The sequence below is a fragment of the Ammospiza caudacuta genome, chromosome 2, assembly GCF_027887145.1.
Source record: "Ammospiza caudacuta isolate bAmmCau1 chromosome 2, bAmmCau1.pri, whole genome shotgun sequence".
In the NCBI taxonomy this organism is placed as follows: domain Eukaryota; kingdom Metazoa; phylum Chordata; class Aves; order Passeriformes; family Passerellidae; genus Ammospiza; species Ammospiza caudacuta.
The window spans coordinates 454,114-515,411 of NC_080594.1; the positions used below are offsets into that span (position 1 = coordinate 454,114).

At 45.4% G+C, this 61,298-nt stretch overlaps 2 protein-coding genes across 3 annotated transcripts; both read left to right on the top strand.

The window, feature by feature from the left end:
• The first annotated feature begins 324 nt into the window (after positions 1 to 324).
• Positions 325 to 49,761, top strand: SYNJ1 (synaptojanin 1). Its single transcript, XM_058800586.1, has 32 exons — positions 325 to 370; positions 1,722 to 1,865; positions 8,995 to 9,081; positions 9,426 to 9,693; positions 11,976 to 12,201; positions 13,429 to 13,512; positions 14,010 to 14,071; positions 14,354 to 14,450; positions 14,757 to 14,926; positions 16,717 to 16,798; positions 17,985 to 18,137; positions 21,272 to 21,437; positions 22,641 to 22,664; positions 25,651 to 25,842; positions 26,364 to 26,448; positions 27,423 to 27,563; positions 27,875 to 28,067; positions 29,267 to 29,425; positions 31,576 to 31,732; positions 32,067 to 32,184; positions 32,292 to 32,507; positions 32,862 to 32,940; positions 33,929 to 34,091; positions 34,714 to 34,920; positions 35,545 to 35,676; positions 36,396 to 36,434; positions 39,498 to 39,545; positions 41,081 to 41,119; positions 41,212 to 41,252; positions 43,359 to 43,467; positions 44,350 to 44,540; positions 47,644 to 49,761. Exons 2-32 carry the CDS (start codon positions 1,742 to 1,744, stop codon positions 48,484 to 48,486), a joined length of 4,695 nt encoding a protein of 1,564 aa, XP_058656569.1. The 5' UTR covers positions 325 to 370; positions 1,722 to 1,741; the 3' UTR covers positions 48,487 to 49,761.
• Positions 49,762 to 51,227: 1,466 nt separating this feature from the next.
• Positions 51,228 to 58,608, top strand: CFAP298 (cilia and flagella associated protein 298). 2 transcript variants are annotated; one of them, XR_009274392.1, is made up of 8 exons: positions 51,228 to 51,564; positions 52,526 to 52,693; positions 53,835 to 53,902; positions 55,575 to 55,733; positions 56,062 to 56,193; positions 57,421 to 57,516; positions 57,602 to 57,967; positions 58,328 to 58,608. XR_009274392.1 is itself a non-coding variant. In XM_058799896.1 (7 exons), exons 1-7 carry the CDS (start codon positions 51,426 to 51,428, stop codon positions 57,710 to 57,712), a joined length of 873 nt encoding a protein of 290 aa, XP_058655879.1. In that variant the 5' UTR covers positions 51,228 to 51,425; the 3' UTR covers positions 57,713 to 58,242. The 2 variants fall into 2 exon arrangements, 1 of the variants encoding a protein (XP_058655879.1); XM_058799896.1 differs by lacking the exon at positions 58,328 to 58,608 and having other exon boundaries at positions 57,602 to 58,242.
• The last annotated feature ends 2,690 nt before the right edge of the window (positions 58,609 to 61,298 follow it).

A 61,298-nucleotide genomic window follows, 5' to 3' on the forward strand; every position in this document is an offset into this window, starting at 1 on the left:
GCTGTGAATATTACAGCGCGGTGAGTACGGCAGCCCTGTGCCCGGCGCTGTGAGTAGGGCGGCGCTGTGAGTACGGCAGCCTTTGCCCGGCACTGTGACTCGAAGGCGGCTCTGTCCGCACGGCTGTTCCCGAGCCCTTCCCTCGGGTTCCGCTCCTCGCGGTGCTCCCGCAGCGCGGCTCGGCGCTGGCTGTGCTCGGTTAGCTCAATCCAGAGCTCCGTCCCGGCTCGGGCCAGTGCCCGCCCCCGGCTCCTCCCCTCCGGGGCGGGCGGCGCAGTGCGGAAGGAAGGAAGGAAGGAAGGACGCGGGCCGGGAGGAAGCGGATCCCGCCGGTCCGCGGCACCGGGCGGGGCGGCCGGGCGGGCGCACGGTGAGCGGGGCGGCGCCGCGGGCCGGCCGGGGCTCGGGGGACTCCTGCGGGCTCGGGGCGCTCCTGCGGGATGGGCCAGGCCGGTCCCTGCGACGGCCCCGCGGGGTCGGGCAGAGGCCGGGGCGGGCGGTGCGCGCTGCTCCGAGGGCACGGAGCTGCCGGCAAGGGAGGGCAGGCCCCGCAACGAGAGACCCTCGCTGTGCCCGTTCTGCCGATGCTTAGCACGGCGATGGGGCTGCTCTCGCGTTTCTTTATGGTTTGCTGCGCTGAGAGAGTTCCGGAGCGGTTTTCAGGATCGCGCTCGCGTGTGGCTGGCAGGCAGCGTCACCAGCACGGCACTGCGATGCTTCGGCCGCCGCAGGGCAGGGTTTGCATCCAAATCAAACGCTGCTTTCGTGAAGGAAGGCGGGGGGAAAGCCAAAAATAGGTTGACGTGTTTGTTCAGTCCTTTAAAATGTCTTGACGGCTTCAGTGTTTAAAATATCCTGTTCTTTTGTACAAGGGCAGAATTGGTGAAATAGATCTAAAAATTGAAGGCTCTCCCTCTGCTTTTGGCGCTAGTATACCATTAAGGTGGCTGTTGCTCTTCCATATTGCTGGTAGCTGGAAAACCTTTTTTTTGTTTCATTTTCATGAGAAGAAATCCTGTTTATCAAGTTTTGGGAAAGAAATTTAAGCTAAAATGGAGTAGGGTTAGATTTAGGTGTGTTCCCTGAGAAGGTGTTGAGGCCCTGGGACAAGGTGCCCAGAGAAGCTGTGGCTGCCCGATCCCTGGAATTATCCAAGGCCAGGTTGGACAGGAATTGGATTAACCTGGGATACTGAAATGTGTCCCTGCCCATGGCACGGGGGTGGCACCGGATGAGCTTCAAGGTCCCTTCCAACACAAACCAATGTGGGATTCTGTAAAATTGTCGTTGTCTTAAGCAAGCTATCAAATAAATCCAGATGTTGAAGGGTGTTTCTCTGGCTAGTTTTGTTTTTGAAACACTCTTATGCCACCTTTAGGTAATCCCTGTATTTTTTTGGACTTAGAGAAACCAAATCTCATGAGGTAGGACGGGGGAGCAGGGGATTTGTTGCTAGTTTTTGTTGAACACGTGAAATCCCTGGGAAAGGATTCAAACGAGCTTTGCAGGGGGGTTTCACTAACACCGTTCTGTTGCCAGGGCTGCCCTGCCGAGGCACCATGGCGTTCAGCAAGGGATACCCAGTCTGTCACAGGCTGGATCACTAACACCATCCATCCTGTGTTGCCAGGGCTGCCCTGCCGAGGCACCATGGCTTTCAGCAAGGGATACCCAGTCTGTCACAGGCTGGATCACTAACACCATCCATCCTGTGTTGCCAGGGCTGCCCTGCCGAGGCACCATGGCTTTCAGCAAGGGGTTCCGAGTGTATCACAAGCTGGACCCGCCTCCCTTCAGCGTGATGGTGGAGACCAGGAGCAGGGAGGAGTGCCTCATGTTCGAGTCCGGAGCCGTGGCTGTCCTCTGTGAGTCCGTCGGGGTTTGTGTGGGAGGGGTGGCACACCTGGCACTGTGTGAGCCGTTGCATTTGGGGGAGGGAGAGAAGCAACTCTGCTGCTTTTCTGTCTGCTGATGAAGAGGCTTCTGGTTTAAATGAGAAAAGAGACAGTTTCTTATCTTCATGTGTAGAGGGAGAGTGTTGCACGTTTCATTACGTTTCTTTATACATCTATATTTTCGTGTCCACTAAACTTTTTTACGATTGCCTCCAACATCGCCTTGTTTCTTGGGTTCTGAACAACCCTATTTTGAACATGTGATAACTCGCTGACCAGCTAATTCTGATGTTGCATTTCATAGCAATAAATTCTGTGTTCTTGAATGTTATATCATAATTTGGTTTTATCTCATTTTGTGTGATATTTGATAGCTTTTTGGTTTTTAGCTTTATTTTGTCACTATCTTTTTCATCTCCCTCTAGACTGAGTATTGCTCTCTCTTGTAATAAAATGAGTAATATTTTGAAGCAGGATGTCTTGCATTGCAAAGTTATTTTTACATGTCTTAAGTGAAAAACGCGTGAGATAGTTCCTTAAGTTTTTGCCCCCTCCTTTTTTGTTTTGCTGGAGAATACTAGAACGAGAAGTGCAGAAGAGAACCTTAAGGCCTCTACATAGACTTTTAAAATAGGTAATATTATAAAATGTGTTTGTGTTCTTTAGGAAGTCAAAGCACCCGGTTGCACAGCTTTCCTGAGCTGGGTTTTGGCTCCTCTGCAGAAAGCTTTCTTTCCATGGCAGCAGTTTTCTCCTTAGCCAGCACCTGTTAGAGGCCAGGCAGTGACTGACGTGGCTGCTGCAGCTGTGTGATGGCCCAGGTGAACAGTGGGTGCTTTGCTCCTGTTTTTAAAGTTCTGTTTCTTTTCCTGGTACAGTTTCTGCTTGCCATGTATTTAAGTAATCTCCTTGGCTTTGGCAGCAGTATCCGTAAGGCACTGTGGTGTGGATTTCGGCTAAGTGTCCGGTCATAAAGGCAGCAAACAGGTTTAGTGCAAGCTGTGAAATATTTTGAAGATTTGTGGAACAGGTTGTTTTATCCTTTTTGGTAATTAGCGAACGTGTTTGAGCTGCTTAAGGGCTAACAGATGAGAAATGGTTTATTCCTGAAGGTTATGCTGGAAAAGGGCAGTGAGTCGCTTCTCTTGGCAGGGTACACTGCAGGCACCTGGATAAATGGCCTTTCCTAAGAATTAAATCCCATGTCACAGTCCTTCCCCACCTTGTTGTTACCGAGCAGAGGAAGGCAGCCCTGAAGGAGCTTGGAAGCCTCGCTCCCCTTGTGTTCTGTGCTTAGGGGGAGCTCATCATTAATGTGCACAGCAGTGTCCTTGGGGTTCTGACTGGTGGGTTGGGTCGCAGTGCATGCTCGTTCTCAGCTGCAAGTAGTTACTGAGCATTGTTTGCAGTGAGCTTAACCAGGAGACGGGTTATTCTTTCTCTCTCTGGTGCATGGGCATAGTTTTCCAGTGAATATTTACAGTGGCATTTTGCTTTAATTCCCTCTGTTTTATTTCCACCTAATTCCCTAAATTCTTTAGGTGCTGATATTTTTCTTAATGGTTGAAGATCACAGTCTTAAACTGACAGCAGAAAAGACCCAGGAGTCCCCTGGCTCAGGTTTCTTTCTTCTCTTTCTCTGCTTGCTGTTCCCGTCTGGTGTCTGTTCTTTTTAGCACATATTTAAAGGAGCACAGTTATTGCTACTTGGGAAGATTTGTGAAGCGCTGCTTTATCTCACTGGTTGTGTCACAGAATCCAGCCAGAAGATTGCAAGCTGTAGCTGTACAAACTTACAGGTGTTTGCACAAAATATAGACCAAGTTAATGCTATACTGCTGTGCCTTGGGCGAGATTTCCCATGTTTGTAAAATCGCTGTGAATAGACAGAAAAATGGTCCGACCAAGTATATATCAATGTAAATCCAGAACAGCATCACTTTAAACTGCCAAAATCTTCTGTGTTTTGATGATGGTGCTGCCGCTTTTTAGAGTACAAAAATTGACAATGCTGACCTCAAGAGTGTTAGACATTTTCCCAAATACTTTAGTAAATACTGGAGATGAATTAACACGTTTGGCCTTACAGCTGATCATAGTTCTTAGCTGTGTGTGGAGGGGATAATACATGCACAGCAGAGTAGATAATACCTGCACAGCCCAGTGAAATACATTTTAGCATTAAAACTGATTCATGTGGCTCAGTTCTGAGAGCCTTAGTGAACTGCAGCTCCTGGAATATCCAGGTACAGAAATTTGGTGTTGAAATGGGCTATGAGAACGGAGTGGAAGCTTACTGATCCTGCAGACACCACCTTAAAGGAAGCACATGTGTCACTGTGCTGAGGGAAGGATAAAGCTGCTTGAACCTTCCTCCCCGTGCCCTCGGTGTGGCTCTGCAGGATGATTCAGAGGATTCAGCCCGGCCTGGGTAGGAAATGCTGCACGGCTCAGGTGGTGCAGCACCTGGCGTTCAGAGTGTGTGCCATGTGCTGTTCCCGTCAGCCAGGTCCGAGGGAAGCAGGGAGCAGGGTGGAAGGGATGGTTCAGAGGTGGTGGTTGTGTAACCCCCAGTCTGAACGTGGGAGCAGCCCAGGCCGTGCTTCTCCTGGAGGTGCTCTGTGTGGATTATCTCATGTTGCTGTGGCTCATCACCTGAGCCATGCTTTGCTTTCCTGTGTGCATTTAACACCTCTTTGGTTGCTATTGGGTTACTGGAGTGTGGGGATCCTTCTCAAACCTGCTGAGAGCACCTGGGTTTAAATGCCAGCAGCTTCACTGCTGAATTGTTTGGAATTTAGTGGGAGGGTGTCATAGATGTGTTTTTGTTGCATGGGCAGTGTATTTTTCCTTTGAAATAGGGCTTTCTGAGATGTCTGAACTGGATAGGTTTCCCTGGCTGGGCAGGAGTGTGTTCTCTCCCTCTCCTGCTGGTGACTCATCCCACATGAGTGCTAAGCTGTCTGTGCTCCTGTCCCTGCCATGGAGAACATTGTGTCTGATAAACACGGAGCCGTGAGCGTCACGGCATCCCTGGGACCTCAGTGCCACTGCAGGGCTGAGCAGGGCAGGCACACCTGGGCTCAGTGCCACTGCAGGTGGGAGCAGGGCAGGCACACCTGGGCTCAGTGCCACTGCAGGTGGGAGCAGGGCAGGCACACCTGGGCTCAGTGCCACTGCAGGTGGGAGCAGGGGGAGCACACCTGGGCTCAGTGCCACTGCAGGGCTGAGCAGGGGAGGCACACCTGGGCTCAGTGTCACTGCAGGTGGGAGCAGGGCAGGCACACCTGGGCTCAGTGCCACTGCAGGTGGGAGCAGGGGGAGCACACCTGGGCTCAGTGCCACTGCAGGGCTGAGCAGGGGAGGCACACCTGGGCTCAGTGCCACTGCAGGTGGGAGCAGGGGGAGCACACCTGGGCTCAGTGCCACTGCAGGTGGGAGCAGGACAGGCACACCTGGGCTCAGTGCCACTGCAGGTGGGAGCAGGGCAGGCACACCTGGGCTCAGTGCCACTGCAGGTGGGAGCAGGGCAGGCACACCTGGGCTCAGTGCCACTGCAGGTGGGAGCAGGGGGAGCACACCTGGGCTCAGTGCCACTGCAGGGCTGAGCAGGGGAGGCACACCTGGGCTCAGTGTCACTGCAGGTGGGAGCAGGGGGAGCACCCCTGGGCTCAGTGCCACTGCAGGGCTGAGCAGGGGAGGCACACCTGGGCTGCCTGTGTGCACCCTGGTAGCTGTTCACTGCCATGGGGAGCAGTGGTACTCAGACCACTCCTTAGTGAGGAGATCCTTCCTTGCAGATCAGCCAAGGTGGTCTCAGCAGGCCTTGAAAAGCAGTGTGGCAGGGTTTTCTCATCCCCAGCATTGTGAGCTGAGCCAAAAAGTGTCAAAAGAAGAGGTGTCAAAAGTAATAAAATAGGTATTTGGTTGGTTAATTTAATAGGTGAAAGTGGTGACTCTGTTCTGATTGTGGTAATGTTTAGGTTTTAGCTTTAATTTAAATACTAAAAATCTGACAGTCGTAATTTGACAAAACCCTTGAGAACCTTAGTCTTAAAACATCAATACCAAATGGTGTTCCTAAATTTCTCACAATTTTTTCAGATTTTTTAGGTTCTAAACATTTTAAAATGGTAGTTGTGTGGGCTTTGTCTCGTCTAGTGTAAGTTAGAAGTCCTGGGTCTGAAGGAAAAGCATTCTGAGAGTCCCATGTTCTACCTGGGAACTGTAGGCACTGACTGAAATGTGCTGTCTCATGGTCCCTGTGAGCGCACCAAGAACAGAGAAAGCCTACCTGGTGACTTTCACTGTGATCCGACCCTTTCAGGTGTTAAAACTGGGAAACTGATCTCTGCATCTGGAATGAAGGGGAATACACGTTGAAGCAGATTATCCCGAAAACAGTATTGTTGATGGGGTTCCATTTCTGTAGAACTGGGAAGGCTGATGTATTCCCTTCAAAATCGTGGAATTGTTCACCTTTGGGGTTCCATTTCTGTAAAACTGGGAGGGCTGATGTACTCCCTTCAAAATAATTAATTGTTCACCTTTGTTGTGAGAGTCGGTGATTGAGCAGGTGTGCTTTTTACAGATGGTGTTTTAAAATGCTCTTGGCTGTTAATCATTAATAAATAGTGACTAGAAATTTTGTTTTTCTCTTGACACTGCAGATTGGGTTTTCTCCAGAGTACATTACAAATGAATTTGAAAATCACTTTGCAAGTGTTGTGATCTTGTGCAGTTTTTTGTTAGTTTGGTTTGGGTTCCTTGGTAGTGCCTAACAGTGACCCTGCAAGGATAAAACCTTTCTGTTTTTGGAGCGCTGCAGATGGGGTCAGTGGGACTGGTGCCTTGGGCTCTCAGAGAGCAGATTTGGCCTGTTCAGGAGGCTGGGTAGGAGTCCTTGGGAGGAGAAAGGGAAGGAGTGTGGTGGAGCTGTATCTGCCTGAGTCCATCATGGTTTGCAGAAGCTGCAGTGCTTTTCCTGGATGTTGTAACACTGCTGACCGCAGCAACTTCCTCACCGGGCACTGCCTGGAAAGCAGAAGCCTGGTGGGCATGGACCAGGGCTGGATGGAGGAAATGATGCCAAATTTGACATTTTCTCATGTGAACTTTGGCCTTGAAAAACAAGTTGAGGTGGGAAAAGTGCCGGCAGTGTAAGAGAGAAACGCTGAGGTGGTCACTGTGGAAAAGCTTTGAGGTCACACTGAATTGGGGCCAATGGAAATGAAAAGCACGGCATGAAACGCTTTTGGTTGGATCTTGGGCACTTTAAGCAAACAGCAATTGACCAGCCACAGTAAGGTGCTCTGGTTTTATTTGATTAGTTGGTTTTGCAACCCTTTGCTGCTCTATTGGCCTTTGTGGGCCTTTTTAATTGGTCTGAATTTGCAAAGCCCACGTTACTTAATTTACTTTTTGAGGCTTAGCAAGGATATCCAGCATTCTCTGCACTGGAAAAAGAGAATAAATCCATGTGGGACAGAAAAGGCGTTGTTCTGACATGTCACTAAATCCCAGCAGGCGCCTCTAAGGAAAACCCTGCAAGAAGTTTGAAAGGAAACCTGATCTTTCCATAATCATTTCAGTTGTGGAGGGAGGACACGGCAGCTTTCTGGGAACTGAGTTTAGAAGACTGTGTTGGTATCGTGAAACCCGTTCTCAAAAACAGACTGAAGGAACCAGGATCTGAGGTTTAGGAGTTCTTCCCAGCGCAGTGGTTTTCTGGTTAAGACAAACGCAGTTTGCTGATGCTCACAAAATGTTTTTAGATGAGCTGCAGGTTCTTAGCACTCACCCTGGGTGAGGGCTTCAGAAGTACATCTTCATATTGCTATAAAACTATTTTTATTACATCTGTATTAAAGGAATATTAGTGCAATAAGGTAAAGAAACTTTTAAGAAGTCCACTGAATAAAACATTTAATAGGGCTGGATTTCAGGCTGTGGTTAAATAATTGTTTAATCTATTTTAAGTGTCTGATCCACTTTAATGAAAGAGCTTGCGGATATTTGAACACAAGGGTTGTGCCTGTGCACAGGCAGGGCTGTACTGATCTTTGGGGATGCTTGTTGGGAAGAGCAGTTCTAGGTAAAATAGAGGGGTTTTATTCTAAATAAAATAGAGATTTTATTCTAAATGATGCAGCTCATGTGAGAGAGAGGACAGCAAAATGCCAGAGCAGATGGGCATTTTGATTTACTCCTCTCCATGTCATGTCCTGAGGTTTTCAGTGCCAAAGCAGAACGGTGCTGATTGTTGGTAGCCATGGAATCCCGATCCCTGCAGATCCAGTGGCCAGGCTGGAATTGTTGGTGTTCTCTCCTGGTGCAGTCGTGGTCGTGAGCAGAAGCTCAGGCCAGGTGGCATCCAGGGATCCTGCTGCTCTGGCTGTTACAGTGCTGATGGAAGGGCTCAAATATTCACTGAACTCCCAGGAGAGCCATGGCAGATAAACTTGAATTTCTTCTAAAATATGATAGGGCTATTTTGTGGGTTTTGTTTCAAAACTGCCTGTGGAAATTGTGTCTTCCCCATTCATGTAAGACATGGCTTTTCAATACCAGTTTTTGCGGACCTGCAAGAGTTCTGATCTGCTAGGAATATTTCTAAGATAGTTAAAATGCACTTGTAATAGTCTTGTGCATAGATAACACTGCCACATGATGGCTTTATTCTTGGAGAAAAAGGGTCATTTAAAAAGGATAATTTTTTTTCCATGAAAAAAAACAACATTAAGCACTAATTTTAATTACAGGAGAGCCTTCTCAGTCATCTGATTTGTCTGTGCTGTACATGCTTTTTATAACAAGAGATGATGTTGTTAAAATGCCAGCGTTCTCCTTTAATGTCACTTGGAGTTTTGCTTTTTTATTGCTGAAAAACATGGCACAATCATACTTTGTCACAGAGTCAACCCCTCATTTTCCGTTATCAAGTGCCATATGCTCATGCATTTTGATTTCTCTCCAGAAGCCTCAGTAAGCAGCTGCTTTGTGATCCCTCAGTTTGGAGTTTTCAGTGTGGAGTGTCTCGTTCTCACTGCCATAGTGCTGGGGCTTTTACATCAGCAGATCTTTCATTTCCTCTCCCCAGCCTCTGCAGAGAAGGACACAATCAAGAATACGTACTCCAAAGTCATGGATGCGTACGGGCTCTTGGGCGTGCTAAGGTTAAACCTCGGTGAGTCAAAGATGTGGAACTTGTGTTTTTCATTTGGGGCACAACCCTGTGCTGCTCCTGTGCAACTGCATCTTTGCAACAGAAACTGGGCTTATTTTTTTCTGTTTGTGTGGTTTGATTTTTTTTCTTTGCAGACTAACTTAGAAATTTGTAGCGCTCCCAGAAATGAGCGAGTGGACAAAAATAGCTTCTGTTATTGCAATCCCCGCTGTTTGCGGAGTAGTTTCTCCTTGGCATTGGCTCTCTGTGCGTTGTCAGGCACACTGGGGTGGGTTTGTGAGCCTTTAGTACAGGAATGGATCAGCACCTGCTCTGCTGAGATGCGTTCTCTCCCTGTGCTGCAGGGGACACGCTGCTGCACTACCTGGTGCTGGTGACGGGCTGCATGTCCGTGGGCAAGATCCAGGACTCGGAGGTGTTCCGGGTGACGTGCACCGAGTTCGTGTCGCTGCGCGCGGACCCCGCGGACGAGGACCGCGTCTCCGAGGTGCGCAAGGTGCTCAACTCGGGCAGCTTCTACTTCGCCTGGTCTGCCACGGGGGTCAGCCTGGACCTGAGCCTCAGCGCCCACCGCAGCATGCAGGAGCACACCACTGACAACAGGTTCTTCTGGTGAGTGCGCAAGTGCTCCGGCAGCGTTACGCCCTGAGCTCCTTTGCACTGTGACGCCTGGCAAGTGTTTGTCCCTGTCCTTCCCAGCTCTGTCGTGTGCACCTTTCTCCCACGAGCCTTGACATTGACTAGCATTACTCCAGCTCTGAGGGCAGAAGTGTATTACTAATGACAGGCTGTTTCTGTGACCACTTGGAAGTTTCTTAATTGATTTTTCACTGCTTATATTGTATTTTCATCTGAACATTGCCTGTGATGTTGTGTTTGAGTTTTGGTGCCTCCTAATTCTTCATCAGTTGTGTCAGTTTTTTAAATGGGTGTGGTTATGAAACTTCAAAGGAAGAAAATTACTGTTTTTTGGAACGTTCTGAATTCTAAAATTATGTGTTGTTTATAGATAGATTCCAAGGGGGTTTCCAACATGTGAAAGCACTTCAAAAGTTTTGTTACTCAAAAAATGGTGATATTGTGGGTTTTGTTGAGACAGCTGGTGGGCTCTGCTACAAAGTGCACTTTGCTTGGCTGCTGCATTCACTATCATTTTACTGGATTTTTTTGAGTAAAGTATTGTTTAGAGAGAGAATTTTTGGTGAGAGGAATACTGCTCTCTCTGTCAATCAGCAGCATAAATAATGCCAGTAATGCACCCTGACATGTCAGAAATTCTCTTCCCCTCAGCTTTTGCTAAAAATGCTCTGTGTGTCCAGGTGTCTTGGTAGGGTGCTGAAGATTTGGCTTTACACCGTTAGAACAGGTGAAAAGCTACATCCATTCCCCTCTGCTGGCCAAAATACACCCAACCAGCTCCAGCATAGGAGCCAGTGCTTTTCTGGTCTCAGTCAGGTAGAGGAATCTGGTCAGAGTGAAATACAAGAAGAAATTGTTAAGGAAGGAAATAAGCTCAGGTTTTCAGAAACGTTATTCCTTGATGTAGGTTTAGAGGGCTTGCGGAGACCGTGTGTTTGTCCGTGCATCTGGAAAAACACTTGGCTCTCCATGGATCTCTCAGGGCTTCAGAGAAACAGTGCCTGGTAACCCTGTCAAAGTGAGCTGGGCTGGTTCTGACCCCTGCTGTAAAACTCTGGCAGTGGCCCTGTTCTGTGGGTTTTTAGCGAGGACCAGTCCTGCCAGGAGGTGGCTGGAATGTCCAGATTCCAAGGTCTAGAAATGCAACCACTGAAAGCCAAGAACAGGAAGTATTCTTGCATATGCACTGCAAGTCAAGAACAGGAAGCGTTCTGCATAGGCACCTCAGTGAGCTTCCTGGGGGTTTTCCTGCTCAGAGTGCCCAGGGAAAGACTTTTTCCTGTGTGTCCTATAATAATGCACCTGTATACTCAGGTTTAGGTTGAAAAGGCTAAAATTTAAGAGCTAGAGATTTACAATGCATTAGAGAGTTATAATGAACATGCTGTTTGCAATTCCAGTAGTTTTCTGGGCAGAGGCACAACCAGGCATCTTCCTGGAATTGGCTTTTCTTTGCTGTGCTGAAAACTTTGCTCCCTTTTTATACAAATGAATGTTTCCAAAGAGGATGAAAAGCCAAGCCCCACTAGAGTGAGGCAAACAGAAAATCTCACAAAACCCAAACTTAAGTCTTTCTTGCGTAATGCAGCATGGCTTAGTGCTGGTAAGTGTGCAGGTGCACTCAAACTGTGGATCTTCCTTTCATGTGAGCAGTGACTGCTGTTAGAGAGTCATGTATGCAGTACATGGAGTACCAGCACCCAGCCCTGAAACTGGTGTTTAGAAACAAAGGGGGCCAATTGGCTGGGAATGTGTTTCTGGGAGCCTTTCTCGTGACCAGGTTAGGGTTAGGTGGCATGTAATGATGACATAGAATGGAGTATTCAATATCTATTCTATTGTAGCTTTATTTTGTGGTGGTGTGAGGTTGAGTGGTGTTTACACACTACAAAACAAGTAACCCTGTCACTGGAATCCTGTCATGCTTTCCTGGAGTCTGTAATCTTTGGCTTCTCCAAACAAGGCTGAGCAGAGCAGTATAAACAACTTAGAGTGTTGGTTTTTTTTGGGGGGGTGACAAACAAGGGCTATGAAGGTTATTATTTTAGGGTCATGGAAATTGATGGCTTCACCCCGTTTTCTTGTTGTGCTATTTGCTATTTCAGGAAGATTTAATGAGAGTTATATCACAAAACTGTAGCATGCCTGTTTTCCTGGTCCCATTGGTGTTAGTGGGTGTGAAATGCAAGGAGTTAGCTTAAGAGTTGGAGCTGAGTTGCAATTCCCTCTGGTTGTTTGGCTGCGTTCCCCTGCAGGAACCAGTCCCTGCACTTGCACCTGAAGCACTACGGGGTGAGCTGTGACGAGTGGCTGCTGCGGCTCATGTGTGGCGGGGTGGAGATCAGGACCATCTACGCCGCGCACAAGCAGGCCAAGGCCTGCCTCATCTCCCGGCTGAGCTGCGAGCGGGCGGGCACCCGCTTCAACGTGCGCGGCACCAACGACGACGGGCACGTGGCCAACTTCGTGGAGACAGAGCAGGTATGGCGTGCCCCAGTGCCCACAGCCGGGCTGACGAGGCAGTGGAAGCCCTCAGTCATTGCGATGGTGGGATTCTTGCTCTAAATCAATGTATCACAGGTCAAGTCTGGCATCAGCAGGTATTGGAATGGTTTCTTTGATGCTAAATGAGGAAGCTAAGCAGGTTATGTAATTTGATGATCTTGGTTTTTAGTGTGGCTTATGGCAGGGCATGCCTGGGGCTGAGTTGCAGCAGCTTAAGAAGGTGCTGAACTTCTGTGGGTGCCTGTGCTTCCCCTGAGCCCCTGGAGCTGCGTGTGCCCCTTCTGGCCTGAGCTAATCTGAAGCGAGAGAAACAGGCAAAAGGGATTTTGGGCAAATACCAAAACACTGGAACCTTGTGGGTCAGGAAAGATAAAAGCATTGCTCTTAGCACAGCTCCTCTGGAAGGCAGCCTGTAGAGCCACTGTCCTTCTGCTGCCTTGGGTTGTCATGGCTCTGCCCTCATCACACAGAAATGTGAGACCCTGCTAAATCCTTTGTGCTGGCTTGCCTTGGTAGCCTGTTCCTGCAGGGGCGGTGCCTGCAGGGGCTGTTCCTGTGTTCGTGCTTCCAGGTTTCTTTGGCTGACCGACTCCTTCCAGAGCCCAGTGACTGAGGGAGGATTCCGTGCAGGAAGGGCTCTGCTTGTGCACCTCCAGTGCCAGTTGTTCAGTCAGAACACCCTTGTTACACTTGCTGTGCCCAAGTTTCCTGGTGTGCCAGTGTTGCTGAATGGCTGTGCTGTGCTATTCCACTGCAGTTTTCCTTTCCTGTGTTTTTCCCCTGCAGTTTTCCTTTCCCGGGTACTTTATGGACTGTGATATGTTGGTTTCTGATGCAGAAAATCTGTGCCAGGGCTCTGAGTGGGTGATTGTCTGTGCATTGGTGTTCATTTTAACTGTTCCTGCAGGAAGGTCTTACCAAGTTGTTTCAAACATCCTGCTCCTAGTGCAGAACTTACTCAAGGCCAAATAATAAAAGCTGTGTTTCTGTACACGTTGTGAATTTGGATTCTGCAGGGAACCATGAGAGTGATGGAATTTGTTGTAGGAATTGTTCAGAGTCTTGGAAACAGTGTTTTAGTTTGTAGTGTGGAGTGTGTGATGCATAAATATGTTGTATTTGCTCCATGTTTAGGTAAAGCTAAGATTTCGAGAATCTTACACTGTGATAATTATTAATACTGTGCTTTACTTTCCTTACCAGGTGATCTATTTGGATGACTCTGTGTCATCTTTCATACAGATTCGAGGATCTGTTCCGTTATTTTGGGAGCAGCCAGGACTGCAGGTGAGCAGGAGATAGATTCAATGATACAGATAATTGTTATTCATGTCCTTTTAAACATCAGCCAGTAGCCTTTGGGCTCTGCTTCCCAGCTGCCTGTGAGGATGAGGTGGTGCTTGAGAGCATGTGGGTGCTATTGTGTCTCACCAAACCTGCTTCTCTAAGTCCAAAAGTTTTTGTCCATTCTTTGTTCCATGTCTCCTCTTGGAAGTTCTTTTTCCTCTTTAAATGGGTTATCCAAGGACATTCAAAGAGGCTGTTTTCTTCTGAATTGCTCTTGAGGAGAAGTGTTCTCAAGAAGTCAATAAGGATCAAGAGTTACTGCAATACAATTTCATCACAATTTTCTGGAAAGAGGGACTGATTCAGCTCCTACTGCTGTGGCACATTTCTCACAGGAAAGGTTAAAGTAGTTTGTGCCTTGCAGGGACTCTGGGTTTTTTAGACATAGCAGCATTTCTCTCCAAACAAGACAATTGAATGTGCTCTTGGTGTTGTAGGTGGGATCCCACCGTGTCAGGATGTCAAGGGGCTTTGAGGCGAATGCACCGGCTTTTGACAGGTAAAATCATCTCAAGGTTTTGCTAATGCACTAAAAACCTCTGATAAGTTCTATCCCATCACAGAGATGGGATATGTTATTCCAAAGGGGAGGCTTTGTCTGTACAAATGTGGAATTGAGCAAAGCTGGGAACTTGGTGGGGATTGCTTGTGCCTTTCAATGCTTTGTTGACAAGTGTGAATAAAATTGGTTTGATACTTTCCAGCTTCTCAGTGCTGGAGGTGTTGCTGTTAATTTTTTGTGTGCCAGAAAATGACTGTGGAGTTTTTCTTCTGTTAACAGGCATTTCCAAACACTTAAAAATTTATATGGCAAGCAAATTATTGTAAATTTACTGGGGGCAAAGGAAGGGGAGCACATGCTCAGCAAAGCCTTCCAGGTGAGTATGGCACTTCTTTCCCTGTGCATATCCTTGGAATTTGCTCGTTTGCAATGAAGCTCTTAGAGAGCCCTTGGGGGGAGTAAGGGGCAAACCTGACTTTGTGACAAGGGAAACAAAATGCACATGTGAAATATTAATCAGTTCTGAGTGATTAATTTCAATGGTGATAAAAGTGGTTTCATTTTACCTAAAAGAAAGCTAATAAAAGCACTTCTAAAATATTACTTATCTCTTGTTTAGCTCCTACTTCTGTGTGTTCAGGTACTGGTATATTGATACTTTTTGTTCTGTTTCCAATGCCAGAGCCATTTGAAAGCATCTGAACATTCAGCCGACATCAAAATGGTCAACTTTGACTATCACCAGATGGTTAAAGGTGGAAAGGCAGAGAAACTACACAGCGTGCTTAAACCTCAAGTCCAGAAATTCTTGGAGTGTGGATTTTTCTATTTTGATGGGAAGGAAGTGAAAAGGTTTGTGTGTACCGCTTTCCTCTGATTAAAATGTGGTGCTGGGATGTGTTTCACCCCTCAGCAGGAAGATAAGAGAAGGCATGTTGCCTCTGTTATTGTGGTTTTAGTGGATCTGGGTGATCCTTAACAGCTGAAATATGAGTCACCATTTTACTCTGGTGAGATCTTGTCTCATTCTGTGTGTGCTCTAAAAATCTCTAAAGATGATCTCTGTGAGACATTCAAGGGGCAGGAATTAATTTCAGGCCTTTCACCTCAGGATTTTGTGAAAGGGTCAATGATCCCTTTTCTAGCAGGCAGCCACATGGAATTAATGTCTGTTTTTCCATCTTGCTGTGTAACAGGCTGAGCACTTCCCTCAGTGATGGACCCACAGTGCCATTTTTGTGTGGTGTAAGTGTTCGTGTTCAGGACAGTGGTTTGGCTGTGCCTGGATCCCCTGTTTGAGAGATTGCGTTCTGTCAAGCAGGATCGAGATGCATGTATCCTGCTCTGTCCTTATTTTTGATTCTTGGAGCAATGGTCGTGTTCAGGACAGTGGTTTGGCTGTGCCTGGATCCCCCATTTGGGAGATTACATTCTCTCGAGCAGGATTGAGATGCACATGTCCTGCTCTGCTCTGTCCTTATTCCTGATTCCTGGAGCAATGGCTGTTCTCATCTCAGCAGGAAAAGAGAAGCAGGGATAGAATAGGCAACACTCCTCTGCTCCCTTCCACACCCTTAGTCCTTTTCACTAATGCAGGGCAGGGTGCTGAGTGAGGCTCTCGCTGAATGATGAGGGGATGAGCTCCAAAAAGCTTTACAAGTGGCATTTTGGTTTTAATTGGGGGATTCAACTAATGCCATCACAAATGAAAATTCAACAGACGGAAAGCAAAAAAGAGTTGTGGCTTGTGACAGCTCAAGGAGTTGTGTTAATAGAAGGTGGTTATGCTTGTGAGTTCATAAACTGTCTCCCTTGGGAAATGTCAGGCCTTTTGCTTTGTGTTTCAAATCAAATGCAGAGACACCAATGCTAAAAAGGAAAAATATTGAAGCAAGTTGTTCAGAACTTGCAGTTTTTGATTAGGTCTCTAAAGGTGCTGAAACCACCCTGCCTTTGGTGGGCAGTGTGCAGTGGGAATGCCACCAGTGAGGGATAATGTGTGTCCTTGGGAGAGCCATCAGTGTTTGTACTCTGAGCTGAGCAAGCAGCCCATGGTTGCTGCTGAACATGATCCTGTTGAGAGCTTCTAGCAGGAGTTCCTGGGCTTTTCCCAAAGGAAGTGCAGCAGTCCTGAGTGCTTACAGGCCTCAAACATCCCTTGGGCTAAAGGGGAGAGGCTAGTTTTTCATTTTTATCAGCAAGTACTGAGGCACTGGAATTGGCTTTAGTTAGATCATAAATTCCTGTAACTTTTAGTTAAAGAAAATTCAAGAACTGACTCAGCAGGTTTGTTTTTTTGGTTTTCTTTTTTTCATTTTTGTTGTAACTACGAGTTATTTCTCTCTGAGGTTCTTTGGTAGTGTGTTTAAGTGCTTGAAAAGAAACCTTAATCTCGCATGGCACTTAACTAAGCAAGGAGGACTGGGAGCAGGGGAAGCAGAAGGACTGATGTGATTTGCAGGAACAGCCTGAGCTGTGCTCAGTGAGCACGGGAAGCTCACCCTGTGCTGCTGCCACGTTTGTGGTGTCCTTGTGGGGCACTGACAGTGCCCCGGCGTGCCGCTCTGTCCCTGCCTGTGCTGAGGAGCCGTGTGCCGGGTGAGCAATTTCAGCCTTTCCCTGTCCCGTTGTCCTTGGCGCAGGTCCCAGAGCGGCACCGTCAGGACCAACTGCCTGGACTGCCTGGACAGGACCAACAGCGTGCAGGCCTTCCTGGGCCTGGAGGTAGGAACTGCATCCAGCTGGGCTGGGCTGGGAGAGCAGCCTCACCTTCCCTGGGAAGGGCAATGGGCTTTTCACAGCTGCATCCTACAGTGGGAGCTGCTCCTTGGCCTGACCGCCAGAGACAAGGCCTTCAGCGTGTTTGGAAATGCAAATACATGCATGCTGCAAGGTCAAGCCGTTATCCTTCTGTTTTCTGAGTTTTATTGAGTTAAAATTCCCCTCTTAAGAGGAATTTCTGTGACAACTTACAGGTGTTGGTTTTGGAACAGACCTATCTGATTGTGGACTGTGTAGTGCTTGGCTGCTGCATTTACCCAGTTTGCTGTGGCAGAAGACTCTTCTTACATTTTTGATGTGTAGAGTCCTTACATGTCAAACATAGCTATCTAGCTCTGTTTTTTCCTGTCATATCCTTTTAAGAACTGCATAAATACAACGTTGTTTTTTTTTAAACCAGGTGTGCCAGGTTTTTCAGCAATGAGAATTATTATTTCAGCTAAAGTATGAGAGCTACAAGTATACAACTAATTAATAAGGGAAATGGCTAATCGTGAGGAACTGCTTACTTTAATTTAAAATGCTATTAAATGAGATATATGAATTCTTACTTGAAGACAGTAATACTTAAAGTAACAGGTACTGAACTCTAGATGACCCCCTAAAATTATCAGAGCAAGCACCCAATTTCTAAAACTTCTTGTCTATTTCTTCCTTATTTTGTTTTGCAAGTTTCCTTTTGTATCTTTTGTTAATTGCTGCCCAGCCTTCAGAATTGTGCCTTTGCCATTCTGTGTCTGTTATTTGAGGCTCCTTCTCCTTCTGTCAGACACCCTAAGGTTTTAAAGATTTGTAAAAGCTCTTGAAAATGGCTTTTGTGTTTAGTTTGGTGAACTTCAATGTGAAAACATTTACATATCAGCTATGTAATTTTTTTCCTGTATTACTGCCTATCTTCAAAGGAAGATGCAGTGTTGGTGCTGAATTACATGTGTGATGCAGCCTTTCAAGCATCTTGTCCTGACAGTTTGCTCAGAATGAGACATATAAACCCCCAGGATTTGGGGGGTTTATGCCTATCTTCTGAAAAACACAACATGCCTTATAAGAAATGTATATGAGTGGGGTTCTTTTTTGGTTTGGTTTGGTTTGCTGGGTTTTTTGCTAATGCTGTGTTCCCCTGTTACAGATGCTAACCAAGCAGCTGGAGGTGCTGGGGCTGGCTGAGAAGCCTCAGTTAGTGACTCGCTTCCAGGAGGTTTTCCGCTCCATGTGGTCTGTCAATGGGGATTCTGTCAGTAAGATCTATGCTGGAACTGGAGCCCTTGAAGGAAAAGCAAAGGTAAAGTACATCTTCTCAAATGCTTCGCCAGTGTTCAGTACGGGTTTGAATGAATTCTGCCATTAATTTAGCAATGATGAGATTTTATCTTCAAAAAGCTGCTCTTTGTAATCCTAAAGCAATCACAAAGAAAACCCAACCAACCGGAAACATGAATTTGAATGGTTGGTTCTGTTGCTAACCAGGTCATGTTCCTGTACATCCCGTCCTAGCCATGCTCCTGCCTCCCACGTAACACTATTCTGTTGGATAATTCTGAAATCTTCCATTTCTTTAGAATATAGCTCAGGAAAATGTATGTTTGAATCAGCTTTTTTTTCTTTGAATACTTTTACTTTTCTCTCTGTACCTCTCCTATTATTTTGGTTCCATTCACTGTATCTCCTTGTCGAGCGTGTTTGATGGGATGTTGTTCGTGTTTTTCATGTTTAATACTGTTAGTACTAATCCAGTTGTAGCCTGGTGCGTTTTGGTTGTGTGTTTGTCCAGCTTTTTCTTCTTAGTTTTGCAGTCACTGAAAAACCCCAGGTTTTGTTTCCACCCTGCTTTTTAAGGCTGTTAGAACAGTTCCATGCTCCATGACACTGTCATGTTTCTCTTCAGCTTGTTTTGTCTGGGTTGATACCTGACTTGTTCCCATTTTCTAATGCTGCCTTTTGTTGTTTTCCTCCCAGTGTTGCTTCTTTGTTTCCCTAATCCTGTCCTTTGCCAGACGCCTGTCAAGACAAATGTTGGCTCATAGCAATTTTTGCCCTTAGTTCCTTCAAGAATGTCTTTTCACCCTGCTCTTTCTGCTCAGGAATGTGCTGCTCCTCATTCCATGTCACAGCCCATGTACCCACAGCCAGCTGTTCTGGGTTTTCCATCATTTGTTCAGTCACTCTGTGCCAGGGTCCTTCTCTGCTCATGTAGGAGGTGTCACCACAAAATACATAAAAACAAAGTTACCAAATCAACTTGTTGCTTGTTCTGCCCCTTGACTGGTGCACACCAGACTTCTTCATTTGGGAATTGCTTGTATTTTACTGTTGAATGGAATTTGGTTCAAGATGTTTAGTTTTATTTTCTTACAAAAATGTCACCTAGACTGCCTGGCAAAGTGCAGTAAGTATTTTATGGAGTGTCTCCCCTTGTCTTGGCTTTGCCATTCAACCTTCATTCCTTTTCCTAAATTAATAAATATACATTTAATCTAGTGCATTTGGCTATATAGATGTATCTTTTTTACTTTAAAAGATGCATTTAATGTATTTCCATTTTTAATGTTCAAAACACAGAGTAGATGGTCCTGGTTTCAGTTGGTTAAACCACCACAGTACATTTACTCTGCTGTCTTTGGAATAATTCTGAATCCCTGGCCTGGAACAACTCTTAATTAGTACTGCATCTCGTAAATCAAATCCTACATCTCTGACATGAGTCCAGTCTATTCAAAGAGGATCTTTAATGCTTGCAAAACCATACAATACTTGCTCTTGTTTCAATTAAACCTGACTCAGTATGTTTTGAGTACTTTGAGTGTACATTTTAAAATGTAGTTTTTAAGTTGCATTCTCATTTCTCAAATGAAAAGTTTGATGCCTCAAATTGTTCCATTTCCTACTTGTCAGTTTGATTCTTCAAAGCCCAAGAATACTTAGAAGTAAAAATACAGAAATTTCACATGAGAGAAAATTATTTTAACCTTAAGTGTGTTAATATATCTTTCTATACTGCAAACCAGTTCTTCTAAAAGCATTGTAATACTTGTTCCATCTAACTCCTTACCTGCTCTTTCCTTTGCTTTCTCGGGGTTCCTTTCAATTAATTGCCTGGTATGTGGATGGTGAGTGTGGATTTTTGGATCACCAGTTGTACGTTGTCTGCCAGGGAGGGAGTGCATCCTACCAGAACTGTGTTGTGATGAGTGCTTCCCACACCCATGCCCCCTGTCTGCCAGGGAGGGAGTGCATCCTGTCAGAACTGTGTTGCGATGAGTGCTCCCCACACCCATGCCCCCTGTCTGCCAGGGAGGGTTGCAATGAGTGCTCCCCACACCCGTGCCCCTGTCTGCCAGGCAGGGAGTGCATCCTGTCCCAATCCTATTGCTCAGGGTGCTCCCCACAGCACGTCGCCGTTGTCTGCCCAAGCCACTGAGCCTTGCCAAAAGAGCAGCTTCTGTCTTGCTGCCTAGTTCAGAACTAAATCCTAGGGCAGTTCTGTTAAGCTTTTGCCTTCTTTCCACATGCTTTTAAGAGACTCATGGACAGTGCAAGCTGTGAACTTGGGAGTACTTTCTATATATAATAACACAATCCTTGCAGCATCCCTGATGGAGCCCATGCAGCAGCGGGTGTTTGTGTGTGCCCAGTCAGCACTGCCAGGTTTGGGACTGAGCACCAGACTGCCTTCTGTGTTACTTACATTATCCTTTAGGTGTGTGTGACCCCAGGTACATCTGCCTCAGCAGCGCATTTCGCTGCAGACCCTTGCTCAGCCCAGGTGTAGGACGCTGCTTCTCTGGGCTGCAGCTCAGTCAGGCCACGGTGAGCAGAACCCGTGTCTGGGTGTGTCTGTGGCCACGGGTCAGTGCCTGTGCTCCTTCTGGGACGCTGCATGACACTTGCTTGTCATTTCAACAAGTTAAGGGCGGTCTTAAGGCGAAGCTCTCTTTGGTTTTAACATGGGTATTCCAGAATGTGGATTCTGAGCTTCTGAGTGCATAAACATGTACGTTCACGTGTCATGGCATTTGGATCCGAGTGCTTGCTCATTTCTCACTATTTGGGGAAAAGCCCAGAATCCCTGTCATGGTCTAAACATGGCGCTATAGCAAATTAATTTTTAAAGAGCTAGGGTTTAGGGAAAAAAAAATCCCTTCCCTGCAGTATTTTGTTTAATTTTATTTCATTTAATTTCAATCTGCTTGTTAGATACGCCTTGTAGGTATTACTGTGCTTTTTAGCATCTGGGCTGGGGGTGGGGGGAATCACATGTAGCCCAGTAGGCTCAGACAACTTGATTTTACACTTAAAGAAGAGAATTGCCTTAGCCCTTAAGATCATTAACACAGTTTGCATATATTACTGAATATTGCCAATGTATTGTGAGCAGTGTCCGACATAAAATATTCTATACGTGTTCCTCCCCAACAGGCTGGGAAGCTGAAGGATGGTGCTCGTTCTGTGACCAGAACGATCCAAAATAACTTTTTTGATAGCTCCAAGCAGGAGGCCATTGATGTTTTGTTGTTGGGAAATACCCTAAATAGTGATTTAGCAGATAAAGCACGGGCTCTGTTAACCACCAGCAGTTTACGCGGTATGTGTCTTTCAGGATTTTCATCTCTCATAACTATTGCTGTAAGAAAGCTGTATCAAGTTTGTTTTCAAAGCACTGTTGGAAAGTATAAATGCTATTTCATGTTCTCTTGGCTTATTAAAATATGGAAGTTACTTCTGCTTTACTAATAGTGCCGAACTAACGTGCTGCAGAAATTGCTTTACCTGTTTGTGGTTTTTGGGTCAAGTTCTACATCAAAACCAGACAGATTTTGATGAGGAACTCTGCTTGTGCAGGGCAGCCACGTGAGGGTTGGGGGTTTTGTACCAGGAAGGGGGTTCCCCTCATGAGAGCAGGGTGTCAGTGCATCCCCAAAGAGGTGTAGCCTCTGTGGCCCCAGAACTGCAGTCAGTCCCATGCTCTGCAAGTCTGGTGGCCAAGAAAATAGTGGGTCAGTCACAGGGTTGTGTCCAGCCCTCTCCTGGGACATCAAAGCTACAGGAGCTCATATTTGGGCAGAGAAGGAACTGAAATTTGAATCTTCTTTCCAAGATCCCAGGTAATAATATTCTGGGTTACTGCAATTTTTAGGGAAACATTCTTAAATTTTCCTTTTCCTTTTTTTTTCCTTCTCCCAGACACATCTTGGAATGACGAAGAATATGTCAAAGCTCCAGTGCAAATTTCTGGCTCAAGAGGGAAATAGTTGCCCAGCTGTAGCCTCATGTTGAGGGTCCCCATCTTCATCCAATGTTTAGGCTGAGGGAGTGGTTTTGTCCCATTTGTTTAGCACAAGGTTTCAGGTTATTGTGGTTTTTTCCTTATATCTGAAACCTGGTGAATCGGCCTCACCTCAAAATGAGTTACGATTTGTTGTCATTTGCTGTCCCTTTATCTGGGAATGCAAGCTGTCCTTTCTGTGTTTGCAGCTCCTGAGGGCTGAGGAGCATTAATCCCTCTGGCCTGAGATCTCCCTGCATTCTGTGCTAGGTGCCAGGTTAACCAGAGGGGTTCCCCAACATGTGTGAATCCATTGTTAGTGAGGGAGGAGAGGATTTGCTAACCCTGGTGTGAAACTGGGTAGATTTTGCAGCACAAAGCATATGCCTTAACTGATGCCAATGGTTATGTGTAATAAATTGTGTATTAACAGCATGTTTTCTCACACATTGCTGGAAAATCCTCAAAAGCAATAAGTTATTTGACTAATCTTTTCTTGTTTCCCTCTTACTGCATCCGTAGTTTCAGAGCAATCGTTGCAATCAGGTATAGTATAGCACAGTAAAATAAGCTGTAAATCCCTGAGCAGCTGCTGCTGTCCTCTGGCTTTTCTTGTGGCTGTGTGATATTGGGCTGTGGGCTCACGTTTTCCTGGTGGTGTTTGGATCTGGCATTCCTGTGCCCTAACATCCTTTAGTCCAATAAAAGTGAGAGTGTAAGAGGTGAAAATGTTGCATTTGAGCTTGGGTGTGAGTTAGGAAATGAGGCAGCCGATTTGCAGGGGTTTATTTTTTGCACGTGCCCCAGCTGCAAAGGAATTTTCCTCTTTATCTGATTTGGAGCCTTCTGTATTTCTGCTTTGTTTAGTATAAGAGGTGAAATTCTCCAGTACAATGTGTAATTTCGTCTTACTTGCTGCTAAAAGGTTCCACTTGGTTGTGTTCATGCAGGACACTTGTCAGCTGTGCAGCACTTCCTGTTCTTGTTCCCAGAAACCATTATTTAAACTAAAATATTCCTAATGCTCTAAAATCTATGCAGAATTTACTGGGTGTTGAGCAAATGTAAATGGCCCTTTCATTGGCCGGTTTTGCTTTTCCTGTATGTGTTTTACTCCACCTGCTTAACTCTCAGTGAGTATGTAAAGAATGAAATGTGAGTCACAGGCCATGTCTGATATTAAGTGATTCACTGGCATCTTGTCAGTGTAACCAATGCTCATTGGAATGACTGCTCACACTCACTGATGCTATTGCCTTCTATCTTAGAGCTCTGGAAGAAAAGCCAGCTATTTTTTAAAAATATTTATCAATTGCTTTTGGTATTATTGTTTGTGTCTAATTTTTGTTATTTATTAGAATTAGATTTTTTTGGTAAGAGTTATAAATCAACTATTTTTTAGCATTTCAGGGTTTCAGCTGGATACGAATTGCATGTATTGAAATATTCCTACAGGAATTTGGATGTTTCAGTGAAACAGTTCCATCAAGTTCCAACAGTTCTACTCAGTTGCACAGAATATTCCCAACAATTTTAAATTACACTCCCTTTGTAAAACTGATTTCCAAATTTCTGCTTGTCTAGCAAGAGCAGCAGTCAAAGTATTTTTTCTGCAAATAACAGAAACTGTAAATGATTGGATTTCTGATGTTGTAGAGTGAGGCACAATTTTGCTGAAAAGATCAATGACCAGAAATATGTAGGAAAATCATGGTCTCAGGTGCTCTGAAAAGCACGTGGTTCACTCAGTATTTTGGAAAGAAGTAGAAATTTTTATTTTTAATTACTCAAATTTATAGAAAAAGTCATTCTACAATTTAGGAAGATTGCTAGTTGGAAGAAACAAATTTTTTGTTTGTGATAAGCTTGTTGTCAGTTCACTTTTCAAGTTAGAGTCTAACCTGGTAAGGCTTTTTCACATTAGGGTCTCATGACAACATCAGGGGTTAAACAGTCAATAATGAAATTTTGCAGCTTTTCTTAAAAGCTGCTCAGTAGCAACCGAATGATTTGGAGTGACTAAAGTGAGGCGGAGACGCAGTAAATTGTGAGCATAGGAAGATGGAACCCCAGAGGAGCAATGTGCAGACTGTGCTGTTGCAGCGGCTCCTCTCCGCAGCGCTGCACGGCTGCTCTGGGTTCAGGGGGTTCCGGCTGTGCCTCCAGCCAGCCCTTGGGATGGGTTGGGTTTTGGATGTGCTGTGGCTGCAGCGTTGCTGGGATTGTTTCCCTTCAGGGGCCGGGTGCTGAGGTGGCTCCTGTCCTCCACCCTCTGTGGCCTTTGGGGCAGGTGTTGTCCCATTCCTGGCTGGAGTTGCCTGCAGTGTGGGGCAGGAGCAGAGCCCGTGTTTGGGGTCTCAGACCCTCGTGCCTGGAGGGCTCAATGATCCTGTGGGCTCCCTGCTGTTTTCTAGACTTCTTTTCCCTGGCTTTTGATGAAAGCATGATCCTGAGCATGATCAGCTTGGAGCAGCAGGGAGACACCAACCAGTCCTTTTTGTTTTCTGTGTGTTTGGCCTAGTTATGGGTGTGTGAGTTGTTCAGCAGGGAAAGCATTCCCAGCCAACAAACACAATAGATTTCCTTCTCTTGCTCCCAGTTTTTTTCAAACCCAGTAGGGATAGAGAATACCTGATTTTTGTTTTGACCAGGTAGCCAAGAGTGACTGAAAAGACAGCAGCAGCTCACTAATCATCTTATTTGGGGAATTTAAATGGAAATGCTGTTCCCAGTAACTATTTTTCAAGACAGCATCAAGTGAAGGGAAGAATTCCCTCTAATATTGTTTCAATTGTTCTTTTGGAGTCAGATAACTTGAGAACGTTCAAAATAGGTAAATTATTACAACTGAGGTAAAGTACCTGAGCACTGAATCAGCTTTTTCCTTTCTGTGTTTCTCACAGTGTCCTTCACATATGGGTCATTCCTCTCTCTTCATTTGGCAGATAAAAACACGGCACAGGGAAGGGCTGATGGGACAGAGAAATGAGTTTAATTAGTTTGAATCCCAGCCTACTGTCCTCACTAAAGCAGCTCTTCAGGAATTAACTGATCAAAAAAGAATTCAGATTTGTGGCTTAAATAGACATACTCTAATATGATGAAATAATGTACCTTCTCTATTTTAGTACTTGTAGTGTATCAGCCACTTTTACCCTGCTGGGAATTAATACACGTGCATGTTGGTTCTGTAACAGATTGGATTTCATGAATTTAATCCATGGAAATGAGCCAGATATGTACGGAAAATGATGGCTTCCCTAGCAAGTCATGGATGAGATGAAAGAACAGCAGATATTTCTAAAACATGGGGATTGTTTCCTCGTGTATCATCTGTCTCTATGTAATTCTGAACCAATTGCTGCTGTTTTTTGGTCAGTGTGTGTCCCTAAGGGTACTGTCCCCTGGGCAAGCTGCGTTCCCTGTGCTTTTGCACTTTAGCTTTGTCTGTGCACGTGCATTGGGCAGATCTCAGTGCCAGCTTTCTGGAACGTTCTCTGTGAAACGAATGCCTTTTCCAATGTTCTTGCAGCATCTGTGAAAGTGCTGAAGAGCATGTGTGAGAACTTCTACAAGTATGCCAAACCCAAGAAGATCCGGGTGTGCGTGGGGACGTGGAACGTCAACGGGGGGAAGCAGTTCCGCAGCATTGCCTTCAGAAATCAAACCCTCACTGACTGGCTGCTGGACGCCCCCAAGCTGGCTGGGATCCATGAATTCCAAGGTAGCGTCCGTGTTCTGCCATTACTTTTACTGCAAAGATCTGATTTTTGTACAGAGATCACAAACACAGAAACGGCAATCACAGAACTGTAGAACTGTGTGGGGAGGGACGGTAAAGATGCAGCTCCACCCCCTGCCAGAGAAACACCTTGCACGATCTGCATTTATTTATAAGCTTCTTTGAGACAACTGGAATTTTACAGAATCCCACACTGGTTTGTGTTGGAAGGGACCTTAAAATTCACCCAGTGCCACCTGTGCCATGGGCAGGGACACATTGCACTGTCCCAGGCTGCTCCAAACCCCATGCAGCCTGGCCTTGGACACTGCCAGGGGTCCCGGGGCAGCTGCTCTGGGCACCCTGTGCCAGGGCCTGCCCACCCTCACAGGGAGGAATTTCTTTCCAAGGAAGGATTATTTTTCCTTAAAATGAATATATGTATGAGTATATATAGATAGATGAGGTCTTGATTGTTGAGTTAATTAGAAACAAGAAATAACTCTTTCCCTATTTACCTCAAGATCACAAAAACAAACCTGTGGACATATTTGCCATTGGATTTGAAGAAATGGTGGAGTTAAATGCAGGAAACATTGTGAACGCCAGGTAGGTGATCCAATCCACACACTTGTTTTGCTGATAATCACATTTTTCTAGTCATATGTTATTTGACATTGTGGTTTCTCCAGTGCTTGCAGTGCTCTTCAGTTGCTGTGTCTGGTATTGCTGTTAACAGCAAGTCCTGTGAACATCTTTCCCAAAGCATGTGTTGTTGGAGTGCTGTTATGTGCCATGTTGTGATCTGTACAAAGGAAGGTTTCCTTCCATACTGTTAGTTTGCACTGCCATTCCATGTATTGCATGGATGCATTACTGTGGAGTTGGCATTTTTCACTCCTAGCAGACTAGGGTCATGTAAATACGTTTTTCCCAGTGGTGGCTGTTACCAGAGATATCCAGTGTTTGTAGTCCTGGGACCATATTCCCTGCGTCCATTGTTTTCTCTGCCTGCTTGGCGTGTTTGCTGGTGTTAGGGAAGGTTTAACTCATTGGGAAGAGCACATGCAGCCTATGGTACTGTAGCCTTTGTGCAGGGCTTTGTCTGTTGGGCACCAGGTGTCGGCTTGTAACCCCTCATTTCACCCTTTGTGTAGTTAATGCTCTTTGCAGGCCTGATATTTTTCATATTTTCCTGTTTTTCTTGATCTAAGACTGTGCCACCTGTTTTCCAGTATTGACTGAGCTCTAGGCTAGGAGTGACTCTCTAAAACAATCCTTAGGTTTTCCCCCTGTAGTCTTGGTGTGTAAATACAGCAAAGCTAGCCATGGCTCCTACAGTTGTCCGTGGTGTTGGGAACAGTGAGGCAGTGTGTGTAGAGACTGAATTGCTAACAATGATGCCATGACAGCCTCGAGCTTGTGTCTCTGCTGGGAGGCATCTGAGCACCATTCCTAGCTTGGCTTTGGTTCTCTGCCTCAAGGTTTGCTTCAGGTCCTTGGATGTAGCTCAGCTCAGTCACCAGCTCAAACCTGCTCGCTTTGGTTCATTCCCAACCTGGTGTTTTTAATCTCCCTGCCAGCACCACGAACCAGAAGCTCTGGGCTGCAGAGCTGCAGAAGACCATCTCCAGGGATTACAAGTACGTGCTGCTGGCCTCAGAGCAGCTGGTGGGCGTCTGCCTCTTCGTGTTCATCAGGCCCCAGCACGCTCCCTTTATCAGGTCAGTGAGCCTGGGTCACCCTCAGCGTGCCTTGTGTTGGGAGATAACCCCCAAACCTCCTCAGAGCGGTGCGGGGCTCTGGGAGAGCTGTTCCCCTTCTGCTGAAGTAGCTCTTAAGGTTCTTTTCTCAAATGCCCAGAGAGCACTGGTTGCCCAGAGAGCTTGGAAAGCTGAGGTTGTATCTTGGCAATGCTCGGTGACTGCTGGGACTTTGTAAAACCAGCCTGTGGCTGGGAGAACAGTGTGTCTGTCACACTCAGAGTCAGCTGTGCCAGCTCCTGGAAGGTTTAACAGCTGTTCCACTGCTGCAGGGATGTTGCTGTGGATACTGTCAAGACTGGCATGGGAGGAGCCACGGGGAACAAGGGGGCCGTGGCCATTCGGATGCTGTTCCACACCTCCAGCCTTTGCTTTGTGTGCAGTCACTTTGCTGCTGGCCAGTCCCAGGTCAAGGAGAGAAATGAAGACTTTGTAGAGATTTCTCGCAAGCTTGGCTTTCCAATGGTAAGTGCTGTGTTCAAATTCCATAACAAATGCAAAGTGAAACCCTTGGAGCCCCAGCAGTGTCATCCCAAAGCTCCATTTGCATTTTCCCCTTTCCCCAGTTTCCTGTGGAAATCAGATTTCCTTGGGTTAGACATCTCAGAGATAACTGAGCTCCCACAATGTTTATTAAAACAGAACACTGCAGAAAGAACAGACCTTGCCATGATGGAACATTAGTTCACTTGCATTTGGAATCAGGGACTAGGTGTAGGAAAGAGACCTTACAGATCCCTGACATGCAGTAGAACTTTAGGCGGGAAGGTAGGCACAGGAAACAATCACCTATGAGGAAAAATCCCTGCAAAACAGCCCTGTTCTCAGCACGCAGGAATTATTCCATGCCGTGTTCTCATTATCAAATCGCCAAGTTGAAACGGTTATCAGTGCAACAAAATGCTTCTTTGAGACTTATAGCTGTTTTAAGTTTTGCCATCAAACTTAAATTTGTGAATTTCTGTGGCACTGGGCAGGAGTCTTACATCTTATTTTACAGGGTTTTTATTTTCTAAATTTGTCCCCACTGTCATGTCACAGTTTTCCTAGCAAGTATCCAACAGTTTCCTAAATGCTGTTGTTTCAATCTGCCAGTGTATCTGCTTGGTTTTACTGATGGGCAGTGGAAAAATCAAAACAAAGGGGGAAGTAAAAGTTGTCACTCTAAAATCTGGGCTTTGTTTAAAGTAATAAAGCCCTGATGTCCCTCTCTAGTGATGAAAATGAGATGGAACTGAAAAGTCTTCAATTAAATGTGAATGGTAAAGCTCTGGATTTGCAGTTTGTCAGGAGACCGTGTCACGGAGTCCCAGGGAGTGTTTTGTTCTCCTCTGTCACAGGCAGCAGCCATCACCTTTGAGCAGGCTTCTGAAACAGGAGGGAGGAAGATGAAGAGTTTTAGAATCCAATTCACTTGAGTCGTGTTGCTTTAGAAATGGGAACTCCATAGGAAATGTCAATTCTCTTGTGTTCCATATGTTAACACCACACTGTTGATCATGTTGTTGTAACCATAGGGACACTGAATACTAGGGTGTGTTTCAGTTGTCTTCATCACCCAGAAATGATCCATATTTCACAGCAAAAAAACTGAGTTTCTGAACCTGGAAGCAGTAAATGTGTCACTCATTGCTTTACTTGCAGTGTGTGCTGCTGTTTTGCAGGGAAGGATGCTCTTCTCCCATGACTACATTTTTTGGTGTGGGGACTTCAATTATCGAATAGATCTGCCCAATGAGGAGGTGAAGGAGCTGATCCGACAGCAGAACTGGGATCCCCTCATAGCAGGAGACCAGCTCATCAACCAGAAAAACTCTGGGCAGGTGTGTTCAAACGTCACCGACTTGAGAATACTTCCTTTTATAACTGGTTTTAGCAATTGCTCTGATGCTCCTGTAAATCTGTATCCTCAGCCTGGAGTTTGCTAATTACAATATTTTTCTTTTGTGAGATGTAACTATTCAAGAAGAATAATTATAATGTGATGTTACTCTGTAGTTAAATTGTAATAGGCCTAATGCTGTTACTGTTGGGAAAAGGACTAGTCCAAATGGTAGCTTTATTTGCAAAGAAAACACAGAATAACCAAGTGTGAAGAAAGCTACATTTTTTACATTTGTTGGGTTTCTTGTTCCCTCTCTGCAGCTCTGTGTGGGAAGGCTGGACATGGTAAAAAGAGAGACAATCCTCAATTGTTGGTCCTGTCTGCTCACTAGCACTTGGATCACAAGCAGTGCTTTTGCTGATTTAGAGTTTGCTGATTTCCCTTCCATTTGTGCGGGCATCTTGTGCACCAGAACAGGAGGCAAAACACTGGATTTTTTTACTCACTCAGTTGTTGGTTTAACAGCTGTTGGCTAGAGAAAGCAAGGTGTACATTCACACGGTCAGACAGCACTGTCTGTTTGTCACGTTGTCTGTCAAGTGGATCAAAACATGATGTGTAGAGGTTGTGGAGACACCTCCAGCACTTAGAGAGCTGGACAAATCTATGGCAACCGCCAGAACATGCAACTGCCAGGAAAGGACTCCTGGCTGGGGAGCAGGAGCAGCATTCCCTGTTGGGCTGATATCCCGTGGTTTGGGAACTGCCAGAACATGGGAAGGACTCCTGGCTGGGGAGCAGGAGCAGCATTCCCTGTTGGGCTGATATCCCGTGGTTTGGGAACTGCCAGAACATGGGAAGGACTCCTGGCTGGGGAGCAGGAGCAGCATTCCCTGTTGGGCTGATATCCCGTGGTTTGGGAACTGCCAGAACATGGGAAGGACTCCTGGCTGGGGAGCAGGAGCAGCATTCCCTGTTGGGCTGATATCCCGTGGTTTGGGAACTGCCAGAACATGGGAAGGACTCCTGGCTGGGGAGCAGGAGCAGCATTCCCTGTTGGGCTGATATCCCGTGGTTTGGGAACTGCTGGCTGAGTACCAGCTCTGTCCCTGCTGGGGCAGGTTCACATCTGTTCCTGCTGCTCAGGAAAGGTGTTAACACAGCAGCTTGCTCCATTAAAGTAGGTTAGAAAACAATTACTGAAACCAAATTAATTGTCTCAGAAGTTGTGAAGCTTCCAGCATTCTGACACTGATCTTCTGACATTGACTTTTAAGGTGACTGGATTTCAAATTGTATTTCCAGCAAGAGAAGCAGGTCAGCCTGCCACTCGGTGCAGATTTGACTGTAAGATCCAAGTTAGATTTCTATTTTACACATTTCTGAAGTGAAGGAAAGATGCCCATAGAAGATGGAACTCAAGAATAGAGCGGACTGAATTAGCTAAAGGGTTTTATTTTGTGTCCCGCTTAAACACTTAATGAGTGAGAAGCTCACTTGGAGTAGATTGAATGTATTAAGGACTCTTCTTGGGTTTTTTTTGGGTTTTTTTTGTAATCTACTTATTTGATGGGGCAACTTGTGTCAGCTTTTTCCTGGAAGAATTTGGATGGCACCCTGAGCAACCTGGTCTGGTGAATGGCATCCTTGCTCATGGCAAGGGCTTGGAACTGGATGATCTTTAGGGTCCCTTCCCACCCCAACCAGTGTGTGTCTGTGAATTTATGGGAGAATTTGGCACGTTCAGATAGATATAAACCATAAAATGTGCGCCTGAATTCCCCACTTTTGCTGACCCAGGAACCAATAAGCAGCAGAATAAAGTGCTGTGTTACAGCATCAGTGTTCTGGGTGACCTCCAGTCGGTCATGACGTTGAAGGAACAGTAGGTCATTCCTAACCCTCGGCTTCAAGATATAACTGCTGGCATACTTGTGTTCATTGGTGATTGTCTGGGTCACTGGTTAGTCATAGTGTCAAATGTGTGTAGTCACAGCGTCAAATGTTTTCAGTAGACAAAATGTGGAGAGGAATCCGTTTTAACAAGTAGCAGGTTTTTAAATTGTGTTTTCAGGTGTTTATACAGGTTGTCATTGTTAGCATAGAGAACTCTGGTTGGTTTCAGCTGTTTCCCTTGTGTTGGTACAGATTTTCAGGGGATTTCTGGAAGGGAAGATCAATTTTGCCCCCACGTACAAGTATGACCTGTTCTCCGATGACTATGACACCAGTGAGAAGTGCCGCACGCCGGCGTGGACGGACCGCATCCTCTGGAGGAGGAGGAAATGGCCCTTTGACCGATCAGGTTTGAGGCTTTCCTTCAGCTGTCTGCAATGTTCTTTACGTGACTCAGAGGATCCATTTAGTGATGCTCACAATGCCAGTGATGCCGAGCTGCTGTTCCTGGCTTGGTAGGATACAGCACACTGGTAACAGACCTTCAGTGAACACAGTGAGGCTGACAGAAAGGGCCGTGAATCCCATCCCACTCACTGACATCTGAGGAGTGGAAAAGGAGCTTTGAGCAGGGGGCTTGCTATAAGACACTCTATTTGGATTTACGTCCTGTGTTTTCTCTTTATGATTAGCACGCCCTTGCAATCACTGTGTTTTTCCTCCTTTGTCATTGCTGGTTGCAGCTGAAGACCTGGATCTCCTGAATGCCAGTTTCCACAGTGACACTAATGTCCCTTACACATGGAACCCTGGCACTTTGCTTCACTACGGGAGAGCAGAGCTGAAAACATCTGACCACAGGTTCCAATTCCATTTCGTACACCACTCCCTGAGATTGAATGCCCATGCTGTGTGTTTTGTTGCTCAGATACTCTGCTGACAGGATTTTCTTGTCTGTTTTTTCTAAGGCCTGTGGTTGCACTGATTGACATTGACATATTTGAAATTGAAGCAGAAGAGAGACAGAAAGTGTACAAGGAGGTGATTGCAATGCAAGGTCCCCCTGATGGCACTGTGATGGTCTCCATCAGAAGTTCTTCAGCTGAAGAAAACTATTTTGATGATAACTTGATCGATGATCTTCTTCAAAAATTCGCAAGCTATGGCGAAGTTATACTTATAAGGTTAAAAAACTTCTTGCTTTTAATCTCTGCTTGTAGACTCATGGAAATGTTTGGGTTCAAAGGGATCATCCTGAATAAAGTTATTTCCTTAGGTAGGAAAAAACTTTTCAGGTATGATCTGTTTAATTTTTAGCATTTGAATTTCAACTTAAGTGTCTTTAGAATTCATTTCTGTGTGTCTCAGTTTTCAGACATGATTTTTCCAGATACTCTTATTCTTGAGAACTTTATACAAATGTTGTATTCTAGAATTAGGTTAATAGTTTTAAACTGAAAATAAGGATGTTGAATTTGCACTAGGCTAGCAATTGTACTGTGAAGTGTTGTGGTTATTGTTCCCAATGAACTTTGCAGGTTTGTGGAAGACAAGATGTGGGTAACATTTTTGGAAGGAAGCTCTGCTCTGAACGTTATGAATTTGAATGGTACTGAGGTAATGTAAAAATGACTGAATCTTTGTATAGCAAGAGAAAATCCAGCTTTTTAAAGTCTTCTTTAGGGGGTTGGATTTACTGTTTTTCCTTGATTCTTACAAGTTTTTTCTGTTCTGTACTAGACTTTTGCATCTTCGTTTTTTTCCTCTCAGCAGCGACATACCATATGTTGAGTTTCAAAAGCCATATAAAAGAAGTATCAAACCTCATTTCTCTAACAATATCCTCCTAAAAATAAATTAGGAGCTATTGAGATGCATATTCATCAAATGTTGGGTTTGGGGTCTTTTATGATTTAAAAAGCAGAGTTTAGTTCCTTGAATTAACCAGTTAAAAATCTTTATAGCCTGCAGTTATTAAAAATTTAGCACTTCTGTTCTACAAACTCTGAAAAGTGTCAAAATTTCAGCTTGCATTGACTTCTGTGGGGTCAGTATTTAATCCTTGTGAAAATTTAACTTCTGATGTTGAAATTTTGCCTAGTGTGTGGCTGTTAAGACTTGGGATGTGTGGTGTTTGCAGGTGGATCCCTGGGTCTGCTGAGATGTCACTGGCAGGTCAGACAGGAAAGGGGCTCTGGGTAGAATGTTACTTTACAGAATGAGGACCTGCTCTGTGCCGGCCTCGAAAAATTACTTCATTTATGTAGTATATAAGCAAGTCTCTCTTTCTTATAAATAATAGTGTCAAGTAAAAAAACCAGAAGCTTCCCATTTAACTGAGAAGAACCGTAGGAGACGAGTTGCTAGTTTTTCTACCAAAAAAAATTTAAATGGTTGTAATGAGGAGTTTAAGTTACATAAGTGTAGTTACCTACCAAAATGAAGTGAAAATCATAATTATTTCTGTTTAGTCACAGAAATTCCTATAACCTTATTAGTGATATTTTCAGTAGTTATTATTTTTTTTTCAAATCTAAAATGCTGAGCTTTAACATTCCTACTCTTAACAACTTCTGTTTTGTGCATACCTTTTTTGGCAATTCAGCTACAAGGAAGGATTATAAATATCAACTTGAAAAATCCAGATTGGATCAGAAGTTTGGAAGATGAAATGAATCTAGAGAAAATCAATATTGGGCTGCCTTCATCCACAAGCTCCACTTTGCTTTGTGAAGATGCTGAGGTTACTGCAGACTATGACATGGAAGGTTTGTTGAGATAAAGCATTCTTCACTTTGAAATGCTTACAGTCCTGAATGATGTGGTAATTTAATGCATATATAAATATATGTAATGCATATATAAATATATATCTAAAACAGATTAGAAATCACATTATTTCCAACAGTATCTTAACAATCTGCTTCACTCTTATCTACATTTAAATATATTCTAAGTATATTCTAAATTGACAGTTTACTTTTCTAAAGCACATTTATGTTGAGCCTTTTTTAAACACCGTTCCGCCTTTTGCAAGCTGAAGTTGTTACAAATAACAGGTACCTTGAAATCCCCTGCCCAGCCTTCTGAAGAGCAGTGAAGCTTGTCATATTGCAAACCAAGGAAATAACCTGTGAAGATAATTGTTTCTTAGATTAATCAACTTCACATTTGCCACACTGTTACAATTACCTTTAATATATATCTATAATATATATTAGACACTTGAAGTGTTTTCAGCTGGTTTGAATACATTTGTGTTCTTCATGTGTAATTTTGGGATGTGAGAATCACACTTTGGTTGCTGAGCTAACTCCTTGGAACCTGGGGGCTTTTCTTTCACAAGATCTCATTTTTATGTGCTTTTCTCCCCTGGGCTGTGTTCTGCAGGAGACATCGATGACTACAGCGCTGAAGTGGAAGAAATCCTTCCCCAGCACCTGCAGCCGACGTCGAGCTGCGGGCCGGGCGCGTCCCCGAGCTCCTCCCCGCGCTCCAGCCCCTGCCAGTCCCCGACGCTGCCCGAGGGCCCCGCGCTGCCGGCCAGGCCCAGCCGGGCCCCGGGGAGGCTTCCTGGGCCCCCGGTGTCCTCACAAGGTGGGTGCTGCACAGCCCTCGTGCTCTGAGGCTCCTGGGCCCTGTGTGCGCACACGGTGAGTACTGCACACTGGCACGGCCCAGTTCTGCTGCAGTGGGTCTGTAGGATCCTGGCTCACCCCAGTCGTGTCTCGGGATACGGCCCCTGACCGTCCCTACTCCTGTCAGCTCCAAGACAGAAATTGTAATCAGCACATTTGTAAATTGGGAGCACAATATGAAAACTTCTGTTTAAACACAGCCCTTTTTTAAATTATGAACATGTGAACACAGCGATGGTGCTTGGAGTGACTTGGTATTGAGTTTATTTGATTTGCTGAAATGCCTTGAGAATTCCCTTTGTAGAATTTTTTTCCAGAGAATTTACTTCACAGGTTAGAGTCAAAATCAAAATGTGGAACGCTGTAATTGGTAAGATTGTTCAGGATTTCATGGAAAAGGTAAATTCATTAAAACATATGAGGCAAAAGTTTTGATGTAGGGAATCTGCTTCTTTTCATCATTGGTTCATTCCTCTTGTTTTCCCTCTGTCAAGAACTTCTGTATTGTTATTTAGAGGAGCTTTGCCGTGTTTGGCATGTCCAAGATGTTAATTTGTGCCTTGTTTTCTGCCCTGTCCTCCAGCTGAGTTGCAGGCTGGTGCCCAGCAGAAGGAGCCTCCTGCACAGAGCCTGGAGCCCAAGCGCCCTCCGCCCCCTCGGCCCGTGGCGCCTCCTGCCCGCCCGGCTCCGCCGCAGCGGCCGCCCCCGCCCTCAGGTAACGGGGACCTTGTTCTGCTGACCATGGGGTGCCCACTGGGTGCCCACTGCTGCCCACTGGGTGCCCACTGCTGCCCACTGGGTGTCCATTGCTGGCCGTTGCCCGTCCGGCTCCTCCGCAGCGCTCGCCTCCCCGCTCAGGTACCTGGGGACCTTCCCAGCTGCTCAGGAACATTTATCTGCTTTCCAGTCTGTGAGAGGGACTGCAAAGTGAAAACCCAAACTGTGTGTTGCACTTTGGGCTCACTGGTTCTTTAATTGAAATGTTTAATTGGCACATTTAAAAGCAGTGGGAAATAACAGCATTTTTACCATTTAAATATTATTAGTGAATAAGTTGATAAAAACTTAGTTTCACAGTTTTAAAAATGTGAAATTTTACAGCTATGTTTACTGAACATCTTCATTTTTTGTAGCATCTGTTTTAAAGTAAAATTGAAATAGACTTGTGCATTCATTGATTCATTGCTATTCCTTTAGTTTTGGCATCAGTATATATGTGTTTTATCATGTCCAAGTTTTTAATGTGGAGTTCATTTGGATCATCTGACAATGTGAACAATTGAGCACTAAGAGAAACTGGATGTTCAGAAGCATTTGGGCTACATAGTTAATAACAAAGTGACCCTTGTGATTTTTAACTCTCATTTTTTTTCTTCCCTCCTACTACACTGACACTTTTCATTATTGCTGCATTCATTTCTTAAATACTGTCAGGCGGTAGGAGTCCTGCACCTGCTAGAAAGGAATTTGGAGGTAACGATTTTAATTGTTTTTTGATATGACCGCGTAGCAAAACTGCAGTGGGGACCTGTTGTGACAGTACTTATCGTGATGATTTCTGAAGGTGTGAAAATGGGCAAGTCTCAAAGTTCCAGAACTGGATAATTCATGAATGTCACTGCCATTTCTTTCTTCCCCCTCTGAACTATGTTTCACTTTCTGGTGAAGTAATATTTCTCCAGAAGTTGGTATTTTAAGGTCAGAGATGAAGGTCGTTCCAGATTTCTATTACTTTGTCCTGGGTGAGCACATCCAGCTAACTTTGCTGTGAAGTGCTTCTCAAAGTAGGCTTTGTCCTTCTCTGGCCCACATTTGCTGTCCTGCTTGGACTTCAATCAGCTCATCAATACATGAGGGAGGGTGAGAAGTGCTAGTGGCAATTCCAGGCACTGCCCCTCAGTTGGTAGGAGACATTTTTGACAAAATGCTTCCAAAGTTTGCAGTAATCTCAGAAAATACGTGAACTATTTTATATAGTCTGTAACTATCAGGTAACTTTGGTGTCAGGCAAAAATGTACTTGGCTCTGAAATACTGGTGAGACAAGGAAGGTTTCATGCCCAACGTGGAATATTTCAGCTGAGTTAAAATGCAGAAGCTTTAGGAAGCCGTTGATAGACCACATTGAACATAGGTGAGATTTAATTCGTTGTTCTCCAGTCCTGTGTGGTTTTCTGTGCACTGACACAATCCTGTTTGCCTGGTTTGTCTCAATTGTGCAAAGACTACTCAGTTGTCTTCTTTTATCACCTTTCCCAACACAGCTTTCCATAGAGTTGTAACTTGCATAAAACTTGCTTTTTATGCAATCATTTGAGACGCTAGTATATTTTTTCATATGTTATTAGAACCAGAAGCTCTTCACTTTTTTCTGCTCTCCATTTTCCACTCATGGTGTACATGTGTAAGCACAAAGAGCGATTTTCATGGGTACCTGAGCTCAGCTCCAAGCAAGTTAGCCCAGGGCTGGAACCAAAATCAGTGTCCTTATGGGTGACTGTAGTGGGGAAAGGGCACCTGTTTCTCTTCCCTAGGAGCAAGGCTCTGGAAGCTCTGTGGAATATCCCTGTGTAGTGTCTAAGTGGCTCAGACTTTGGGTTTAGACTTCCATAGCACATGCCAAGAGACATTGATCATGTCTTTTAAATGTTGCCTTATAAATAAACTTTTTTTCCTCACATATTTTGACCTTTTTTCCCCCAAGTGCTTCAGTCCCTTCATTGCCCATGGCACTTTTTCTAATGCCTCAGTATGCTTTGAAGATGAGAGAAGGTTTTGGGCATCTAAGTGTTTTATTTTAGTCCTATTTTATATCAGAAGTAACTCAGAGTTCAGGTGAACAAGGCTCTGCGCTCATTGCAGGGCTTTACAAAGTGGAGACCTTTTGTATGCTAATACAAAAAAAATTCACTGAGGATCCTACAAGTTCCAGTTGTTTATAGTTAAAAATTAAAATGTTGCCCTCTGTTAACCCAGTGTTTTTGTAATACATTACAGATTAAATTTTCAGAGAACATTAAAAACTATAAAGGCTGCTAATTGTCAATTGACATTAATAAATAACATTTGTGGAGTTTTTTCCTTTAATACTGTTAGACAGTTTTCCTGATTGTTGCAGCCAAGGCTTTTATAATTGGTTTAAAATATTTTTTATTGTCCCTAAGATTGAAATATTCCCGTGCTGCCCTTTGTGATAGCATTATCACAGCACAATAATTTTGCTTTCCCGCTATTGAGGAGAACTATGAGTCAGTGAAATGAGTACTAGGAGTAAGTGGAATGTCAGGTGTTTACCCTCTGTGCTGTTTCTGCCCCTTGTATGAACGTTGGTTACCTTGCCCAATCTTCATGCCAGAGATCTTGCTCCCTGTGCCTGGTGCTCTGATGCAGAAACGCGTGCCCGTGTCCCCCTGCTGCTGGGAGGAGCTGCCTTTGGTCCTCGTCCTGCATGGAACAAGAGCAGAGGGATGCTGTCAGGCAGTGCCCTGCTCCTGTGCAGCCCCACTGCTGCTCCTCTCACAGTGTTAGTTGTTCGTGGTCAGAATTGTGGTGAGAACTGGCAGAGCCTGGCTCTCAGCCAGAGCAGATAACACGTGCTGGGGCTGAGCATCTTTGAAGCAGATCTTCAGCCAAAGCAGAGATCCAGCATCTCTGGAGCCAGTCCCATTTCAGCCCCATGTGCAGCCTTCACTCTGCCCACTGTGTGACTGACAGAGCTCACAGATCACAGGGAGCTCCTGGGCACATCTCGCACTGGTGAGAGAGCAGCAGGCTGTGTCACAGCTGAGGGATTTAGCAGCAGGCTGTGTCACAGCTAGGAGATGCCTTCAGTATTTCCATCATGGCTGTGTCCTGCCCTGTTTTTGCCATAGTTTTAGGAACCCAGTGCATGCTTGATGATATTGCAGAAATGAAGTTATTCAGCGTGGTTATGCATGATTGAAAACCTTTTCTCTCAATTTGAGCTGTTACACCAATGGGTGCAGCTGTCCCAAGTGCACAGTGCTGTGTAGAGGCAGCTCAGTAATGCAGCTCTTCAGGATACGCTGCGTTATGTGAGGTGGGAGGTATTGCTTTATCCCGTTTCCTGTTCAGTGCTCCATGGCACAAACAGACTGCTCGGTGTTCTGAATGGCAGGGATCAGGCTTGGTTCTGCAGGGTGACAGTGCTGTGCTCATTCATTCCCCAGCGTTTGAGCACAGCTCTGTGCTCTGCTCTGTTCAAGACTGGCATGGCAGATCACACGGGATGGCCAAAGGTTTGTGTAGAGTGAACATTCTGAAGGAATCAAATTCAACTATAATGTAAAATTGAAATAACAGATATTACTAAACATGATTGTACTTGATGGTTTGTAATTCACACCAGTCTGGTCCCCCATGCTGCTACAAAGAGTTATTTCCTACAGGTGACTGCAGTCTATCCACACCAGAGCTAAGTTGTGTAAACACTTGTGGCAGTGTTCTTTCTGCTTTTTCTTTCTCAATCTACTGCTTTTCTTATGCTATGTACAGCTTCTCTTCTTTCTCTGAAAAGGTCTTGGAGCTCCTCCCAGTCCTGGGGTAGCTAGGAGAGAAGTAGAAGGTAACACAACAATTTTTGTGTTCTAGAAATGGATTTCTGATTTAACATCTGAATAATATTATTGCTCTTGTGACACTAAAGGTGGTTTCATTAACGCATTTATTGTGTAGGATCTTTGTTCTTTTATTTAGCATAGCTTTCACCCAGCCAGGCTGCTTCCTGCTTTTCAGTGGTGGTGGGGATTGTTACAGAAGGCATTTATGAAAAGCTCAGTGAAAACGTAGAGAGCTCTGATCAAGAATGCCTTTAAGGCTGACCCTCAGAGGAAGCTGTAGCTGCTGGTCATCAGAGTGACCATTGCACCTGTAACTAAATCAGGAATCCAGGGAGCCTGACTTTTCATAAAGGACCATGAGTGTTTGTATATTCTGGGAAGAGAGGCTTCAATTTCAAAAATTTGGTCTATAATTTTATGTTTTGCCTCTTTTTAAAGAGCACAGTGTAGATGTTTTGATTCTGATAGCCAGCTGTGTGTAACACACAGTTCTGAGGAGCATTTCTCTTGCACCTTTCTGCTGGAGTACATGGGATTATTGTGGATGGGTCCTGCTTTAGCCATGCCTGCAGAGTCATGGGCTGGGGTTTCTTCCTTGTCTCTCAGGAACGTGTCCTTCACAGCAAATAGCAATGCAAGTCCTGATAGAGTCACTGGCAGCGTTTCCTCCAGGATGCTGCCATTAATTTTGGCTGCATTGCTGGTTCATTTTTCTAAATTGGCAAAACCACTCTATGTGTAGAATATTTGTGGTGGGAAGGCCCCTTTGGTGATTATCTACTCCAGCTTTGTGCTCCAAGGAGGGTGAACTGGCACCAGGTTGCTCAGGGTGGGAGCTGCTTCCCTGAGAACAGCCCCAGAAACCCGTTCTGACTGGTTCCAGGGCGGGCTGATAGCTGGAAGCTGATTTGATAAACTGGGTGATGCACCACAGAGTTCCTTCCACTGACTGCCACTGGTGTGGTGACTTTGCCTTCCTGGGGAATAAGCAGCAGAAACTCAAGCCAGAGTCCCAAACCTCCCTGCCTGTTAGAAATGTGGAATTGTCTGAAGTAAAGGTGTTTTTGTAATCTCTTGCCCTGCCCAGTTGGCATGTTGCATCTGAAGGTTGCCCTCAGTGTGGCTGTGGTGAAGCTGGGGCTCTGACACATTTATCCCATGAACAGAGTGGGGTCAGGAACTGTCCATCGGCTCTTTGGTTTAACCCCTGCTGGTAGAACATCAGCAGAATATTCCAGAAAACACAACAGCTTCCATCCGACGCCATTGAGAACACTGGGGACCTGTACTAGTGGTGTCTTTAGCTTGCAACAAATAGGATGTGATTTAAATTATCTGTTATAAAAAGGGTCAAATGACTTGGTGTGTGCCGTGGGATGGGAGTGTGTTACTGACAGTGGGTGGATATGTTATAGATTTTGAAAAAGTCACTGCTATCTCCTTGCTTCTATTCCCAGTAGCAGTAATGTAACATCGCCCTCTAATCCCCATTTGTGGCTTATCTAACACAGACAATCTGTTTGTTTTCCTTGCTGCAAAGCACAAAAAAGCCCTGGAACACAAAGAAAAGATACCTTAGGTAATAGACACGTGCTTTGTACTAACTATTATACAGACAGACGTCGATTTTGCAGTGAGTGCTCAGTCAGTGATCTCTGCTCTCTGTTCCAGCTCGGACTCAGCCTCCACCCTCGGCGGGTACAGCCAGACCGGTAGGTGTGGTTTTAATGTTTGGAGATCGTTGTCCTGCTCAGTGTCTGCTCTTTGTTACATCCACGTTTCTGTTAGTCACAGCACACGAAAGAAATCTACAGAGTTAATGATCTCAACAATTTTTGTCTGTTGACTGAAAATACTGTGGCTTGAGGGGAAGCCACCATGTGTGTTCAGACTGGATGGGACTGGATTGTTTTGCGCTCTGCAATCACACAATAGGCTCCCAAATACACATTTGACATCTCCTTTCAAATAACTGCAAGGTTACTGTTTTTATTCTATGTCCTTACTGATTTGGTGTGATAAAATGCATTATCTTCTGCACTGAAACATAAATTGTGCCAGCAGTTAATTGTTGACAGGCCATTAATGGTTACTGTGCAATTGAGATCTTCTGATGTACCTCGTTTTAAAGACTAATTTTCATAAGAGTCTTCATGTAAAAATGAAACCTTCAGCTCTTTCAGCAGATATTAGTACTGTGTTTCATTCCTTTGTTTGTGGAACTGAGCTGAAGGAGGGAAGGAAGGGATTTATGGGCATTCAGGTGCTTCACCCCACACAGGAAACCAAGAGATGAAATCTATCTGCCTAGTTTATTCTCAACAGAAGCAAGTAGGAGCCTTATGGGAGGGAAAAGGAAAGTGTTTGAATAGCTACAGGTGTTCTTAAAGAGTTACTGAGTAATGGGGCTGTCTGTTGATAATTCTGCGACTTTGCAGCATATTCCAATATTGGAACTAATGAAAACTGCTGTTGAAAGTCTCCCTTGAAGCAAATTGTACAGATTCATTTTTCTCAAAGAGATTGATTCTCACAGTGAACCATTCATGATCTTGGCTCTTTTTATTTTTTATTCTTCTGGAAATGTAAAATGGCCTCTTCTAAAATTTGGGCAAAGAAAAAGTGGTATATATAGGCAAGAATGTATTCGTTTTTCACTGTGTGGTTGCCTTTGTCTCAGGTGATGGTTGGATTTCATCTCAGGGATTTCAGGACCAGGGACAATAGCTACAGTGGGTGCTGCTTCCCACTGAGGGATCCTGAGAGCTGCTTTACACTTTCTTTCTCTTCTGTTCCTTTTTGGTATATTTTTATTTTTAAAAATACATTTTGGTGTACAATCCAATCATCCTCCTGCCTACTATCAGAATATTGAAAGAAATAACAAAATGCATCTTGGCAATCTCAGATCAGATAGGAGATTGGGGAATTCAGACAGGAATTTGAGGTCAGGTGGCTGAAAGAGTTCAGGACGTTGGTCAGTGGACCCAGCCAAGCATAAGCAATCACGTGATACAAAGCCAGGGACATAGCTAGTAAAACTAAGATCAAGATTTAGACTATTTTTTATAGTATTCGCTTGTTTCTAATAAATTTTTGTGTAGAGTTGTGCAATGAAATTTGCTCTGAAAACCATTTCTAGCATGTCCTCTGGTACACAACATTTTACAGGAAACAAGTCTTACAAACTTGTCTCTCAGTCCTTTTCCCTTGATCTCTGGCATTTTTATCCCAGGGCCTTTTATTCAGCTTCCACTGTGTTGTTGGTAATTTACTGTTATAATTCTAATCTGGAATAGCCTCCTATGTGTCTTCAAATACTGATGTAGACTTTGAAATTTACATTCCCAGCACATTAACTTCTATTCCATCAGCCTCAGGCAGACTTCAGCCTTCAGATGACACAGGATGTGTTTCATTAATACTGTTTGACGAGAAACAGACCTCCAAATAAAGTAGTTGCTCTTGTTGGTTTTGTTGCTTACAATTCGTGGACTTAGGTAAATTATCTTATTAAGACTATCAAACTAATAACTGTTTCTAGCATTGTTGCACAGGTAAGCATTTATATAAAGTTGAAAAGCATTGTAAAAATCCTTTGCTTTGAATTGAACCATCATAATGTTTTGAAAATATGTTCTTTGTTCTTGCATGTGCATAAAAAAAATCAGTTGAGCAGCTGTTATAAAAGAATTTGTTGCTCACAGAATCCTGGTTATTCTGTGAAAGAATGATGATTATTCTGAATCATTTAGCAGTAGGTGACTGCAGCTCCAGAGCTGCACTAAAACCCTTTCTTTTGCCACCTTCGCTGTCAGACCGTTCCCCCCCGAGCTGGAGTTATCAGTGCCCCACAAAGCCACGTCCGTCCCTCGGGGGCACGCGCGGCACCGGAGGCGCAGCCCAAGGCAGCGGAACCGCCACGGGGTGAGTTAAACGCAAATGTCCCGTTCAGCCAAGTGCTACAGTCTGGTTTGAATGCTTTCTTCTCAACAGATGTCTCCACTTTTCACTGGGAATAAGATTCTTGGATGGAATAGCGTTTGGCACTTTGTGTTAGGCACCCACAAGTATTGCATTTTTGGATGCTAATCTCAAGATCACCCATAGATTCTGTGGTATCAGAGAAACTGTGCAAAGATTGCAGGGTTTGGTCTGAGCACCCTGGTCTGTCAGTCTGGCCGTTGATCACCAGAGGCTCTATGCATTTTTAGTTCTGTGATCATAAGATGTGGAACAGCATTCATGTCTGACTCTCAAAACAACTTCCTAAACTTACAGTTTAAAAAAACCCTTTATCCTTTTATGTATGAAAATACACATTTTATAATAGTGACTTCCAAAATACTGTTCAGTATAACTGAAGCTCGTTTTGGGGTGACATGGTTTGTGTTTTGTGTAAAACCACAGCATGGTTGGTGTTGGAAGGGACCTTGGAGATGAATTCCAAGCCCCTGCCTATGGCCAGGGCCACCTTCCACCAAGCTTCGTCTGCCCTGGCCTTGGACATTGCAGGGATCCAGGGGCAGCCACAGCTGCTCTGGGCGCCCTGTGCCAGGGCCTGCCCGCCCTCACAGGGAGGAATTCCTTCCCGATATCCCATCTAACCCTGCCCTCTGTCACTTAACCTTGAGTAGCAATTTTTACTGGAGGTGTGCCGAGTTTCTGATGGATTCCAGTCCCGCTGCCATGAGCAGCTGCTGTTGTCACAGCCCCTTCTCTGCAGTTGCCTCTGGTGCTTCCCCGTCCTGCCATCCCCAGTGCCGGTTACTGTTCCGTGCCGCGACAGTCAGTGCCGTGTCCTTGCAGGCTCGCCGCTGCTCCCTGAGCCCCTGAAGCCGCAGGCTGCGGGCCCTGCCCAGCCCAGCCCCGCTGTGCTGAGGCTGCAGGAGCCCCTGGTGCCCGTGGCAGCCCCGCAGAGCCTGGAGCCCCCGCAGCCGCCGCCGCGCAGCCGCTCCTCTCACAGTTTGCCTTCGGAGCCTGCTCCCTCCCAGCAGCACGTGAGTAAAGCCCTGCAGGGACCTCCTGTCGCTGCGTGAGCGAGCGCAGCTCGTGCTGGTGCTGCGGGCTTCTGAGCGCCCTCAAAGCGAGCGCCGAAACAAAAACAAGGGTCCAGAGATCGGATTCAGCGGTCCTGGGGCTCAAGGAGAGCAATAATGGCTTGTGTATTGTCCTTGAATAACTAACATCTTAAATACTAAACGTTGAATTTCGGATTTCTTGTGATAGCCTTACAGTTCATGGGCAGCTCAGTCTTAAAATGATGTTGTCATTTGGCAACTTTGTATGGTAAAGCTCTCGATCAAGGCAATCTGATTTGATAATGCTATGTGCATGACAAGCTGCACAGTAAGGCAGCACAGGTTTAAATTGTTACTGCATGGTGTGGTGCTTCATGTTGGTGATCACTCATAGAAGGGAGATGACATTGATAAGTAAATAAATAAGTCTAATCAATATATTAATAAATACTTGAGAGAAATAGAATTCTTCCCATTCCTCAGTGTCAATTAAAATACTTACCCACATAATGTGGAAATTTCATACGGTAACACTAATATTCTGTTTTCTCTGGGATTATTTAGACTGTTAGGATAAAAAACACCAACTTTTTCTAGGAAAAGCCATAGTTTCTTATTGCTGCTTAAAAATGCAGAAGCAGATTTTCAGTGCTGCTGAGGTTTCTTCTTTTGCCTGTATGTGAAGACCTTTTTTGCTACAGTAGTTAATGCCTATGTTGTACCACAGTGAAGCAGCCAAATTCAGTGCTCAGTGAGCTGATTTTTGAACTCAAACTGGAAAAATCTTTACATGCTTTTCCTTTGTTTCTCCTCAACCTCTTTCTTTGCCTGTGAACTCCCTTTCATTTTGGAAACTTAGACCAAAAAGTGCAGGTTTCTGAGTAAACGTCTTTAAAGAAGTGCAAGGTCTTTTGAGAAGTAGTGAATTCCATGCCATCCTTCTATGCAAATCTTGATTATGATTTTGGAGAAATGAAATCTATTCTTATAAAAATAATGACTGGTACAGTGTGAATATTCAGGAGTTTATACGATCTCCACACTGAAAAAGAGAATTAGTTACTGGAAATAGATCTTTATTGCAAAGAAGGGAGATTCTGGATTTCCACAGGAGGAGAGGCATTATGGGTTTTATCAGCTTGCAAAACTGTTTCTATAGATCAGGGATGATACTGACGCAGTTCCCAGAGTGAGAGCTGTGGGGTTTTCATGGTAATAGGTGACTACAATTAGACCATCCATGCTCAGGTTCCTGTAATTTGTCTCCAAAAAGTAGCATAATCAGCTGCACAATGGGTGTCTGTATGGAAATATCATTAGAATGGACTTGAGTTGGTTTTTTATGACTCCTAACGGTCGAGCTTACAGTAGAAGACAACAGAAATGGAAAATTTGGTGTAGTGTGTAGTAAACACTTGTGGTTTGTATTTAAAACTCAAAAAATGGCTTTGTGAAAACTTCTGAAAGTATTATTTTTAACGCGAGGTTGCTTTGTTACTTGGATTTTCTTGCTAATTTCCTTGCTCTGATATGTGTTTCTCTTTCACAAGCAGGAGCAACCGTCAGGGTAACAGGTATCTGACTATTTCCCAGTCTTGTTGTGGCTCCATCCATTTAGCAGCAGAGATGTATGAATGGTGTTTCATACATCTGCAGCCCATCCCGTTAAACACCTGTCTGCATCCATGGGTGACCGTCATACCATAGTGTGCTTTTTCCTTTCCTGGTGCATTGAGAATGACACTGCTGTTATTAAGGCCAGAAAGACTATTGTGTGTCATCATCTTTTGGTCAAACAGTGGGGCCTTTGCCTGTGTTGCTTAGGCACTGCTGAGCCTCCTGATCTCAGGCTGTTCAGGGAAAAACAGATGTGTGTTGGCAATAAATGTTCTCTTTGATGCACATAAATCCTGATGCTACTGCACTGCCACATGCTATTTCAGAATAAACCCCATATATCACATTTCTCAGGGAACAGAGACCTTGCTGTGACCCAGAGTAAAACAAACAGTTACCATTTTAAAAACACTTGGTTCCAGAATTACTCCAAGCAAGTTTTTACTTAGAATGAGGAGCAATTTGGATTCATGCTTTCTTTGGGATCTTGTACTTTCAAAGGCCACAGGACTTAACCAGCACCAGCTGGTGCCAGGCTGCATTAGATTTCTATTCCTTCTACAGTTCAATTTTTCGCATTTTTTCCTGAGTTACTCAGTGCCTTTGTTTTAATATTATTCTGCTAAAAACTTCAACTATAGACAGTCAATTCAGTTGTTTTGGTACATTAAATTTATCCGCTAATTTGTCATAAAATCTTTTTGTGACATTTGAACTCTTAGAAGCAGTTTTTACTTAAGCTTAACTCATTTGATAAGGGGAAGCTCCAAACTCTGTTCTGTCAGTGTGCATACTGAGCAAAGTAGATACTCCACCTTTTTGGACAGCTTGTACGAGGTAAAAAATACCTTGCATTGTTGTTTGAAGCAGTGTGTAAAACCAGGAATATTTTGGTTTTAAAAGCTGAGAAATTCTGTGGGGAAAACTGTCTTCTCCAAGGATAACTTGTTTTAATTAGCGATTGTCCCTTTTCGTGCCAAGAAGAAAGAGATGCTTACGGATGCCTGCCCTACGTAGCAATGTCTGACTGCACACACTAATAACACTCATGTTGCCTTTCATTGTGGTGCTTTAATGCTGCTTGTAACATCAGTATGGTAAACTCCAAACAGTGTAACCTGAGCTTTTCATTCCATAGCTGTGCTGGGCTCTCCCTTGCTTAGAATGCAGTGTCCCTCGCTTAGCATCCATTTCCTGAACATTTTCCCATGCCAAGTTCCCTTAGTGTTTGTTGCTGGGATTGGGGCCTGCAGGGAGTAGATTCCAGCTGCATTCCCCACCGAGGAGGGGGGAATGGTGTTTAACACCTCACAGGCTTTCCTTTAGACAGAGGGGGTTCAGGCTGCTGTTACAGCTCTAGTTATAACAAAACTGGGTTGAAGTTGGAGCTGGGGAGTGAGAAGGGGGCAGTGGGAATACCCTGGAGCCAGCTGCATGATTCCTGAGCGTGTTGCTTCCTTTGCAGCAGAATCCCAACGGGACACACGGCACTAACCCTGAACCCCAGCTCAGCAGTGACCCTTTTGAAGACCTGTCATTCCAGCTGCTCGTGTCCAAGATGCAGAGTTCTGTCCGAACATCACCCGCTCCAACCTCAAACCAGAAGGAGTTGATACAGTTACCTTCATCAAGGCAAAGAAATGCGGAGAATTCGAATCCTGTAAATTGCATGTCAGCAACGCCTCCTATTCCAACCTTCCACTCATCCCAGGAACATCAGCGCAGCTCTCCAAACCCATTTATTACTGGGCTGAACTGCTCAAATCCATTCACAGAAAGAACTCCTAGTGCTGGGAACCCATTTAGGATGGAGACACGGGAGTCCAGGATCCCCTCACAGGCACTGGCAGGGAATGCTCCCCCCCCATTCCCTGTTCTGCCCCCGCCCGGCTGCGGCACAAGCGAGCCTCTGTTTCCTGTGGGTGCAGCTGCAAACGCCTTTGGCCTGCGCAGTAAATCTCTCAAGGTGGAGAACGTGCAGCCCAGGGGCTGGGTGACGTTTGACGAGGACGAGAACTTCCCCACCAAGCTGAAGCCATCCGCCAGCGTCCCGGATTTTACGCGGCTCGGCCGCGGGAAACCGGCCGCGTGCCCGGCCCTGCTGGGAGCTGAGCACAAACCCTTCCTCGGGTCGGGCTTTGCCTTGGATGGTGGCTGGAGTCAAAGTGCTGCCGACTGCTTCTGCACGCTGCCAGCCCGAAAGCCACCTGCCCCCCCTGTGCCATCCAGAGCGGGCAGCAGCAGGTGCCCTGCAGAGCCCTCCCTGGCACCCAGGGTGTCACCAAGCCATGGCTTCACAGAGAGATAGATAGGTGGCCAGAGAATCACAAGGTTGTATTCATTCCTGCGTTTTATCCAGTAGAATAATTGGGCATTTGAGATTATTCTGTGTGCAATAATTAATTGTTAAATGCACTGAAACTTAACTCTGCTCGTAAACAGCCACTTCAGCTTGTGTATAAACTTTGAATGTGTATATATGGTAGAGCACAACAAATGGTCAGAAGTTTATGGAAATCTCGGTGTAATAGTATTTGAATAGACAAAGAGAAGAAGGGTGAGCTCCTGTCTCACTAAAACCTGTCAATCCTGGACACAGATTTTGCTTAGGGAGCTCTTTCATTTCTGTTCTCCTCTGTGGAATTCCACAAGAAGAGGCTCCCTGCTGGCAGCCTCCCCCCTCCCTTTTGACTGTTTTGTTAGTTGATATTTATAAGTATTTACCAAAGAGCTGCCAAAGTTTATGGAGATTTGAATGTTGACAAGTATTGTTTAGAAGCCGTTTAATTTATAACAGAGGCTATGGGTATTTGTAAGGCTTATATTTGAATTTGAGGCACAACAAAAATAGTTTACTTTCAAAATAGAAACAAAACTTTGCATATTAATATATTCGATTAATCTCCTGTGTCAGTACATTTCAGTTGTTAGATCCTATTGTGACCTACACTCACTAGCACTAACTCAGAATAATTGTTTCATATCATCCATTTATTCATTACTAGTTTAACTATACTATTTTTTTTTTCCACAAACTGGAAACAGCTGATACAGCAAACTTTTCCTCAACCTCTGGAAAACCCCCCTTGGCTTTTGAGGTACAAAGCAGTATTTGCCAGTTGCAGGCCGTGTAGCGTGCCAGCCAGGGGGTGAACAGCACACTTGGATTGTATTTAGAGTAGTGCAATATCCCGGGGCAGCCCGCTTTGGAAAGCCTCAAACGCTCTCACAACATGATCCATGAAGTAATCCATGACATAATCCACGATTCCTTCGGACAGCCCTGGCTAGCCACGAGCTGCAGCCGCCTAGAGGAGTGATAGTGAGTTTCTATTGCGCTTTTTCTGTTCAGGTCATTCCAGTTGTACACTTGGAACAGCAGTGGTACTACGTGTGCTTCGGTGTGTGAGTTCCTTGTTTCACGCTGTCGCTGCAGACATCCAGCAGTGTGGTTGATGTTTTGGTATATCCTTACGTTAGCAAACCAAATTCAGGGGGGAACTTTTGCTAGTGGGAGTCACGTGATAAAATATGTTGTCGAATATTTAATGGCAGTGATTAAAAACTATCTGTCTGAACTGTACCCGGCGTGCGGCTCCTCTGCGCCTCACACGACTGCGGGGGCCACAGGGAATGTGCCCAAATTTCAGGGTCTGTATATATGTGTGTATGTTTATACATGTGAGCTGCAGTGAGGCCCTGCCTGTGTTGATGGGAGCAATGAGCAGCAGCAGACGCTCTGCAAACACTGAGGATGGAGGTGAGACCCGCTGCCCACGTGTCCCTGGACTCTGTTTCCATGGCTGTATCCCCCAGGACACCCAGGTATGCCTGAAATATTCCCATCCTTATGGCCTGGGTGGTCATTCTCTCTCTGTGCCCCCATGCTACCAAATCCTCCTGAATCAGCAGGATAAATTTAACCCTCTACAGCCATGTTTTTAGTGTCAGCAGGTTAGGCATTCCTTTATTCTTGGCTGGGGGCCGTATGCCTGACAGAATTCTGGCCTCCACATGGGCACTGATACCAAACTTTTTCACTTAGTTAAACATTTTTAGTAAACCAAGACATCAGTGTTCTTGGGTTCTAAATTACATCATTATCTTTAATTAATTAGTATTTTGTCATTTATTGGTAATTTATTTCTCACTTCTTATGCGAATTAGTGCGTATTTTTAGTCTTTTTGTATCTTTCCCTTTAGTAGGGAATTTCCAGTGCATATACGGAGTTTTTCTCTGTTTTTTTCTGCATAGTGTTCTTGTGATCCATAAATTCTGCGTTCTAGATGTCCAACCTCCCCAGTCCCTCTTTCTCTCCTGGGCTTTGTTCATTGGAAATATCAGAGTTAGTTTATCAAAACTGAACGTTTCAGGCCTTTTCCCAGGCTGTCCTCACAGAAGTAGCTTGTAACAACTTTGCTAAATACCAACTGAGCGTAATTTAAGAGTAGTCCTCTGCTTATAATTGATATAAATATAGCTGATGATTAATTAGAACAATTAATTTAAGAGGTAATTAAACTCCTTACTTGCAATTAGTAAGACGTTCTGCCGTTCCCCTCACGGGGCAGGGCGCGCGGGCCCTTTGAGGGCGCCCGTGCCCTCACGGGGTGGTCGGAAGTGCCACTACTTATAATTTATATAAATATAGCTGCTACTTAAAATTTATATAAATATAGCTGATTATTAATAAGAACAATCAATTGGAGAGGTAATTAAACTCCTTACTTGCAATTAGTAAGACGTTCTGCCGTTCCTCTCACGGGGCGGGGTACGCGGGCCCTTTAAGGGCTCCCGTGCCCTCACGGAGTGGTCGGAAGTACCACTACTTATAATTTACATAAATATAGCTGCTACTTATAAATTATATAAATATAGCTGATGACTAATTAAAACAATTAATTTAAGAGGTGATTAAACTCCCTACCTGCAGTTAGCGGGACATTCGGTCGTTCTCCACACGGGGCAGGGCGCGCGGACCCTTTAAGCGCTCCCGTGCCCTCACGGGGAAGCCGGAAGGGGAAGCAGCGGCGGCACCGGCGGAGGCGCCGTTGCTGCGGGACCGGAGCCTCCCGAAGGATCCCTGCGGATCCCGAAGGATCCCGGTGCTACCGGCGGGGGCGGCAGCTGCCCCCCGCGCCCTCAGGGCCCCCCGAAGCGGCGGGCGCGGCCGGTGCCCGCGGTGCCTCCCTGCCGCTGGTATCCAGGGACTCGGCTCCGTTGCTGAGGGGGCTCCCGGGCCGGCCATGGTGCGGCTGCACGTCAAGCGCGGCGGCGAGAGCGAGTTCCTGCTGGAGGCGCCGGGCAGCGCCCGCCTGGCCGAGCTGGCGCCGCTGGTGGCCCGCATCCACAACGGGCGGCTGAAGGTGCAGCGCCTGTGCGCAGGTACCGCGGGGCCGCGGCGGGCGGGAGCGGCTCCGCTCCTGGCGGGCTCGGTGCGAATTCCCGCCTTCGGTGTCCAGTGAGGGCCCTGCAAAGCGCTGAAACCTGTCCCGCTGCGTGTGCCGGCAGCGGCTGCTTAAATCGGAATCGCGGAATCGTTTGGTTTAGACCTCAAAGCTCTCGCAGTCCCACCCCTGCCGTGGCAAGGACATCTTCCGCTGTCCCAGGTGCTCCAAGTCCCGTCCAGCCTGGCCTTGGGCACTGCCAGGGTTCTGGGAGCAGCCACAGCTGCTCTGGGAACCTGTGCCAGGGCCTGCCCACCCTCACAGCGGGAAGCGTTTCTCCTCAGTATCCCATCTATCCCTGCCCTGTGGCGCTTCGAACACGTTCCCCCTTGTCCTGGCATGCCAGGCCCTTGGCTACGGTCCCTTGTCCAGAGTCCTCCTTCAGAGCACTGTGAGGTGCTCCCGCCTGCCCAGCAGCTTCCGAGGCAGCTTTAAAAAACATTTCCAACCCCGCCGTGGGGCTGTGAGAGCAGAGATTGGTGTCAGGTAAGCCTGACCTGGGGCTGCAGCCCACCCACAGCTGCCGTGCAACAGCCACGGTGTTTGTGGGCTGTCTGAGGCTGAACTGATGCTAGTCTGAAATTTTAAAAAAATCTGACCAGGGAAATACCAAAAAGAAAAGGTTTATAGCCACTAAGTACCATGAGGGTTTGTATCCCTGCATGTGTAATTTGTTACATTGTTTTATAGTTACGTAAAATGTATAAATTTCAACATAATTACACGATCCCTATCTATATATGTATGTTTATATCCCTTATTCTTTATTCCCTGAATCTACCTGTTTGGAAGCTAAAAGCTAGGGGCAAGTTTTCCCTGCATGTACATCATGTGAAAGGCTTTTTTAAATGGACTATAGTAACAGAGGCTTTTAATCTTGTTCTCTAAACTCTCTAAAGAGATGGAGGAGCTGGCAGAGCATGGCATTTCCTTACCTTACAACATGCAAGGACTGACAGATGAGCAGATTGAAGAGCTGAAGTTAAAGGACGAGTGGGCAGAGAAGTGTGTCCCAAGTGGTGGGAGCGTCTTCAGGAAGGATGAAATGGGGCGAAGAAATGGATTTGGTAAGTCAAATGTCAATGTTTGTTTCTTTCCTACAGGCACGGACAATCCATGATATAACAGGGAGCAACAAATCCCTGATTCTGGAGTGGGGTAGCTGAACTGTAAGTTCCACATGTAGGAATTCTGCCTTGGCTCAGAATCTGGGGTAATGCTGATTAACAAGCCTTAAGAGCAGTGTCTCTCTTCAGCACATCACCAATCACCAGGAGCCAGTTTGACTGTTCCAGTTCAGCTTACTCTCCCCATCTGTAAATGCGAGAACTGGGTTTCTCCGGGGACTCCCAAGATACATTAACAGGTTGTTTTTCTACTATTTCTCCTTTTTTCTCACTGACTGGGGCTCAGATTCACGGAGCATGTTTTTCTAAGTGGGAGTTGAGCCTTGTGATATTGACCAAGTTAGAAAATTGAACAGGGTGTGTATGTGAGCCAAACCAGGTGCCATCAGATGATGCACCCAAGTGGGACATAAGATGGGAATCAGTATGCTTTAGCTGGATTTTGTTCTTGAGGACAGGCTTTTTGTAGTAATTGAAATAGATAACTGTGATATGAAATGTACAGTGTATTTGTGAAACTGTCTTCTTTGTTAGATTGAGATTTTAATTAGAAAAGAAAGCTGCAAGCTGTTTTGCCCAGTTAAAGCATGTGTGCCTGTACAGCCCACAATAGTCCAGCAGGGAAGGAGCCTTGGATTGTTGTGGAGGGTATTATGGGGTTATGGTTGTTGCTTTCTACTGAGGACCTTTGTCCCAAGTGAAGTTCCAGATCACAGAACCATGGAATCACAGGATAGTTTAGGTTGGAAAGGACCTTAGAGCTCATCCACTTGCACTCCCCTGCCATGGGCAAGGACACCTTCCACTGCCCACACTGCTCCAAGCCCCATCCAGCCTGGCCTGGAACACTTCCAGGGGTCCAGGGGCAAGTACCAGTCACATTCTTTGGGAAAAGTCCATTTGTTTGTGCCATGGAAAATACTGCTTATTTCTTAAGTTAGTAGGAAATACAGGAATGAACTATGTAACTCTGCTTTATGATACAATACTGTTTCATCTGCTCACAATGGAGTCTGCACAGGATGTGTGCTTGGTTTCTTTACAGTAAGCATAGACTGTGAGATATCTCTCTTACTTTTAGCTCCAAATGAAAAAATGCAGCAAGTTATAAAGAAGACAATAGAAGAAGCCAAGGCATTAATCTCTAAGGTGAGTTTGCTCATGTGATGCGTGGGGCTTTCCTAGTAAGTGCTGTGGAGTTGGGCATCTGAAGTAAAATCAGACTTTTTTTGGTGCAAGGGCTGACAGTTGTTGAGAAATGCCATGAGGTGATGTGAACAGTCTAATAAGACCTGACATTTTGGTTAATGTTTTTCTTTAAGGCTTTTGGCAAGTAGTTCAGCAGGTTAAGGAATCAGATCCAAACTCCAAGGGAATGCTGGCAGCCCAGCCCATGTGGAACCATTAAATCACATTCAGTTTTATCCGTGCAATTTGCTACTGCTGTGTTCTTTGGGTGAATGCTTGTTGTGCTTTCTGGTGAGAAATTAACTGCATGCTGTGCTGTTCTTGGAGTTAACGAAGTCTTTTGACTTTTATGTGTAATTAATTGAAAAATGTGTTCTAATCTCTTAGGTTATCACAGAATCCCAGCTGGTTTGGTTTGGAAGGGACCTTAAAGCTCGTGCAGTGCCACCCCAGTGCCATGGGCAGGGACGCCTTCCCCTGGAGCAGGGTGCTCAGAGCTCAGGCCAGCCTGGGATTCCAGGGTTGGCAGGGCTTAGGCCTTGGTTGGACTTGCACTTGCACTCAGCTCAGTCCTGCTGAGTGGGTGTGTGCAAAGACAAGCACAAGGGTTGCCCTGATGGGACGGTGCTCTCAGGCATTCAGGTTCACAGTGCCAAACCTCTAGGTGCTCTCTGTGATGTTTCAGCCTTCGTATGGCTTTGAAACACAAATTTAGGAACATTTATGAATGGAGTTAAGGATAGTTTGGAAAGTGGTTTGTTTGGTTTGCCAGTTTATAAAGACAAACAAGAACAAACATGCTTGTGTATTTGGGGTTGTACTGGCCAGTTAGCCATATCAAGAACGTCCACAAGGAGGCAACATTCCCTTACCTCAGTACTTGAGAAACTGTTAAATCCGCAGGGAAGACCTTTATTTCTGTTCTTCCAGATGTGTCATGTTCCTCCTTTGTCCTTGCAGTAGGGCTTGGAATGATCTCAAGTACTTGTTCTTACAGTTCTCTGCATGAGCTGTGCAGTTTGCCAGGCTTTGCACCTCTGCTCACATGTGCTCTATTTTTTTTCTCAAGTTTTAAGCCCCTTCTCCATTCCTGACTTGACTTTTGCTGGCTTGAATCACGTTCATGAGTCACAAGTGCCTGGAGCCCCAGCAGCCCTGTCTGGTATTGTGGTCACACGTGTCCTGCTTTCAGTCCTGTGTTCCAGGGGCAGTTGTCTCCTCACAGTTTAGTGAAGATCTCCCCTTTTTGTTTTCTCCCCCACCCCACATGAGCAGGCTAAACAGAGGGGCCAGAGGTGAGAGATGTACTCCCAAGTCAGTATTCCAGTGAGGAGATTTGCACTCCTAAATTTTTTGTGCAGCCTGTTGGCTCTGCTCAGATGTCCCATCATTTAACTTTTGAACTGACCACTCTCTCTGCAGGTTTGCCTGTGCTGCCACTGATCCCTGTGTGTGTTTCAGACAGGTTTGCCTGTGCTGCCACTGATCCCTGTGTGTGTTTCAGACAGGTTTGCCTGTGCTGCCACTGATCCCTGTGTGTGTTTCAGACAGGTTTGCCTGTGCTGCCACTGATCCCTGTGTGTGTTTCAGACAGGTTTGCCTGTGCTGCCGCTGATCCCTGTGTGTGTTTCAGAAACAAGTTCAGGCCGGTGTGTGTGTGGACATGGAGACGGTGAAGGATGCCTTGGAGCAGCTCCGAGGGGCTGTCCTGATCGTGTATCCCATGGGATTGCCTCCCCATGATCCCATCAGGATGGAGTTTGAGGATAAAGAAGACTTGGCAGGAACTCATGTACGCAGTAATGTATTCCCGTTGTGTGTGGTCCTGGGTTAAACATGGCCTGTGCTGTTCTGCATCTCGTCAGTGAAAGTTGTTTTCACCTCCAACGTGGAGAATTTGTGTCCCAAAGTGTTTATATTAGATCAGGATTGAATGGAATATAAATAAAAATGCCACAGATGAATATGAGGAGAAATATGTAGGAGTAAAGTTACACTTCATGTTAGGAATTCCAGACAGATTTTTATTTTTCCCCTGAAAAAAAATCTGGTTAAAAAAAAAAAAAAAAAACCCAAGAAACAATATCCTCCAACTCTTCACCTTGTTTCTTTTGTCACAGGCTGGAACTGAAGTTATAAAAGAATCAGAAGCACAGTTGTGGTGGGCAGGAAAGCAGTTAGAAGAAACAAAGTTGCTCTCTGACTATGTGGGCAAAAATGAGAAAACAACCATCATTGTGAAGATCCAGAAAGTGAGTATTGCTGGGTGGTTGCTCTACAAGTTCCTCACCCTTGGCTCTCTGTTCTCTGTGGAAGAGAACTGTCCATAGAAGTATAAAATGGATTAGATTAGTTCCAGCTTGTGCATCTGCTTTAAGGTTTGAATGGATTATACTCGGAGTTTTTCTTCAGTAGCTCTTTAGCCTGTCAGTTACATACTGTAGTTGCTGTTTCTTGCTCCATGGTGTTTTTGTGAAGTACGGCAAGGAGGTATTTAAAGAATAGAGGGAATACAAACTGGGAAGTTTTATGGCAAATCTTGCCACCTGCAGTGGGTTCTGCAGTGCATCCCTGAGAGGTAAGGCAGGTGGATTTAGGTGATCGATTTAGATCAGATTTGCTTTCTCATTGCTCCCAGGGTCACTGGGAAGTGGTGTGGCCTCTCAATAGCCCCTGCAGTGTAGCCCCCCAGGAATGCTGTCTGTTTCATTACTTGAAGGACTTGCTCAAAGAACAAACTGCCTCAGACCTGTTTGTTCTTGAGAGCATCCACCATCTCCGTGCAGGATGCTGTGCTTGCACTTGCTGACAGCACGAGTTTTCTGCTTTGCCCTTCATTTCTTCCAGGGGCACAGTGGCCTGGATAAGAAATTCCCTTTTATTTCTAGTGGTGTGTAGCTCCCTTACTTCCCTGCTTTACTGAATCCTATGCCATGCTGTGTCTGTATTAGTTGGGGAGCTAAAGAAATATGTAGAGTGACCTTAAAACAGATGTATTGTATCTTTTAAAGTGGAAATTTATGTAAAATAGACTTAATCCTGTTTGCATCTTCCATTGATGTCCACAGAATTCACAGCATGATCCAGATACAGAGATGAAAAAATAAAATAGCCCTCACTTCCCTGTGAGGGTGCTGAGGCCCTGACGTAGGGTGCCCAGAGAAGCTGTGGCTGCCCCTGGATCCGTGGAAGTGTTCCAGGCCAGGCTGGATGGGGCTTGGAGCACCCTGGGCTAGTGGAAGTGTCCCTGCCCACAACGGGGATGGAATTAAATGATCTTCAAGGTCCCTTCCAACCCAAACCATTGTGTGATTGTATGAATGCAGCCACAGTTTCTCAGCATTTATTTTCCTGTCCTGAGGGACCTTATTAAATTTGAGCAATCCAGCTGTCTGAAGAGAGGTTTTTGCTGTCTCTGTGTAGCAGCTTCTGCTCTGTATCACCAGAGCCATCAGCAGCATTTTCCATTTCCCTTGCAGAAAGGACAGGGAGCCCCGGGGCGGGAGCCTGTGCTCAGCCACGAGGAGCAGAAGGAGATGATGCTGTACTACTACAGGAAGCAGGAGGAGCTGAAGGTGGGTGTGTGCCTGTGGTGCTGGGCTGCTGTGACAGGACAGGCTCAGGCTGTGCCCTCACTGCCTCCCTCCCTCTCTGCCACAGAAACTGGAGGAGGAGGACGACGACTCGTTCCTAAATGCGGAGTGGGCGGACAACCATGCTCTGAAAAGGCAGTTTCACGGTGTCAAAGACATCAAGTGGGGTCCAAGATGAAGCTCTGCACACCCCTTCCTAAGCTGCTCGGTTGATGCTGTTGTTTGCAGCAAGGAGTTGTGTTGTGTGTGGTAGATTCCTCAGACAGCAGCTGAAAGTGTCACTTCTGTGGCCTTAAATGTTCAATAAATGTTCCTGTTTCTCTGTGACTGCAGCAGCACTTTCCTCTGCAAAGAATTGAACAGATTCTCCTGATGTTTGGCATTTTATTTGAAACTTGTAATTTTGATATGGAAGTGTCAATCTGTTTCATAGGTAAGAGATGTAGTAAATATGCACTGGAGTGTTTGGTGGTGTTCAGAGTGCTCTTTATACTCTCTTCTCACTCTTGCATTGCTATTGGAGAAGGTAATTTATTTTATAGGAAATCAGTTTCCCCTGACTAATCCAGGGAGATGGAAGGGTTTTTTATGTGCTTGTTCACATTTCAACATAGCTCTTTCCAAACTGTAATTTGTAAATGAATTAACTTCTTAATAATTGTTTAAAGGAAATGTTTTTATATAAACACCAGTGACATCCTCGTGCTTCATTTTCATTCTTTGGGTTTAGTTTTTCTTGCTGGTATATAGAGGTTGACAGTAATTTGTGTACAAAAATAAGCATCATTTGCAGGTAGACTGGATAAACCCAAGTTTAATAGGACCAGATCTTTTAGGATGGAAGTAAAAAATCATCATGATTTTCTGTATGAGTTTGGTTGAAGAGACACCGATCAAGTTGAAAGCCAAGTGTTTGCTGAACTTGCAGCTTGAAGACTGGATGCAGAACAGGTAATGAATGCCATTCAGTGAACTATTCGTGGTGCTTTTACTGCAATCACTTATCTTTTTACTTTCAGGGAAGTTTGGTGTCTGGTAGTTTTTCTTGAATCTCAACTTTACAGTAACATGACTTTTTACTACAGGAAAAAATCAGCATTTCTGAGTTAAAAAACTTCAAATATTTTTAATTTAAAACTTATTTGGAATTATTTCACATGGCAGAAAAGGTTCTTGAAAAAACACTTTGTTCTTCCACTTCCTAAGAGGAAAATCAATGTCCTGGAGCTTATAATATTCTCATTTCCTCCCTGAAAGCAAGGGAAAAGCACGCATAGGAAACGTTTAACACAGATTCTGCTCCCCTTTGACTGCTGTTCTCTGATGTAATTGGTGCTGTTTTTTTCTTTAGCTGAGCGAACTCTCCATAGCATTGATGCTTTTTGGAGTTGTCACAACAGCGTTTGTGGCTCTGCTGGATTCATTTATTGTGGCTGAAATGGAATGAACTCACTGGGAAATGATTGAAGAGTACTGGAACTGAGGAAAGCCTGTGGGTATTTACTGTCCAAGGAGATAATGAGATAGACAAAACTTTGGTTTTGCAAAGTTGCAAACCTGTATGTGGTGTTTCTTTCTTGTAAACCACTTATTTTTGGGAGTTTGAGAGTAGCTGTGCCCTTCCATGGAGGGAATCCATTCTCTCTCCAAGGAGACATACACCAGAACACTGCTAAAACCTCAGCCCTCAGCCTGGAGAGGTTCCAGCTGTGGCACTGCAGCTGCTGGTTTTTAGGGCTTGGGACAGAAGTGCATTCCTCATTAATTTTCTGTTTTGTCTGCTGAATACTTTGGGTGTTGTTTCAGAAAGATTCAAATAATTCCATGTCTGTTTATCAGATTTTTTTATGTTTACCTTCATTCTGACTCTGACTGCTGCGAACAGTGAGTATTTGGAAATGAGGTGAGCCACTAATTGACAGCTTTCCACAATTAGCCTGGAAAGTTTATGCAAAAAGAATGAAATAGCAACTCGAATGCAGAACTATAAATAGTTCAGTCAGAGGAGCAGATGCTGAGTGAGGCTTGACCTCCCAGCCTGGAGCAGAAGCTGCTTCCCTGCCCTGCTGAGTTGGTGCTGGGGTTTGGGCAGGGTCTGTCACTGTGTTTGGGGATCCATTTAGACAGGCATGCCTTATGAAGCACTGCACTTTGTTTTCCCCTCTAAACACATTCCCAGTGTCTGTGAAATGCTCCATCTTGGGAAGCAGATGCTTCTCTGGCACCTGGAGGAATTTCTGTCTGTCTGCCTGCTGGTGAGTGGTGGCAGGCAGGAGGAAAGTCAGGAGGGGATCAGGTCATCAGTTAAATCACTGTTTCATAGTTAAATCACTGTTGTGATATAAAATGTCTTTCCTCCAAGGTTGTAAAAGCAAGGAGAGGACTGGGAGCTGGGAAAAGCAAAACGTTTTGGCCCAAGGAAGGGACTAACCTTAGGTTTCTGCTGATGTGCTGCCACTGCAGTTTTGTTACCAGGAGTGAAGACCCAGGTGTGAGCTGGCAATCCCAACGAGAGGTACCGGATGGATGGAGGAGTGGGTGAGCAGAGTGGGGAAAGCGCCCGTGTGCCCGGTGGCCGGAGCCAAGCAATGGACACAAACTGGAACACAGGAGGGTCCCTCTGAGCCTCAGGAACACTCTGTCACTGTGTGGGTGGCTGAGCACTGGCACGGGCTGCCCAGAAAGGTTGTGGAGTCCCCTCTTTGGCTGGACCAGGTGTTCTCCAGGTGGCATCCTGACTTTACCTTGTCTTGAGTAAAGTGAAGGAAAGGTAACTCCCAGCTTTTGTTAGGATGTCTGCTTATGGGCTGAAACCCCACTGAGGCTTCCCAGGGAAAAATGAGGGAAGAAAATGCGCAGGTTTTAGTGACTATAAACATTAACTGCCAGCCAGATAACTTCCGAAAAAGATCAGCTGGGCTGTGGGCCCCAGGCTTTCCAAAAGAGAGTTTAACCAGGATAGAGTTTTGGGGAGCCCCTGCCCTCAGCCCAGCCCGCTCCATGAAAAGATGATCAGGTTTTTGTCACTAGCATGCTTTGTCAGCAGGAGGAATTGCTGGGATGTAGATCAGTCCTCTGTATCTGACTGGCGGTGGGTGGCACCTGCCCCGTGAGTCAGAAGGAAGGAGCCAGATCTGGCCCAGGGCCCTCCCCAAAGGCAAATTTACCTTCTTCACCCTCAGGACCAAGGCATGGGCTTCTCCTGACCTAAACCCGCTGATCAGTATTGTGCCCAGCACAGGCTGTGATGAATTCCTGCTCAAGGGGAGAGCCGTGGGATTGCAGCCAGGCTCTTGGGCTGTGCTGGCCTCTCCTGCAGTTTCCCAGTGCTCTGGTGACCTCAGCCCTCCATCCAGCCCCTCAGCCTCTCTTCCTTCCGCTGATAGGATGCTGCTTGCTGCTGAGGTTTTTCCAGTTGAGCACAGGATTGTGCCTTAGTCATCTGAGCAAGGTCCCTTCCTCCCTTTAAAGTTTTTCCAGGATTAATTTCACTGTGTATCAGCAGGAAATGACAAGCCACGTCACTGTTTTCTTTCCAAGGGTTTCATACCACGCTCTACCTGGGCACACGGCATCTAAGTGGAGAAGCACAGTGAACCCATGAAGTATTACCAGTAGGAAGTGACAGTTTTCCTCCTTTTGTTCAGTAAATTCCCTGTGGGCTGCAGCAAAAATATTGGAGACATTTTTAAGACAGGAAGGCTGTTCTGGTTTCAGCTTAGACACATTACTGATTTAATTTTCTCTCTAACTGAAACCAAATC

Bases quoted from the DNA above. Each gene is read 5' to 3' on its own strand.
- SYNJ1 (XM_058800586.1), top strand. From the start codon at position 1,742: ATGGCTTTCAGCAAGGGGTTCCGAGTGTATCACAAGCTGGACCCGCCT. The intron at 26,449-27,422 runs GTAGGTGATCCA...TCTCCCTGCCAG, and splicing joins GGAAACATTGTGAACGCCAG to CACCACGAACCAGAAGCTCT. The intron at 34,092-34,713 runs GTTTGTTGAGAT...TGTGTTCTGCAG, and splicing joins TGCAGACTATGACATGGAAG to GAGACATCGATGACTACAGC.
- CFAP298 (XM_058799896.1), top strand. From the start codon at position 51,426: ATGGTGCGGCTGCACGTCAAGCGCGGCGGCGAGAGCGAGTTCCTGCTG. The intron at 55,734-56,061 runs GTACGCAGTAAT...CTTTTGTCACAG, and splicing joins AAGACTTGGCAGGAACTCAT to GCTGGAACTGAAGTTATAAA. The intron at 57,517-57,601 runs GTGGGTGTGTGC...TCTCTGCCACAG, and splicing joins GGAAGCAGGAGGAGCTGAAG to AAACTGGAGGAGGAGGACGA.